Here is a 59132-nt window from a genome sequence, read left to right on the forward strand (position 1 = left end):
CCAGCCTCGTGTAACCTCCTGTGTGGCCAGTACCATCCAGGAGGGACACGGGTCCAGTAAACATGTGGTTGCCCTCAACCTCCTCAGTATCCTGTCCATGTCCTCGGGAGCCACAGGGTCAAACTCCTTCCAGCTGGCAACCTCAAGACCTGCCCCCGTCGACCCATCTGAATCTACCCAGTCTGTGTCCAGCCCCTCCTGAATCTGAGCGATTTTATCATGCAGATACTGTCCAAAGTCCTCAGCACGACCTTGCAAGGGGTCCTCCCTAGCCCCCTGGGCGAGAAGGGAGCGGGTCACCCTAAACAAGGCGGCTGGGCGATTATCTGCCGATGCAATAAGAGCGGCAAAATACTCCCGTTTCGCCGCCCTTATCGTCACTAGATAGGTCTGAATATGAGACCTTACTAGTGTTCGATCAGAGTTGGAAGCTGGCTCTCCAGACACTCTCTAGGCGTCTTTTCCGGCGCTTCATCTTTCTCAGCTCCTCGGAGAACCAAGGAGTACATATATACTAATTGATAAAGGATATTCCTGATAAACAATAAAAAATATTTTTAGTTGAAAAAATAAAGAACATCATTTGTGAAAATTAAAGGATAATAGTCCTTTTTTCTTGAGCCAGCAAAATACCATACTGGAAATGAATTTGCTGATGCCTATTCTGGTCCTATTGTCTCTATTCTGACTCACTAACATATAACAAGCAAAGCAACAATTTATTCTTGTGGCTTTTGCTGTCTTCCCTTTCTTTATATCATTAGCCAATAGGAAAAATGCCAAAAGTGGCACTGAGGGGGTCTGGCTTCAAAGTTTTGTACATCATCTTTAGAATTCTCCTTGTCTCTTTTCTCCTAGATCTCATTCTAGCATATCACAAATTGAATTGAAGGGGTACTTTTTTAAAAATGTTTTTGTTTTAAAAAGGAAACCATGAATGACAGCTGAAACAAACAGGTAGGATATGTTATAAATTGGTTTAAATTTTATATTTATTGTTTAATCAAGCTATATATTAGCAATTAGTGTGCTGTGATAGCAGCTGAGAGTCATAATTCTACACAATTCTTTTATAATCCGTATTATTATAAGGAAATGGATAAACATTTAATTCAAAGTATCAGATACATTTTTTTGGACTTTCCATAACTATGTCAGGCCTGGAAGCCATCTTTTGCATTAGGCCTTCAGGCCTGCCACATTTACTACTCTGGGAAACTGGGAGGGGGGATTTAATGGAGCAGGGGTGATATATAGTCATAATAACATTGCTTTCTTAGAGACTCAAGGACATCTTGCCCTGCACCTGGAGGCCTGGGACTGGGTGGCATCTCCAGTTGGGACGGTGCTTTGATTGGACCATGTGATGGAGATGTGTGCGCTGGGCAGGGACTTGGACTTTCCTTTGGGTGGGGAGAAGCTTTCAGATTTGGGTTTTCCCAGATGTGCCAATATGTCATCTCTAATAAAATGGAACTTTGAGGAACTTCAAACCTCAGAATCTTCTTTCATTGGGGGTGTTACTTGGAACCCTGACAAACTATATGAGGTTTAAGCACTTCAGAATATTTGCTGTTTGGGAATTATGTAAATTGTGAAATCCCCCCAAATGTTGAAAGTCCCAGGTTAGAGAAGGTCTCTGTTACAATTAATCCACAGCTATTCCACTAACTCTCAGGCAGACAATGGAACCTGATGACAATTTCATAGAATAGAATAGAATAGAATAGAATAGAATAGAATAGAATAGAATAGAATAGAATAGAATAGAATAGAATAGAATAGAATAGAATAGAATAGAATAACAGAGTTGGAAGGGACCTTGGAGGTCTTTTAGTCCAATCACCTGCTTAGGCAGGAAATCCTACACCACTTCAGACAATGGTTATCTAATCTCTTCTTAAAAACTTCCAGTGTTGTGTCATTTACAACTTCTGGAGGCAAGTTGTTCCACTGATTAATTGTTCCAACTGTCAGGAAATTTCTCCTTAGTTCTGGTTGGGGTGGGGAGAAGCTTTCAGATTTGGGTTTTCCCAAATGTGCCAATATGACATCTCTAATAAAATGAAACTTCTTCACTGTAATCAGCTCTTTCTGACAAGGGAAAATATAAGAGCACCATGGATCATGCCAGTGGTCAATCTAGATCAGCATTATGTTCCTATAATGTACACACAAATGTCACTGACAATTTCAACTATTGTCACTGGCAACTATTGCAAGACAACTACAATAGTTTCTTCCTATTTATGTTTTTCAGCAACATTCACAGCACATTGCCTCTGCTTACTTATGGCAAGAAAGTTAAAATCACTCTTTGTTTAAAGTATTCATTTATTTGTTCAGCTTAATACTGTTAATGCACAAGATCTCTGAAGCAAGGGATGGCAAGAACAGCTATTGTTATTGACATGGAAGATAGATACAGGTAGTCTTCAACTTATGACCACTCACTTAGCAATCATTTGAACTTACAACAGACTCCCTAAAAGTACCCACAATCCAATTTTGAAATTACAGTGACTACATACACATACCCTGCAATCACACAATTGCATTTTGGGCACTTAGCAACCAGCTCATATTTTTGGCCATTTGCAATGTTATACAGTCACATGACCACAATTTTCAGTGATTTTGCTGGTTTCTGGCCTTCACTTCAAGTTTCCAGCAAAAAAATGCCCATTGGGTATAATGGATTTGCTTAACAACCATCACAAAAAATCTCATTAAGTCAGCTCCTGTTAAGTGGTGACGTGCTTAATATCACAACAATTTACAATTGTGATTCCAGGTTCCATTATGGTTGTAAATTGAGGGCTATCTGTGCATATGGAAGACTCACTACTGGATTTTGTTCTAGAGAGAGGTATTTTCCCAGGATGCCACAACAAATACCCTGTTTTCCCCAAAATAAGACATCCCCTGATAATAAGCCCAATTGGGCTTTTGAGTGCATGGCAATAAGGCCAAGCACTTATTTCAGGGTTCAAAAAAATATAAGACAGGGTCTTATTTTGGGGAAAACATGGGTATTATCATAGAAGGGAAAGCTAAAATAATGCACTCCCAGCATAACATAAGATGAAGTGTATGCTTCATTGCTTTTCCTCATAATTACATCTCTGTTCCAGTGTTTCTCGATCTGCCAGCCCACTAAATCTAAGTCCACACATCTTAAATCATCAAAGTTGAGAAACACTGGTCCAAGCCTGGCATCGGTGAATAAAATGGTATACATCAATGTTTTTCAAACCTGGCAACTTTAAGATGTATAAGTTTCAACTCCAAGAATTCAGTAGCAGCCTAAAGTTGTCAATAGGAACTGGACAGATCCCCATCCTTTGCCATATCATCAAGCCCACTGGAAATGAGGTGTCTTAGGTCATACCCATGTTTTAAAAAATGGGTTCAATAAAAAGAGAGCATGCTATTTTAAAACTAGAATACCTAAAGATGACTGTGGAATGGAAAGAGGATGAAGGCTGGATTTGAGCTGAGCTGAGCTGAGAGCAATGTCATACAGAGAAACCGTGAAAAAATGGTTAGTGAGGCCTATTCATTTTGAGATTAGAAGGATGTGTGGATGTCTTTTCTGCATCCCTCCTCTGGAGATGGATGTTTCACGACCACAGTTCCTCACAGTAGAAAAAAATACAGATGTAAATATAATGAGTTATACATGCTGCTCTCTAGATGATCTTCCTTAACTGTTGATTTCGTGCGACAAAAACAACCTGCTTGGAAAGATTTATATTCTATGCTTTATAAGCAGAAAGAAAAAGTGATCTGGTTTGTTGTTTAGCTTTTGTCCTTTCTGGAATGTGCAAAATGTTAAATTATACCATAGCTCTCTGCAGTTTGTATTACCATCTGTCACTGATTACATATTTATATGTAGAACTAGATCAACATAGGCAACTTATTCTGATCTGAGGGCTGCGTTCCTTCAACTAGTTCTTTAGGTCCTTGTGAGAAGGGAGACTGCCTTTGGCTGTTGTCCCAGATTTGCCCAACTACTACAAACACTGCCTAAAGGCCTTCCAGAGAAAATGTACTGCAATCCTTACATCCGTAACACCCCCCTCAAAAAAAAAAAAAAAGACATTTGGAATGCAGATAGAGCAAGCAGCTTTTCCTGAGAAACTGTTGTTTTGATCATTTTGCAAATATCTCCCTTAGCAGGGGAGGCAAACAATAGATCAAAATCTATTGATAAATTTCTGGGGTCATTTGCAGTTTAGATTACTAATTCCAAATTTATTCTCGTGTGTGTGTGTGTGTGTGTGTGTGTGTGTGTGTGTGTGTGTGTGTGTGTGTGCGTGCGTGTATGCATACATTTGAGTGGGTGTCTCAAATAAGCCTGAGAATGTTTAAGTCTGTGGGAAGAAACAGATGAATGTATTTTGTAACAAATGCAAAGGCCTGCACCTGTACCAGTTGTGGTACTGGAAATAAATTTAGGAGTTTAGTTCAGCAGTCACCAACTGGTGGTGGAGAAAATTTTGGTAGTCCACAGAAAAATTATTTGCATTTTTTATATTGCACTAAATCAGGGGTGCTCAAACTACTGCCCATCGGACAGATATGTGCAATGAACGTTTTTGTTGTTGCAGAGAGTCTCCCCCTTCAAGGTCTTTTTGTGTGGGTTGGAGGGGGACAGAAATTCCTACTTGGGGTCGGCTTCGGCCTCCTGGTGCAGGGGGGCTTTGGCTTTGGGTGAAGGTTGGAGGGAAGTGCCGCTGGTGGCAAAGAGCCGGAGGACCTTGTTGCAGTGGTATTGCATCATGGTCTGGAACTGGCTGACCATCTCAGCCCGCTGAGCCTCCAGGCACATGTACCTGGCCTTGCACTCCCGCAGGTCTTCCCTCTGCTTGGAAAGCCTATGCACGTAATGCTCAATGAGGTGTTTCTACTGAGCCTCCTCCTCGGTCAGATCCAATTTGAACTGAGCTTGTTTTGCCAACTCTTTCTCAGGGTGGCTGCTTAGCTTCGACAACTGCTTCCTTTTGGGGCCCTAAGAAGCCCGGGTGGGGAGGCGAGGAGTGGCTGGGAGGGGAGGAATGAGTAGAGGCTGCCGAGGTACCCCTCGACGTGATTGAATCGAGTTGGCCATGCCCACCCAGTCACATGACCACCTAGCCACGCCTGCCCAACCAGTCATCAGGCAGTTCATATTAGTCTGTAGGATTTAAAATTATGAATTTAGTGGTCCCTGAGGTCTGAAAGGTTGGTGACCCCTGATTTAGTTTGTACTCAGGGGGAACTTGCTGCTTAATTTGAGGCCTCCTCTAAACTAGTTTCCAACAGTGTTCTGAGCCTGCCTTGGAACTTGTGCAGGGAAAAGTTGATCCATCCAGTGACTTTCAACTACAGTATCTCACATTACTCTGTGGGTATTTCATATATACGGTATGTACATCTATAAGGCGGCTTATAGATTTGTTTTATAAAAAAGAGTGCATAAGCTAGAAAAGGACATATTTTTGTACCTTTCAGAAGAGAGGTCAAATCTAATTCTCTTCAAAAGGATCCAAACCCAAACTTTGTTATAATTTATAAGACACTACAACACAGCAAGAAGAAATGTTTATTATATGACCTCTTCAGCAAAAAAAAAGAGAAAGAACAGATAACAACATAACGCTTTGCCTCAACAGAAAATATGGCAGATGTGACTTGTCAAAAACAGAAGAACGTTTTCCTAGCAGTTAAACAAGACATGGGGACTCAGAAATTTCTTATTTCCTATCAGGGGCACGACTTTTGTTGTTGGTGTTGCGTATCTATGCTATTCTGTGCCTGAAGGAGACTCCATGATGCCTGGACATTGGGCAAATTTTACAGATATTTTTCCTATGTTCACCAAAACAGTGTTAAAATAATAAAGCAGATTAAAATAAAGTAGTTATGTCTAGTAGGTTTACAACTTAGCCATACCAGAAAACAGAATTAACAGAACATAGATGTGCAAAATGAGAACAAAAGGGAAAAAAGGAATTGTTTTCTGGAAAAGTTACAAAGGGAATCACATTCAACCATCAATTAAATCTGAGCTTGTTCCAGAAGTCTTGCATTTGATGTGTATAGTGTATATCTTCAAGGTATATGCATATGTACTGTATACATGCATGGGGCAGGAGAATATAGAATTTTAGCCAGGTAATAGACATTTTGGGGCAATATTGGCAAGGTATATTTTGTCCTCTCTTCTTTCAGTGTCATTATATTGACCAACCTAAGTAAGCAGTTGGCAGTTGAGGATCTGCTACTATATCATCTTCTAATCTGCAGTAACCAATAAGATTTTATAATTGTAATTATTTCATTGTAACATCTTCTTCATCATCCAAGCATTTTTCCACAGGTATAGGGGCTGTTTTTTGGATCAGTTTCTGAAGCTGAGCTGAATATGGACCAGCCAAGAGTTTTGGGCAACAAGCCAGTCAGTAAATTTTTGTCACAACTGATGGAATAACCAGTAAGGAGCTTAATATACACAAACCTTTTAAAAAAAGCTTTTAGGAAAACCTAGATGGACTGAAGTGTCCATTTAGGATTTAAAAATAAATTCCTGATAGGTAGGTGCTCAGGAGCAATTTTTCCTTATTTCCAAGCCTGCAAACTAAAATATGTTTAAATATTCACCAAAAAACAGCCATGAGGCTGTGCTTAAAAAGTACTTGGGGTCTGATAAGCAGAACTTGAAGTTCTAAAAAAGGAGAAGAAAAAGGTTTTATAAATACAAATTTCATCTGTTTGCCCTTGGCATAGAATCTTTTAGATGCTAGCAATATGACCTATCTCATTGCCCAAGATATGTGAGATCCTATTGTGAGCATTGTAATTATGTGAACAAACACTATAACAATGCCAATGCAGTTTCAATTTCTAATAAAGATCAACACTGAAATCAAGAGAAGTACTATATGCTATTTCCATGATAAACAGTACCTCTATATAGTACATACTTTCAAATTTCCATACAATAGAAGATCAGGCAAAGGATTAATCCCAACTTTGGTGTTCTGAAGCCTTTCATTTTCATATATAGTACTTTAAAAGTTTCAGATCAACCAGTGGAAAATTAGTCCCTTTAACATGCAAGTATCATAACAGCTGTAAGTCAACCTCTCTAAAGAATTTCACAGTCCATCTACATGCTTTGAAAATTACCAGACCTGCAGGCTTTGTGTTTAGAAAGATGGAGAAAGGGAGCCACCATATGGCTCTTAAAGTTATTTTCAAATATAATGAATGTAAAGGAAAGGGTAAGTGAAGGCCAAAGAAAGGAACTCTGCCTCAACCAAATATTTTTCTTCTAAATAGAATATTGTGTTAATACGTTGCAGGTACCTTTAAATGCTGCTTCAGCATTAAACAAAGGCAGACTACAATCTTTTGATTTGTTCTTTCAAGTATCTTTTAATCCTATTTTGGATGTTGAATGGGATGAGATGAGCATACTGGCTAGGGAATTCTGGGAGCTGAAATCCCTACACTTCAAAGTTGTTGAGGCTGAGAGTATACTAGGTGATGTAAATTTCTTTCATTAGTTTTACTTCTTAGAGATGTCGTAATAGGATATAGTGCAAATAGAGTGAACAGACTACTATGTAATATACTTTCATTTAACATATTGTACTGCAGGATGTTTCAGGGTATGAACTGTCATTTATTTTGCATTTTAAAAAACTTTAAAGTTCTCCAGCTACAATAAGTAACTTATGCATGTCATTTTTTTATTCTTTTTTTCTTTCTTTCTCTGTGAGTGAAGACTTGGTCTTTGTACAGTATAAAATGAGGGATTTTAATTCTGATGGATCTCTCAAAGAACATCTAAAAAGTTATTCTAGCTTTGGATTGGTCCAGTGCTGTTGGACTAATTAGGTCTTTCAAAGAACAAGGTAGAGGAAATTTGCAGAGCATGATTTTTGGAATTTTTTTACCCATTAATAGCCTTACTCTAGATTATGTTACCAGAAGGGAGGAGGAAGAACGGCTTAAAATGGAGCAGTTGTCAACATCTGACAAAATGCTTAAGAACATTTCTCTGTTCAATTTTCAGAAATATATAGGACCGACAATTAAGAGTCCTGACCCTCTTTTATATAATTTTTATTTTTTATTGCTGTTGTTGGAAATAATAAGGGAATGCATGGAGAGTATTGCTTCTGGGCATTTTTCTAACCCTTTAATAGTTCTTCCACTTTGGCTCACGTTGAGTAGAAGGAACAGGGGCTTAAGGCTGGGCAAGGCAACTGCATTCCAAGTCATTGGCCAGTCTATCTGGTGCTCCCATAAGGATGCATTAGGCACGTTTTTCAGGATATTTTTTTTCTGTAGCACTAGCCAGACCTGGCCTTTTTTCATAATCAATTTTTCTTTTGTGGGCCTCTTCCACAACACTGCACATGATCCTGTTGGGGTCAGTTTTCAGAGAGTTATTCCGTGATAGATAAGCAGACAGACAGACAGACAGACTTCCAAGTCCATTCGCCTAATTTCTTTCCAACGTTCTATTTAGTTGGAAAGAATAAAATAGTTCAGTTAGAAAGTATTAGACTTACATAATTGCCCCTGATTAATTCCACTTTATTTTATTTGTTTTATAAAAATATTTTCCTTATGAATATAATTGTAGAGATAATGGGGAATTTCATTTAAACTAAAAATTGTCCAGGCTAGCACTTTCACATATGTAATGTTTGTCTGCACTACTCACTTGAATCAATTTCAGCTCTTGATCGTTTCATAGATAGGCTTATTTGTTAGACTTTCCTTCAGGAGCTCAATATGGTGTGTCAATTCTTCCCCACAGCAACAGTCTTCTGAGGTAGTTTGGACTGAAAGTGATTGTCTCAAAGTCAGCCCATCAGCTTCTGTGGCTTAGGGATCATTCATCACGTTGGCAGCAACATACCAACATACATTTGGCAGCAATGTAGAAGTAGTATATTTTCTATTTTCTTCTTAAAATACTATTCTACTTCACAATTCTAGGATTTCCTAGGGCCTGGCAAAATACTAATCATGCCTAAGTTCAAATAGCATTTTTAGATCAACCAAAATTGACTTGATGCTGCTACATACTAAACACTAAGAAGCAGAGTTATAGATTAGATCGGGTGTCTGCAACCTGTGGCTCCAGAGCCGCATGCGGCTCTTTCGTCCCCCTGCTGTGGCTCCCTGTCCACTGAACACACCACTGGTTTGCCCCACACCTCGCCCTCCCCTCCCAGTCACTCCTCACCTGATCTGAGAAGGTAAGGGCAATGGTGGGGGATTGAGACTCGCTCCATATTCCAGAGCGGGAGCAAAGCACCCCTCGCCATATCTCACAGGTGCTCCTTCCAGCCCTTGTTGGTGCTGCATGGACCTCAGTCGCTGCCCCAAGACACTGGCCCAGCCCAGCTGTGACTGATGCTCTGCATCGTAATGGGCTTCAGGAGAAGGAGGGGACACCGTTTTCCCCATTGTGAAGCATGTTGAATTTAATTGTGCTGCGCAAGGCGCTGTGAGAGCAGCGGGCAGACTATGGAGGTGGCAACAACAGCTGCGTCAGCCACAGCCAGGCCAAGCCAGTGTCTCGGGGTAGAGAGAAGTCGCGCATGTCCCTGAGTGACCAAGGTGTGCCAACACCAACAAGGGACGGAAGTAGTACCTGTGAGATATGGCAAGTACAGGGGCACTTTGCTCCTGCTCTGGAATATGGAGCAAGTCTCCATCCCCTGCCGTTGCCCTTACCTTCTCAGGCCAGGCGAGGAGTAATTGGGAGGGGAGGGCAAGGGGCGGGGCCAGCTGGTGGTGGGTTCAGCCGACAGCATGGGAACGAAAGAGCTTCATTTATCTGGGAACCTGAAATGATTCTTGATTTAAATATGGTAAAAAGCACCCAAAGAAGAAGAAAGAACAACATCAGCAAAAAACAAAAACAAAACCAACCCTCAACTGTTTTTGGAAATGGTTCAAGAGGGAACACACAGATAGACAGACAGACAGAGAGATGAGTGCGAGATGGGAGAGGGAGAGAGAGAGAGAGAGATACCTGTTTCCCACAGAAAACACCAGGAGCCACAAAACCTGGGTAAGTGTGGCTGGGGGGGGGGGCGTCATGTGACTGGATGGGAGTGAGTGATGTCGAGTTGGCCACGCTCACCCAGGTTTTGTAGCTCACAGTGATTTCTTTTCTGTGGGAAACGGGTCCAAATGGCTCTTTGAGTGTTTAAGGTTGCAGACCCCTGGATTAGATAGAAAGGAGCCTGCAAATATTTTTTTTCTTCTTTAATTATTAAAACTAAAAAAGTAAGGCCTCTTACCTTTGTGAGAGCCAAGGTTTAGGTTAATCATAAAACAATTCCAAACTGGTTCTATATTACAGGACAAGTAGACTAACTTTGCAGCAAGATTACTGGTTTGAAATAATAGAATCACTGAATGAGGACCCAGATTGTTGGGGGGGCAATAAGTTGACTTTGTAAATATACAAATAGAATGAGACTATTGCCTTACACACTGTAAGCCGCCCTGAGTCTTCGGAGAAGGGCGGGATATAAATGTAAACAAAAAAAAAATGTTGGAAGGGATTACAGAACATGTAGTTTATCTCCCTACCTGTCTAGGAACCCATATTACAATATCCTCAACATAAGGTCTCCCAGCCTCTGCTGAAAAAAAGTCACCTGTTCATTCTTGAACAGTCTTTATTGTTAGAAAATTCTTCTGACTGAAGAATTGAATTGAAATCAACTTCCTTGTAATTTCAATCCATGGTTTGTTGTCTTACTTTTGGAATCACAATGAAAAAGTCGGTCCTATCTTCTACATGAAAGACCTTCTAATACTTGAAGACATCTCTCAAGTCTATTTTTCCTTTGTACTCTTTTCTTATCCAAACTAACCATACTCAATATCGCCAAGCATTTCTCATGATCTTTCTTTCTACAGACTTCACATTGATTATTCTCCTCTGGACACTTCGGTATTCTCCTTGGTATGTCTGTTACAATCTCACCACAATCTTTGTGTCATCCACCAATTTTGATTGTCTAACTTCTCATCTAAGTTATACATAAAATAATTTCCATTTTGCCATTATTACAGTTCTAGTAAAACGACTAGAATGGAAACCTGCAGCATGCCACTTGACCACTCCACTCATTACTGATATAGAGCCACTAACATATAGTTATTATAAACCTTTCCACCAGTTCTGTATCAATCTGGTAGCAGCATAGTTTATTTCACATTTTGCTATCTTCAGTGCTAGAAACACATGAACACTGTCATCTGTTTTGCTAAATTTTAGATAGATAGATAGATAGATAGATAGATAGATAGATAGATAGATAGATAGATAGATAGATAGATAGATAGATTTCATCTCATTCCATTTGGTTATAAAAGTGGCCAGAAAAGTGGTTTGCAAAGTGGTTTGCCATGAGTTGTTCTTGATTAACCTTTACTAATCTCTTGCAAATAATATTCTAATCTAAACGCTCACAAACTCATTGTCTGATAATCTATTCTAGAATTTTGCTGTTATCAGCATTAATTTAGCCAATTATAATTACAGGTTCCTTTTCCACTCCTCTCATTTTTAATATAGGACAGTATTCTCCCTTCTCCAATTTTCTGGCACTACATCCATCCTTCATGGTTTCTAAAGATCATAGAATGGAGCTCTGAGATGACATACATTCAAAAGTGTCACATGCACAGTAGTTGATTGATCCTGGAGACTGAAAGTAGGCAGTTGTTCCTAATTATTGCTTTTGTTATCTTGGACCATCATTGTAACAGATGTTCTGCTTAGCTTCATTTAAATTCAGTTCCCCTTTGGGAAGAAGACCAAAGGAATAGAAAATCTCTGCCCACTCTATCATTTGTTATCATCCTACCATCATCTCAAGCAGCAGACCCATCCCCTCCTTTTTTTTCCTCTTCAGCTAACATATCCCACAAAGCTTTCTTTTTTGCATTTAGCTTCCCTTGCAAGCCTATGTTCCTTCTGTATTTTAACATTTTTGATATTATGCAGATATTAGTTACTACTTGCTGGTAGGCATCCTTGGTAATAACATCCATCTTCCATTTCCTGTACATGTCCTTTTGAACTCTTAGCTCAGTTGAATACTCAGTGTATCCACATTGCTTTTCTACACCTATTTCTCGTCCTTTTTAGAATTGTGTGTGATTGTATTTTCCTAAGAGTCAAGCTGACAGATTTGCTTGATCTCCACCTTTTCTTCCAGGAGTTGCAACATGTTCTTCCTTGACTTGCAACATGTGTAATTCTTGTCAACTTCAAGAACAAAAATAAAGGCAACATATCCTTGATAGTTCATGAGAGCTTTTTTCTCTATCTCCATGATCTCTGATGAACAGAAGATGAACACCCTCCATTCAATTTTGTGAAAGCTTTTCATTTTTCTAAAACCCATGGAAAAACCTTTCGGTATCCCAGATTGCAGGCATCCCACAGAAAATGACACATAGTTTTTAGCTGCCTCCCTTTGACCTCTCTTGCCAAATTCCCCCACTAAACTCCTATTTGCTGTTCTTTGTTGGTGTCCAAATTATAGTTTTGCTCTGAAATGACCTGTACCGTATATTACTGTTTAGCTACTCAAATATTTTAAAAGTATTTCTTTCTTATGCTGAAAGTATGTTTAATTATAATTTATTATTGCACATCTTTTTTACACATGCACAGTCTATGCTTCAAATTTTGAAATATGATATGTGGTGTATTCATATCATATATTCATCCTATTTTCCAGCACCAATAATTCCCAATGAGGTATCTTCCAGGTGTGTTGAAAGACAGCTGTTCTTATTCCAAGTCAATAGATATGCATTGTTGACCATGACAAGTAGGATGATTGTACCTAAATAAGTTTACAGCTAGTGAATGCCAACTATAGCATGGTTGCCAAAATCAAACACAGTATAGTTGATATAGCCTCATTAACAAGATTGGTCTCAGAAACAGGATCATATGTTTCATACAGATACTCAGACAAAATAGTTTGTACTCAGTTTTCTACTCTGGCACTGAGAGTGGTGGTATTTAAGATTCAGATAGCAAATATTTTTCATAGAAGAAGGAGAGATGGAAAATATAAATTTTATCCATTTATATTTTCCATCTCTCCTTCTTCTATGAAAAATATTTGCTATCTGAAGATATTAAAAAATAGCCAGGAAGACTTTAGGAAGAACAAGCCCAGAAAGGAGATGATAACAGACAGCTAAAATGAACTTAAGGTAGTAGGGAAAGGATATTCTAAAATATATTAGACAGCGCTCACCCATGCTAGTTTGTGAGTGGTCTGATTTCCACTAAGCTTTGAGTATATGTTTTCAGGAAAAAGTGCCAAAGGAAATCATTGAAGGGTCTTATCTACTCATTAGAAAGATTCTTCCATGGAGTTAAAAAAGATCAAAGATTTTACTAGTCAAAGAAATCACCAGCTATACAAGGCTAGCCACCAGTTCATCCAACTGAGAGAAGAAAAAGAAAATTTGCCACTAATGCCTATAAATATTTTCTTAATTCTAGAAATATGAGAAGCAGTTAAAATTAGAAGGATAAAATCAGAAGAGAGTACACTTACACATATTAGGTGCATAGACTAGAGCTTAAAATTTGAAGTTTAGAAAAATTGTATGTTTTAATGTGCAGGTTTGAAACACTATCTGAATGGGAGGGAGCTAATATACAAAGCTGGATGGGAGGGAGCTAATATACAATGTCTGCAAAGCTGAAGAAATTAAACTGTTGGGTTTTTTTTGTATTTTATTGGTAAAAGTAAAGGTAAAGGTTCCCCTCGCACATACATGCTAGTCGTTGCCAACTCTAGGAGGCGGTGCTCATCTCTGTTTCAAAGCCAAAGAGCCAGCGCTGTCCGAAGACGTCTCCGTGGTCATGTGGCCAGCATGATTCAATGCCAAAGGCGTATGGAACGCTGTTACCTTCCCACCAAAGGTGGTCCCTATTTTTTCGACCTGCATTTTTACGTGCTTTCGAAACTGCTAGGTTGGCAGAAGCTGGGACAAATAACGGGAGCTCACCCCATTACACGGCAGCACTAGGGATTCGAACCACCAAGCTGCCGACCTTTTGATCGACAAGCTCAACGTCCTAGCCCCTGAGCCACCACGTTATATTGGTAGCTTGAATTAAAAGAGAGAAACTTCTCCCTCAAAGTACAGTTTTGCACTGTTTCTTTCAATCAAACTCTTCAAATCCTCAGGTGTTGTGTGCTAGTTGTCCATGTCATCTGAACTCATATACTTGAATTTGTGGGTTTAGAAAAATGGAGGCAGATAAAAGGAATTAGCTACGAATGTGATTTTGACAGGCAGTTTGCACACTTTCTAAAACCATTTGGCATTTCTTCCATTTGCTAGGCCAAAGAAAAGGATTAAGGCTGGTGGTGCTAATAGTAAACTATAAACTTTCTACCATAGAAAGATTTTATACCTAGGAAGGTTTTTTGTGAAACTACTCTAAAAGCTTCACATTCAAATATATGGACAAAATTTTGGTTTAAATTATTTGACTGTGTACTTTAATATGAAGGAAATGCCATGTGTTTTTAGAAAGTCTGAAAATTAACCCAATTAATTTTCAATTTTTGAAAAAAATAATAATGGAGAAGTGAAGATATATATGGGGTTATGTTTGCAAATTTTTCAAGTAGCATGAATACATGGATAAGACATTAGATTTAAATATTGGGACACCAACAGTATTTGTAATATTTGCTTTATTTTCTAATACTGTAAGTAACTAGAGAGTATTGGTAAGAAAAACGGCTACTCTTCTGGAACAAAGATGATCCCTGATGATGTACTGCACATCCATATAAAGACATATTCCAGAAGATCCTATTAAAATTTATTTTTATTTTTTTATTATTTTTATTTTTATTTACATTTATATCCCGCCCTTCTCCGAAGACTCAGGGCGGCTTATAGTGTGTAAGGCAAATGTCCAAGTTTCTCCTTATTATGCAAAATTTACCTATTGATTCTACTGTGTTCCTTACATACACACATAAAGGAATTGCCAATATCCAATTACATACAATTACCCAGCTTCACTCCCTGATCCAGATGTTGCTGTTATTATATATGCAGATGCACTGTTTGCTTTTCCTTTTTTCTTGTCAGAGATCAGTATGAACGGCATAATGTTCTTCTACTGGCACGAATAGGAAGATATCCCTAACACAGATTTGATTCAGGATTCCACAGTCAAACCACTGAATTTAAAATAAATAATTAAAAAAATATATCAGGGGGTAATATTCAACATGCTAAAAGGAGGCCCTTCACAATTCTAAGAAAACAAGATTGCAAAATGAGGCTGTCCTTTTATATCTTGATTCCTATCAGATGGCCATTATTACTCTGTTGGCTTTTTCCCCCAACCAGGCATCTTCTAATTTTGTTGGGATTACAAATTCTAGAATTTCCAGGTAGTCTTGGAATTCTAGAAGTTGACAGCTCCCAAAAACAGGAGAATGTCAGGTTGGGAGAGGCCGCCACAAAGTTAAGATTCACTCATGATAATGACCAAAATTACAATACAGGGACAGGACACTATCCCCTTTCAAACAACAGGGTTTGGCTATGCTTTTCATTGGTGAGTCTTAAACATTGGTCCATGGACTATCCATCACTCATGGAGATTTACCAGGTGCCTGCCAGTTTCTCTGCATTCACACTTCAGAACCCACCCACTGCTTCAGTCCCCATCTGAGCTGTGCACTGACAGTCAGCTGGCTCTCAAGAACAGATCACTAGCTGAAAAATAATTCACTGAAGTGTAAGTAATAACATAATTAATAATGTAAGTACTAACAGCAAACTAACAAGTAAACAGTTTGCAAGCATAGTTACTGGCTACCAGTCTGCCCGGTTGATGCTGAATGGAAGACATGCAACCTGAAAAGTGCAAATAGGAAATGGAACAATAAATACCTAAAAAAATGGCAGGAAATGTTTCTTAATGACAAATTTTGTTGAAGAAAATTTTGATCATCAAGTTTGTACTTAAGAGTTGCTATTATAGCATGAGGTACATAAAAAGTAAGTGTTAAATAAAAGCTTTAATCTGGATTAAATTTTCTGGTGCAAAATTTAGTTTTAAAAAAGAGAAAGCATATACTGTAAAAATGCAAACAGAAATGCTCCCCCAAGATAAACTTCCATATTCTTACAGACAAAAGAATATGGAAGATGGCATTTGTTTCAATGGCTGTTCTTGCATTTTCCTTATGTTTCTTTTGTGGTGTATGATTGAAGAACATCTAAGCAACACTGCCTTGAATGATAGCAATCCAATACACTCAATCAATATAAATTTATTATATTCTAATGCCTGTTTTCTATAGTATACATTACTGTTTTTTCATTTTCATATGGCTATTTCAAAATTAATACAAAGTTCAATATTTATACAAGTAGAAAAGAAGAAAAAAGCAAATTGTTTTATTAGCTTGCCATTAAAGGAGACTACCCCTTCATGGATTACTGCCTTGTCGTGGCGAAGGGGCTTGCATAGCTCAATGAAGCTGTGAGCTATGCCGTGCAGGGACACCCAAGACGGACAGGTCATAGCAGAGAGTTCTGACAAAACATGATCCACTGGAGAAGGAAATGGCAACCCACTCCAGTATCTTTGCCATGAAAACCCCATGGACAGTACAAAAAGGAAAAAAGATATGATGCCGGAGGATGAGCCCCTCAGGTCAGAAGGTGTCCAATATGCTACTGGGGAAGAGCGGAGGGCTAGTACTAGTAGCCCCAGAAAGAATGAAGCGACTGGGCCAAAGCCGAAAGGACGCTCAGCTGTGGATGTATCTGGTGGTGAAAGGAAAGTCTGATGCTATAAAGATTTTTTCTCCATAGGAACCTGGAATGTAAGATCCATGAATCAAGGTAAGCTGGACGTTGTCAAACAAGAGATGACAAGATTGAACATCGATATCTTAGGAATCAGTGAACTAAAATGGACAGGAATGGGTGACCATCAAGTATACTACTGCAGGCAAGAATCCCTCAGAAGAAATGGAGTAGCCTTCATAATCAATAAAAGAGTAGGAAAAGCAATACTGGGATACAATCCCCAAAATGACAGAATGATCTCAGTTCGAATCCAAGGCAAACCATTCAATATCACAGTAGTCCAAGTCTATGCCCCAACCACTGGTGCTGAAGAGGATGAAATTGACCAGTTCTATGAAGCCCTACAGCACCTTATAGAATTAACACCAAAAAATGATGTCCTTATCATCATGGGGGATTGGAATGCTAAAGTAGGAAGCCAAAAGATAACTGGAATAACAGGCAAGTTTGGCCTTGGAGTACAAAATGAAGCAGGGCACAGGCTGATAGAATTCTGTCAAGATAATACGATGGTCATAGCAAACACTCTTTTCCAACAACCCAAGAGACGACTCTACACATGGACATCACCAGACGGTCAACACAGAAATCAGATTGACTATGTGCTCTGCAGCCAAAGATGGAGAAGCTCTATACAGTCAGTAAAAACAAGACCAGGAGCTGACTGTGGCTCAGATCATGAGCTTCTCCTTGCAAAATTTAGGCTTAAACTGAAGAAAGTAGGGAAAAGCCCCAGGCCACTCAGGTATGAACTAAATCATATCCCTGATAAATATACAGTAGAGGTAACAAATAGATTTAAGGAATTAGATAGACAGAGTGCCTGAAGAACTATGGACGGAGGTTCGCAACATTGTACAAGAGGTAGCAACTAAAACCATCCCAAAGAAAAAGAAAGGCAAGAAAGCAAAATGGCCGTCTGAGGAAGCTTTGCAAATAGCTGAGAAAAGAACGGAAGCGAAAGGCAAGGGAGAAAGAGAAAGATACACCCAGTTGATGTATAATTTCAGAGAATAGGTAGAAGAGATAAGAATAATTTTTAAATGAACAGTGCAAAGAAATAGAAGAAAACAATAGAATAAGGAAGACCAGAGATCCCTTCAAGAAAATTGGAGATATGAAGGGAACATTTCATGCAAAGATGGGCATGATAAAGGACCAAAGTGGCAGGGACCTAACAGAGGCAGAAGAGATTAAGAAGGGGTGGCAAAATTACACAGAAGAACTATACAAGAACAAACTTAACATCCCTGATAACCACAATGGGGTGGTCACTGACCTTGAACCAGACATCCTAGAATGTGAAGTCAAATGGGCCTTAGGAAACCTGAGCAACAACAAAGCTAGTGGAAATGACAGTATTCCAACTGAGCTATTCAAAATCTTAAAAGAAAATGCAGTAAAAGGGCTACACTCAATTTGTCAGCAAATTTGGAAAACTCAGCAGTGGCCACAGGCTTGGAAAAAGTCAGTTTACATTCCAATCCCAAAGAAAGGCAATGCCAAAGAATGTTCAAACTATCGCACCATTGCACTCATTTCACATGCTAGTAAGGTTATGCTTAAAATCCTATAAGCTAGGCTCCAGCAGTATGTGGATCGAGAACTACCAGAAGTACAGGCAGGATTTCGAAGAGGCAGAGGAACTAGAGATCAAATTGCCAACATACGTTGGATCATGGAGAAAGCTAGGGAGTTCCAGAAAAACATCTACTTCTGCTTCATTGACTATGCTAAAGCCTTTGACTGTGTGGATCACAACAAATTGTGGCAAGTTCTTAAAGAGATGGGCATGCCAGACCATCTTATTTGTCTCTTGAGAAACCTGTATGCGGGTCAAGAAGCAACAGTGAGAACTGGACACGGAACCACTGATTGGTTCAAAATTGGGAAAGGAGTCTGGCAATATATCGCCCTGCCTATTTAACTTATATGCAGAGCACATCATGAGAAAGGCGGGGCTGGATGAATCAAAAGTTGGAATTAAGATTGCCAGGAGAAATATCACAACCTCAGATATGCAGATGATACCACTCTAATGGCAGAAAGTGAAGAGGAACTAAAAAGCCTCTTGATATGGGTGAAGGAGGAGAGTGCAAAAGCTGGCTTGAAACTCAACATTAAGAAACCTAAGATCATAGCATCTGGCCCTCTCAATTCCTGGCAGATAGATGGGGAAGAAATGGAGGTAGTGACAGATTTTATTTTCCTGGGCTCCAAGATCACCGCAGATGGGGATTGCAGCCAAGAAATTAAAAGACGCTTGCTCCTGGGGAGGAAAGCTATGGCAAATCTAGACAGCATACTAAAAAGCAGAGGAATCACCCTGCCAACAAAAGTGCGTATAGTCAAGGCTATGGTTTTCCCAGTTGCAATGTATGGCTGTGAAGGTTGGACCATAAGAAAGGCTGAGCGCCAAAGAATTGAGGCCTTTGAACTCTGGTGCTGGAGAAGACTCCTGTGAGTCCCTTGGACTGCAGAAGATGCTAGAGGATACGAAGGCCTGGTGGAACATTGTCCACCAGGAAGGAAAAAAAACAATCCTAGGGCAATTACTGTAAACAAAAACTCATCCATCAGATCTGTTGATATAGCTAATATTTCATTCAGTCCTCTTGTTTGGCTGTATCTTTCTGGATCTTCAGGATTTGACAGTGTTATTCCAGTGTATTACGATTTCCCGCCTTTCTAATTTTATTTTCTCTTCTCAGTGGAAGCAAATTTCCATTAACCCCCCTCACTGCACCAGAATCCTAATGTGCGCTACATATATCAATATTTAAAGAGTAGGAAGATCTGGCAGGTTGCCCAGACAAGCAGGTCAAGGAGGGATTAAGGACTGCACGTTTTCGCTGCACTTCATGATGCATCCCTGCACGCTGCCTGCCCCCAATAATCACAGCTGGGCCCAGGGACCCAGATGCTGTAAACAGAGACCCACCGATTTCGCAGGGAAGAAGAAACAGGGAACGTGGGTGGGCTCCACATGGAAGAGAAGCCCAATTCTGCGACCGATAACATCCGGAGCCATCTTCGCGGCATGCTAGCCTTTACCCACCGTGTGGGTAAATGGGGCGCCCCGGACCCTCTGAGGAAAGCCAAGGGGCTGGCAGGCTCGCCCCATACACACGTGGTCCAGCGGCCGCCCCCAGCGCCTCGAGAGAGTCACGTGCGGCCGGCGCCTGCTCTTCGAAGCCCTGTCTTTCGCCTGGCTGCTGAGGATGGTGGGGCAGGCGGCAGCAGCCTTGGGCCGAGGGCTGGAGCGCAGGAACGCCGGCTGTTGGGGTCGGAGCCGAGGCGCGGTTCTGCTTCTCTTCTTCTCCCTGTCGCCCAGGCCCCCTGGCGGAGCGGCGTGGCTACTGGGGCTGCGGCCAGAGGATACGGCGCCTGGGCTCGTGTGGCTCGAAGGGGGGGCGCTGCGGGCGGCTGAGGGTTCCCGCTTCTTGTTGCGCCTCTACTTCCAGCCGCCGGCCGAAGGGAGCGCCGCCAGTAACGGCAGCAGCGCGAGCGAGGAGGTCGAGCGCCGCGTCGTCTTCGTGGAGGAGCCAGCCAAGGTGGAGCGCTGCCCCGAACGCAGCGCCTGGGCCTCGGACGTGGAAGTGCTGGGCCCGCTTTTGCCCGGAGGCTCGGCCGGCTCGGCTTTAGCCGAGGTGAGAGTGCGGGAACCGCGAAAGGGTGAGGCCGGCGCCGGGCCTGAAGGGCGTCGGTTCGGGCTCTGCGCTTGGGATGGACGAGCCTGGCAACTGCACGGCGCGCCGGGGGGCTTCGTGCTGCAAGTGGAAGCGCCGGCTGCGGGCTCGGCCGCGTGGCTGATCCCGTTGCCCACCGCCGGCTGGTTGCGGGCTCTGGGCGCGCTAATCCTGCTAGCTCTGTCGGCGCTGTTCAGTGGCCTCCGCTTGGCCGTGCTGTCCCTCGATCCGATGGAGCTGCGGGTACTGCGCAACAGTGGCTCGGCTGCAGAGAGGGACCAGGCGCGCAAGGTGGAGGCTGCGCGCGGCCGAGGCGGAAGCGGCACTTACCTACTGTGCACTCTGTTGCTCGGACAGGCGGGTGCCAACGCCACGCTGGCGGGCTGGTTATGCGCTGCCCTGCAAGCCAGTCAGTAAAAACAAGACCAGGAGCTGACTGTGGCTCAGATCATGAGCTTCTCCTTGCAAAATTTAGTTTTAAAAAGAAATTAAAAGACGCTTGCTCCTGGGGAGGAAAGCTATGGCAAATCTAGACAGCATACTAAAAAGCAGAGGAATCACCCTGCCAACAAAAGTGCGTATAGTCAAGGCTATGGTTTTCCCAGTTGCAATGTATGGCTGTGAAGGTTGGACCATAAGAAAGGCTGAGCGCCAAAGAATTGAGGCCTTTGAACTCTGGTGCTGGAGAAGACTCCTGTGAGTCCCTTGGACTGCAGAAGATGCTAGAGGATACGAAGGCCTGGCGGAACATTGTCCACCAGGAAGGAAAAAAAACAATCCTAGGGCAATTACTGTAAACAAAAACTCATCCATCAGATCTGTTGATATAGCTAATATTTCATTCAGTCCTCTTGTTTGGCTGTATCTTTCTGGATCTTCAGGATTTGACAGTGTTATTCCAGTGTATTACGATTTCCCGCCTTTCTAATTTTATTTTCTCTTCTCAGTGGAAGCAAATTTCCATTAACCCCCCTCACTGCACCAGAATCCTAATGTGCGCTACATATATCAATATTTAAAGAGTAGGAAGATCTGGCAGGTTGCCCAGACAAGCAGGTCAAGGAGGGATTAAGGACTGCACGTTTTCGCTGCACTTCATGATGCATCCCTGCACGCTGCCTGCCCCCAATAATCACAGCTGGGCCCAGGGACCCAGATGCTGTAAACAGAGACCCACCGATTTCGCAGGGAAGAAGAAACAGGGAACGTGGGTGGGCTCCACATGGAAGAGAAGCCCAATTCTGCGACCGATAACATCCGGAGCCATCTTCGCGGCATGCTAGCCTTTACCCACCGTGTGGGTAAATGGGGCGCCCCGGACCCTCTGAGGAAAGCCAAGGGGCTGGCAGGCTCGCCCCATACACACGTGGTCCAGCGGCCGCCCCCAGCGCCTCGAGAGAGTCACGTGCGGCCGGCGCCTGCTCTTCGAAGCCCTGTCTTTCGCCTGGCTGCTGAGGATGGTGGGGCAGGCGGCAGCAGCCTTGGGCCGAGGGCTGGAGCGCAGGAACGCCGGCTGTTGGGGTCGGAGCCGAGGCGCGGTTCTGCTTCTCTTCTTCTCCCTGTCGCCCAGGCCCCCTGGCGGAGCGGCGTGGCTACTGGGGCTGCGGCCAGAGGATACGGCGCCTGGGCTCGTGTGGCTCGAAGGGGGGGCGCTGCGGGCGGCTGAGGGTTCCCGCTTCTTGTTGCGCCTCTACTTCCAGCCGCCGGCCGAAGGGAGCGCCGCCAGTAACGGCAGCAGCGCGAGCGAGGAGGTCGAGCGCCGCGTCGTCTTCGTGGAGGAGCCAGCCAAGGTGGAGCGCTGCCCCGAACGCAGCGCCTGGGCCTCGGACGTGGAAGTGCTGGGCCCGCTTTTGCCCGGAGGCTCGGCCGGCTCGGCTTTAGCCGAGGTGAGAGTGCGGGAACCGCGAAAGGGTGAGGCCGGCGCCGGGCCTGAAGGGCGTCGGTTCGGGCTCTGCGCTTGGGATGGACGAGCCTGGCAACTGCACGGCGCGCCGGGGGGCTTCGTGCTGCAAGTGGAAGCGCCGGCTGCGGGCTCGGCCGCGTGGCTGATCCCGTTGCCCACCGCCGGCTGGTTGCGGGCTCTGGGCGCGCTAATCCTGCTAGCTCTGTCGGCGCTGTTCAGTGGCCTCCGCTTGGCCGTGCTGTCCCTCGATCCGATGGAGCTGCGGGTACTGCGCAACAGTGGCTCGGCTGCAGAGAGGGACCAGGCGCGCAAGGTGGAGGCTGCGCGCGGCCGAGGCGGAAGCGGCACTTACCTACTGTGCACTCTGTTGCTCGGACAGGCGGGTGCCAACGCCACGCTGGCGGGCTGGTTATGCGCTGCCCTGCAAGCCAGTCACATTTCCCTGCCAGAAGAGAGCCAAGGTGTGCCGTGGCTGCCTGTGCTGCTCTGCACCGGTGTCGTCTTCTTGGGCGGTGAGATATTGCCCTACTCCATTTGTTCCCGCCACGGGTTAGCCATTGCTGCACACACACTCTTTCTCACCCGCCTGCTTATGGCCGCCACCTTCCCCATATGCTATCCACTCAGCCGTTTGCTGGATTGGGCTTTGCATCAAGAGCTGAGCACCTTCTCCACAAGGGAGCGCCTGCTGGAGACCCTGCGGGCTGCTGACCCCCATGGTGATCTTGTAAGTGAGGAGCTAGCCATGGTCCAGGGTGCGCTGGAGTTACGCACCAAGGTAGTTGAGGACATCTTGACGCCTCTGAATGATTGCTTTATGTTGCACTCTGCTGCCATACTTGACTTCACTACCATTTCTGAGATTCTTCGCTCAGGCTATACCCGCATCCCTGTATATGAAGGTGAGCGACGAGACAACATTGTCGACTTGCTGTTTGTCAAGGATTTGGCTTTCGTGGATCCTGATGACTGCACACCACTGCAGACAGTTACTCGCTTCTATCACCGCCCGCTGCACTGTGTTTTCCATGACACCCGCCTAGATACGCTGCTCGAGGAGTTCAAGAAGGGTGAGGGCCCGGGGCCCCAGCCACTCGCCTCCTGCCAGCATCACATGCCTCTCTACTCCCTGTGCACCCTGCTTGCGAGGTACCCTGGGATCCCACCGTGCCCCCTCCTGCACTGGTCTGCCCTCTTTCTGTAGCCTGGATGTTGTGGCTGAATTCTTAGAACAGCACATCAATGTGTCTGTGTGTATATAAGTGTGGGTGTGCATATGTTCCCATTTATGCTCTTATCACATATGGCTCATTGTAAATCACTGGAGTTATCCAAAAGGTTTTCCAAATGAGGTACCATATACACTAAGGAATTTTCTCCTGAAACTAATAGCATTTTTCCCAATTTGTTCCCCTGTTTATATGAACTGACATGCTGTTGTCAATCTTTCTGCGTACAACTTTATGCCTTTCTATTCAGTGCAGAGAAACCATGAGCTGAAATTGGAGTCTTATTTCTTTACCTTCAATTCTAAAGGGAAGATGAGGCATAATTTTCCTATTCCAGCAAAGTGTTAGGAATGTTGCAGGACACACTGGGTATGAACATGTGGAACTATTATAAGTCTGATTATAATAGTTAAGTCTGATCCATACTGACTCAAAAATACTATGTTTTAAAGTCAAACATAAGTAGAAAATACCAGGTTGATAAAGATTGTCCAGTGTTAACTGGTGTTAGTTCCTCAGGCAGGACCTTAGTCTTTTCCAGTCCTATCTGGTTACTCTGCGGATCAGATCTGAGTCTTATGCATAAAGCATGTGCTACAGCATTAAGCTTTGACTCATCTGCAAAATGAAATCTGTTATTTCTTGTCCTAATAGCTGTTGTAAACCTGTCTTCAATAGCAAAATTATTATAGGACAATTAATGCAGTCTTTACAACTTCAATATCCTAGTCAGACATGGCACTAAATGGTGTCTTAATTTGTTAATATGGAGGCAAGGAAAAAACCAAGAAATTGCAAGCAATTTCAGCTCTCTACAAACTCGAGTGAGGTTGTGAAGAAGTCTGGAGTCATTCAACAAAGCACATCATATGTTATCAGTATTAATGTTTAATTTAGATTTGTGGAGTTCATATGCAGAGCCAGTAAACTTGGGAATTCTGCATTGAATGGGATGGTCCTTAATTCCCATAATCCTATAGTCTGTTTAACCATCTGTGGTTGCTGGTAATTGTAGTCATTAAAATCCAAAACATCAGGAAGAATGAGATTCGGGATTGCTGATACAGGTTATATGCAAGGTCATTGCTCACCTAAATTGAGAAAGACAGGTATTTAGTCAGACAAGAATTCTCATGAGATAGGGTTGGATGAATAAATGGCAACTCAGAATCCAAAGCTACTTCTGGGTTTCCAGACATCATTTATACAAAATATATGAGTTTTTTTCTTTGTCAACATGATAGATTGTGGCTTTGGATTTAGTTCTGCAATTAGTGATGAAACTCATCCTGAGAAGAAGAAATGAGACATAGTTGCATTGTCACAATTTACATTGCACTGTTATAGTTTGCATTCAGAAGAATCATCTTCTTTCTCAGAAAAGTATTTTGTATTTCTTGTGTCTGTGAACATATTGGATCAGAGTAATATCACTTTCAAGAGAATGGCCATTGGTGTCTCCACATATCACCATAGATCCCTAACTGATACTAGTGTAATTCGGCTGAGCTGGTGGCAGATGCCAGCAATCTAAAGCAGCTGTGCTCTTGAAAAGTTGGGTGTTGAACATTTGGTCTTGAATTTGCCTTCTTTTGTTAATCTCCAGGGGTACACTACAGGCTCCCCTAACACTTCTCCATTCTTCAGTAGCCATATGGAAATCCTTAAGACTCATTGATGTTGTTCAGGGTCATAAGCATTCACAATTTTATTGTGAACCTTGTAATATCAACTACTAAAACTGGAGTAGCTGAAATACGTGGAGTTTTGTTTTCAATCTTCCCAAACTTCAGTTTTTAAGATACTGCCTATAGTTTGCCTAAAAAGGTAGAGGGAATAGATATCCCAAAATTATATTTCTCTCAGAGCTATGATAAGTATGGTAGCCATTTGTATAAGAAGAAGGAATAAGCACAAAAAGCTCGTTGTTAAGTAGCATTATGTAGAATGAGTATCTAGTAAAACCTGTATTTTAAATACCATAAAGTAGATGATCAGAATGGCTAAGAAATTTAAGTGGAACAGCATCGGAGAGAAAAACAATAAATCTGCACTGTACTTAACATCAGAAAGTATAAAAATTAGTGTTTTTAAAAAATTACGCAACAATGCCACTTCAAAGAAAATTACAAATAGTGATCAAAGCTACTCATGGTATTCTAAATGAGATTTAGCTAGTGTTCAGTCCTAGTGTATTGTGTGGCTTGCTTTAATTGTGCTAATTGAGTAATGTTCAGTTTGCTTTCTTAACAAGTTATTCCACATTTAGTACATTGGCAGGATTTGCACATGATAAAGGTCAGCTATTATAGGGACGCGGTGGCTCAGTGGGTAAGACGCTGAGCTTATCGATCAGAAAGGTCGGCAGTGCAGCGGTTTGAATCCCTAGTGCCGTGTAACGGGGTTACTTGTTCCAGCTTCTGCCGACCTAGCAGTTCAAAAGCATGTAAAAAATGCAGGTAGAAAAATAGGGACCACCTTTGGTGGGAAAGTAACAGCGTTCCGTGTGCCTTTGGCATTTAGTCATGCCTGCCACATGACCACGGAGACATCTTCGGATAGCGCTTGCTCTTCAGCTTTGAAATGGAGATGAGCACTGCCCCCTAGAGTCGGGAACAACTAGCACATATGTGCGAGGGGAACCTGTACCTTTATCTTATCACCATTATATAGTTAGGAATAGGGCCTAGTAGGGAGTGAACCATAATAAAAAGTCAAGCTAATTTGGCATACTTTTTTAAAATGAAAATTGAAAATCAAACCTTTGTTTCATTGTCTTTAAAAGTAGTGTCAGGTTTTCAGATGTTTCACAAACATATTTTTTTACAGAAAGTATTGGCATCTAAGTACATCACCTTGGTTATCTAAAATGCTTGCCCTCATAGGATTTGAATATTAGCAAATATCCAGAAATTTAGGCCATTTTATAAACTTTTTGATGCTAGTTAAATTGTAGGAAGTACTGTAGAATTCATTGTTGGGGAGCATACAACCTTGATTTGACATTTTCTGCTATCCCAAAGTAACTGTTTCATTACCTCTTTCCTTTTCTCTCCCATCATTATAAATTCCTCCCTTCTCCCGGGCCCAAGATAACATCTCCTTCAATTTACTTCTCACTGTACGAAAAGTAGCATATATTCCTGAATTTCAAGAAGCAACTTCAAGTCTATGTTTGCATTGCTTAGACTTGATTGCTTATGTTTCCTTCACATGGAGGAGCAGGTGGTTGGAATAACTTTGCTTTTCATTCCCATTTCAGAAGGGGGCTACTTCTTAGTGAACATTAGTCAAAGGCCCAGAATCCTCAAGTAATCCACTTCCTATCTTATTTTGGGTGCAGTGGGCATTAAACAAAATATCTCCTGCATAATTTGTTTCTTCTCATTCTTTCTTTCTAGGTAAATCACACCTTGCAATCGTACAGAGAGTGAATGATGAAGGGGAAGGAGACCCTTTCTATGAAGTGATGGGAATTGTCACTCTGGAGGATGTGATTGAAGAGATAATCAAATCGGAGATTCTGGATGAGACGGATCTCTATAGTAAGTATTAGGGGACCCACTAAGAAGACCTCAAATAGTTTGGGGGATAAGTAACAACATAGGAATTATCATTTGTTTGCTATTATTTCTAGCAATTATAAAATTCTTGCTAAAATCTCTTCATTTCCCTTTCCACAATTCTCACTTTCTTTTTCTTATTCTCCAATTAGGCCATATAGAACTTGCCAGTCTTTTCTTGTTGTGGTTTTTCTTGTGTAGTAGCAGTTTTCAGCTAGGGAATCAGACAGCAATTGCTTTGATGACAAACCAGAATCCCATACATCTCAGCTCCAGTGCCCATCTAAATGAAATGGGATAAGTATATATCTATCCCTGGATACTAATATCTCATTAGCGCAAAATGTACATCCTTAGAATAGCATCTTCCAGAATGAAACCTTTCACTTCATCTCATTTCTTCTCCTTTACTGGAAGACTAATCCTTGGGCATTAATGGACTATGAAAAAATACCTTTAATGTTGGATGATAGAACTAGAATGGGAAATGCTATTGTGTATAATTAAGATTGGAGACTGCAACAATCTTACTAGATTTTAGTTTGGTGTAGTAATTAAGGCACAAAGCTGTTAACTGAGAAACTGAGTTCTACAGTCACCTCAAACTGGGTGACCTTGGGCCAGTAACACTTTCTCAGCTGTACAAAGGAAGCAGTTTCCAAAAACTTGCCAAGAAAACTGCAGGGATTTTGGAGAAATTGTCTCCAGGAGTTAACACTGACTTGAAGACACACACAAAGAAAAGTTTAAGAAGGCATGGTATTTATTTTCTTCTTCTTAAGTTGTTATCCTGTTAAACAAAGCATAAGCTTGATAACCCTTGAAGTGTATTACACTTCACATTTTAATTTTTGCGTAGGTATTGTAGCTTGTATTTTAATAAAGCCCTTTCCCAAAAAAGGAGGAATCTGTAGCTTTGGGTTGGACAGAGTTGATAATATTTTCAGTGCTGCAGAGAATTGCTGTCTCATTTAAGATAAGGGAGCTGTGTCAATGTAAGACCAGCACACCCAAAATGTTGCAATGAGGTTAGGAACTGAGATACAACTAAGTCCTTTGTAAATTCTCAAAGGCGTAACTATATTTTTTACTTTCTTAATCCTCAGCAGATAATCAGAAAAAGGAAAGGATCCCCCATCGGGGTAGGAAACCTCATGATTTCTCCATCTTTAGGCTTTCAGATAGTGAGATGAGAGTAAAAATCTCGCCACAGCTGCTACTGGCCACTCATCGCTTCATGGCTACAGGTATCTGGCTCTTCTTAGGCTGTTTGCTGCATCTTTGATATGATACTTACTGTTTGATACACATGCTATTGGCAAGTATCATGAATATCTTGGAATTATGCTTTTCTAAGAACAGAATGGCATTCATGTTTTTTTTTTAATCTTAAGATTTGTCATCCAATTCTTCTATGGTTTATGTTTTAAGCAGCCAGTTTAATTCAGAATGGATGAGATGTGTAATCACATCATTTTCTTTCACTACTGTCTTTCTCCATTGGGGCAAGATATGGTGACCTGAAGACACCTCTGCAAAAGCACAGCTGACAACTATAGTAAAGGCTAAGGAACCAGTGAATAAACTGTTTCCTTGGCACCTCTCCAATTAAGGAGATGACAGGAGATCACCCACATATGCTTTAGATGGCAGCTTCTCACAAAGAGACCACGACAACATTTTTTCCATGGGTTTGAGTGCTGGGAAATGATGGAATCAGCCATCTTGCTTGCAACCATAGCAAAGCCTTTTAAAGCAGGAGTCCCCAACTTCCGGTCCACAGCTCCTGGCCCACCACCCCATTACTGGGCTGTGGGCCTATCAGAACCAGCAGAATTTGTTCAAATGGAGCTTCACACACTTATTCTCCCATTTCTCATGTGGAACCAATCCCTCTCTCCCCTTCCCTGCTGGTCCATAAACCTGGAAGCTGTTTTAAAGAACACTAAGTTTGCAAAGCTCACTTTCTAATAATTTACTAATCATTTACAGAAATTGCTTATTTATTAGAGTAAAGTTATTAGAGATCTTCAGAACAAGTTTGGAACGTCTTTATCAAGTGTGTTTATCTTCAACTCTGGACAAAAGAACAATTAATGACAAGCTTAAGAACTTCAATTAATGACAAGCTTAAAAACTTGATTTGAAATAAATAGCAAAACGTTGAATAAGATTTTGATTTAAGGAAATTACAAATTGATTAAGCTCCATATAAAGATTCAGGTTTTGGAATTAGCTATAAAAATAAAACTATTGCTCATAGGAAACAGACTTATTTTGGCTATCCTGGCAAATGCAAGTCATAACAAAAGTTAAGTTATGATTTTAGAAACTGGACCCTAGAGGGGATTAAAGATTTTAAAGAGAATTAATGTCAGTTCATACTGGGACTTACAAAATGATACAAAATGTTATAACATTGGAAATATTAAAGGAAATCTTTGAAGAATTGAGCCAGAAGTTAGCAACTACAATATCCACACTGTCAGTAATGATGTCTGCTTCTGTGGATATATGTTTAAACATATTAATGAAGGAATGACAGATGTGGGAGAAAAATTATGTGACAAAACAGAAAAAGTATAGAATGGGGAACTCCAAATGACAGCCAAGAGAATAATTTGGAAGAGGATTTTACTGGATATACAAAAGAAACTTGCTGAAGTTTTGAAAATTAAAAGAAAAATACAAATGATAAACCAAGAAAATGTTTTCTTACTGGATCTACAAAAGAAGCTTGTTAAAACTGAAAAAAATCTGTGAAAAAATCTGGGATAAAGAAGAATTGAAGAAAAAATAAATCCTGTGACAACATTTGATCGAATTAATAATTAAGACTCTTAGATGTAAAGGCTGTAATATAAAGTTGGTATATTTGATCAATTTATAAGACCTTTTTGCAATATTTTAGCAACTCTTTATGGACTTTCTGCTGATAGTAGGATTGAAAAGTTGATGTTTTATAAATTTGCCTATAGATAAGCAATGAGATATTGAGTGAGATATTGGTGTTTAATCTTACAGGAGGTGAAAGATATTAAATTATATGTCTGATGAAAGTTGGAAATCACTTGTTTATGTATTCTTTATTGTATTCTTCCTTTTTTCTTCATTCTTTTTTTCTGCACTGCTAATTATTTCTTTCTATTCTCTTATTCTAAGTTTAGTTTGTATTAGTTTTACTATTATTGGTATAATTCAAATTCTTAGTATTTTTTAATTTGAAAAAAATTACCTTTCTCCTGACTTGTCCAAGCACAGAAAGTATAGTTATTGCTTTTCTACTCTTTTGTTCCTTCGCAGAGGTAGAACCTTTCAAGATGCCACATCTCTCGGAGAAGATCCTGCTACGGCTTCTCAAACATCCCAATGTCATCCAGGAGATGAAATTTGATCACAAAAACAAGCGAGCACCTGAACACTATCTTTACCAGCGTAACCGGCCAGTTGACTATTTTGTGCTCATTTTACAGGTTTGTCAAGATTGTGACAAAAATTTGTAACGTCAGCTTTATTGTTATAGGAAGCATTTATATGGTTAATTAGTCTTTTAAAAATGGGAAATAAATGTGTAAATAAATAAAAAAGCTTTGTACCAAAAATAGGAAAGGACATGTTCCAAGGATTTGTTTTAGATATTTCTGAATGGCTATTTTATTTTTATTTATTTATTTATTTTGTCACACAGTATATATAAGCATAAGAATGAAATAACTAGAATCGGCAACAACTAGCACGTATGTGCGAGGGGAACCTTTACCTTTTTATATAAGCATATATATAAGCATAAGTATGTAATAACTATATTAATTGGATATAATGAAAGGAAACAATAGGACAGGAATGCTAGGCACGCTTGTGCTCTTATGCACGCCCCTTACAGACCTCTTAGGAATGGGGTGAGGTCAATAGTAGACAGTTTTTGGTTAAAGCTTTGGGGATTTTGGGAAGAGACCACAGAGTCAGGTAGTGTATTCCAAGTAACACATCAGTTCTGATCATGAGAAAATCTTTCTAAAATTACAAGTTCACTCAAGTAGGTTGTATAGGTCTTATTAGAGAATAAAGAATAAGTAGTTGGCCTGCAAATAAAAATCCAGATCTGAGTTTCAGTTTTACATAAAGCATATTTGTTTCAAGTTTTAAATAAAGGGGAACAATTAAGAGAAAAATAATTTTTAGAAATTTGTCTTGAAGTGACTAAGTTTTATCCAAGTAAGTTTGACAATATGTTTTTGTCTTATCATTGGGGCACATTATTCATATTTTTTTAAAATTTAAATATTATCCAACTAGTCATTTAAATTTAAAGCGTTACTAGACTCCCATGAATTTGGAACTGGGGCTGAAAGATTATGTTTTAATTTGACTGGTATTGTTTTAATGGTTCCCTAATAAATTTCCTTAGGATTGGTTAACCTTGCTCATTTTTTCTTAGGATCTTTAGTTCTACTGTCCTTCCCTTTTATATTTCCATAGCTGCTATATTATTGAGTACTTCAAGATATCTTTTCTGATGTTCCCTAGCTATTTTGATTCATATTTCTGGTTTTTTTTTCTTTTATGAAAGAACACCTACAAATATTTGTGAATGAATTGGCCTTATTCTTACCTGAAGTCATTTTCTTGGGTTACATTATGTATATTTTCCCTTTTTTCAATGAGTGATCAGATATGGAAGAGAAATGATACAGCCTTTGTTTTATTTTGTTTTGTTTTTTAGGGAAAAGTGGAGGTGGAAGTGGGAAAAGAAGGACTGCGATTTGAAAATGGTGCTTTCACATACTATGGTGTCCCAGCAATCATGACTGTCATCTGTTCAGGTAGAAATCTAAAATTAAGCACAGAATAGGATGATAGAAGTCACAGAAACAGAACCTAGAATATTCAGAATAAATGAGCCTAAATATGTAATATATAGGAACTTGCAAATTTATTCTGATTTTCATTTACTAAGCATTTAGGCAAATATAATGTTTATAAGAAAAAGGCAACAGAAAACAGACTCCATAATGTAGGGGAGGGCTGGAAAAAGCTATGTAGCATAACGTCTGTTGGCTGAAGAATTACTCCAGACTTTGCAATATGAGTTCCAAAAGTGGTAGTAGACCCTGGGCCTGAATCAGGAGAAAGTATAGAAGTTTTTAAGGAGTGAAATGTGTACCTTAGGCATCTGCAATGCCTAACGCTTCTCAAACTCTTACAAATTGAAAAAAGTACCTAGTGTTTGGACCCATCTGCAAAATGAATACCAGTAGGTTGCATGTGATTTCAGGACTATTCTTTTTCCAGCCCTCACTTGTTTGGTTTCTATCCCTTCTCCTGAGCTTTTGGAAGGAGCCACTGACACATTGATAAAATGATAAGGCTAAAATATTTTTAAGTAGAACACCTTCATTTCATATTACACAAAATTGCAGTATTGCAACATTAATAGAAAATCATATGTTGGGGAAAAAAGAGATTTATAAAGCAATTTTCTTTTTCTTACAAGCAGGCAGGTCTTGAAAAAACAAATAACAATATTTGAGCCATTCATTTGAGCCTGATCCAGGCAAGCAACAGTTGATATTAACCTTCTGCCTCTATATACCTGAAAATGTGTCTTTCCCCTGTTCAGAGCAGGGATGATACAATAAAGGTCTGATTGGGATTCGTCTTCCATTTTTCCCTGTCTTTTCAGATAACGATGGGCGTAAAATGAGCAGCCTGGCTGGATCATCTTTCCTGTGTATGTACTTCCTACCTGACTTGTTTTTTAATAAGGTGATATGGAAAGGAGGGCCATTTTCACTAAGCATTGCCAGCTCTACCAGAAAAGTTAAATAAAGTCCACTGTTTCTTGACACCCTAATCCTCCTACAATAGAATTATGAATCAGGATGGGGTGGGTCAGCTACAGTAGATAATCTTATCATATAGTTTTGCTACATAAAGCTTCTTTAATATATAATATGATATGTATGTTTTAGAGCAACAGCTCTAATGACATAGTTGATAGAACTGTAGATTCTGGTTAAGCCAAGGCTATTTTAAAGATTGGTTTACTACACAAGAAATACTTGTTCTTGTTTGCAAAATACCCTAAACCCGAAACAAATCATGGCTCAGTGTAATATGGAGCCAAGTGTGTTAGTTAACTCATGCTGACAGTTGTGAAGTTTAAGGTTATTTAAACACAAAAAAGATCTGCCTTAGTACTCTATCCTGAACCAGTTCCACAGTAAAGTATTGATCCACTTAGGAGCAACTCATGGCATGCACCCTATAGAAAAGTTTTGAGCATCTCGGGGCAGTGGGAAATAGGGAGGGAGTCACGGCAGGATTATTATTATTATTATTTTTTATTATTATTTATTGGATTTTTATACCGCCCTTCTCCCGAAGGACTCAGGGCGGTGTACAGGCAAAGTAAGAACAACAATACAATATACAGTTTAAAATGCAAATTTAAAAAACTTATTATAATTGGCCTGAAACTTTAAAATATATAAAACCTAAAACCCCATTTAAAATTAGTGGTAAAAAATTTAAAATCAATAAAATTTAAGCCAGCCCCGCGCGAATAAAAAGATATGTCTTCAGTTCGCGGCGAAAGGTCCGAAGGTCAGGTATTTGGCGTAAGCCCGGGGGAAGCTCGTTCCAGAGTGTGGGAGCCCCCACAGAGAAGGACCTTCCTGGGGCCGCCAGCCGACATTGTTTGGCGGACGGCACCCTGAGAAGTCCCTCTGTGGGAGCGTACGGGTCGGTGGGAGGCATGTGGTAACAGCAGGCGGTCCCGTAAGTACCCAGGCCCTAAGCCATGGAGCGCTTTAAAGGTCGTAACCAAAACCTTAAAGTGCACCCGAAAGGCCACAGGTAGCCAGTGCAGTCTGCGCAGGAGCGGTGTTACACGGGAGCTACGCGAAGCTCCCTCTATCACCCGCGCAGCTGCATTCTGGACTAACTGAAGCCTCCGAGTGCACCTCAAGGGGAGCCCCATGTAGAGAGCATTACAATAATACAAGCGAGAGGTAGCAGGCGCATGAGTGACCGTGCATAAGGCATCCCGATCAAGGAAGGCGCAACTGCGAACCAGGCGAACCTGGTGGAAGGCCCTTAGGCATCTGCAATGCCTAACGCTTCTCAAACTCTTACAAATTGAAAAAAGTACCTAGTGTTTGGACCCATCTGCAAAATGAATACCAGTAGGTTGCATGTGATTTCAGGACTATTCTTTTTCCAGCCCTCACTTGTTTGGTTTCTATCCCTTCTCCTGAGCTTTTGGAAGGAGCCACTGACACATTGATAAAATGATAAGGCTAAAATATTTTTAAGTAGAACACCTTCATTTCATATTACACAAAATTGCAGTATTGCAACATTAATAGAAAATCATATGTTGGGGAAAAAAGAGATTTATAAAGCAATTTTCTTTTTCTTACAAGCAGGCAGGTCTTGAAAAAACAAATAACAATATTTGAGCCATTCATTTGAGCCTGATCCAGGCAAGCAACAGTTGATATTAACCTTCTGCCTCTATATACCTGAAAATGTGTCTTTCCCCTGTTCAGAGCAGGGATGATACAATAAAGGTCTGATTGGGATTCGTCTTCCATTTTTCCCTGTCTTTTCAGATAACGATGGGCGTAAAATGAGCAGCCTGGCTGGATCATCTTTCCTGTGTATGTACTTCCTACCTGACTTGTTTTTTAATAAGGTGATATGGAAAGGAGGGCCATTTTCACTAAGCATTGCCAGCTCTACCAGAAAAGTTAAATAAAGTCCACTGTTTCTTGACACCCTAATCCTCCTACAATAGAATTATGAATCAGGATGGGGTGGGTCAGCTACAGTAGATAATCTTATCATATAGTTTTGCTACATAAAGCTTCTTTAATATATAATATGATATGTATGTTTTAGAGCAACAGCTCTAATGACATAGTTGATAGAACTGTAGATTCTGGTTAAGCCAAGGCTATTTTAAAGATTGGTTTACTACACAAGAAATACTTGTTCTTGTTTGCAAAATACCCTAAACCCGAAACAAATCATGGCTCAGTGTAATATGGAGCCAAGTGTGTTAGTTAACTCATGCTGACAGTTGTGAAGTTTAAGGTTATTTAAACACAAAAAAGATCTGCCTTAGTACTCTATCCTGAACCAGTTCCACAGTAAAGTATTGATCCACTTAGGAGCAACTCATGGCATGCACCCAATAGAAAAGTTTTGAGCATCTCGGGGCAGTGGGAAATAGGGAGGGAGTCACGGCAGGATTATTATTATTATTATTTTATTATTATTATTTATTTGATTTTTATACCGCCCTTCTCCCGAAGGACTCAGGGCGGTGTACAGGCAAAGTAAAAACAAACAATACAATATACAGTTTAAAATGCAAATTTAAAAAACTTATTATAATTGGCCTGAAACTTTAAAATATATAAAAACTAAAACCCCATTTAAAAATTAGTGGTAGAAAATTTAAAATCAATAAAATTTAAGCCAGCCCCGCGCGAATGAAAAGATATGTCTTCAGTTCGCGGCGAAAGGTCCGAAGGTCAGGTATTTGGCGTAAGCCCGGGGGAAGCTCGTTCCAGAGTGTGGGAGCCCCCACAGAGAAGGACCTTCCCCTGGGGGCCGCCAGCCGACATTGCTTGGCGGACGGCACCCTGAGAAGTCCCTCTCTGTGAGAGCGTACGGGTCGGTGGGAGGCATGTGGTAACAGCAGGCGGTCCCGTAAGTACCCAGGCCCTAAGCCATGGAGCGCTTTAAAGGTCGTAACCAAAACCTTAAAGTGCACCCGAAAGGCCACAGGTAGCCAGTGCAGTCTGCGCAGGAGCGGTGTTACATGGGAGCTACGCGAAGCTCCCTCTATCACCCGCGCAGCTGCATTCTGGACTAACTGAAGCCTCCGAGTGCACCTCAAGGGGAGCCCCATGTAGAGAGCATTACAATAATCCAAGCGAGAGGTAACGAGCGCATGAGTGACCGTGCATAAGGCATCCCGATCAAGGAAGGGGCGCAACTGCCGAACCAGGCGAACCTGGTGGAAGGCCCTCCTGGAGCCGGCCGACAAATGATCTTCAAACGACAGCCGTTCATCCAGGAGGACACCTAAGTTGCGCACCCTATCCTTTGGGGCCAATAACTCGCCTCCAACAGTCAGCCGCAGCTGCAGCTGACTGAATCGGGATGCCGGCATCCACAGCCACTCCGTCTTGGAGGGATTAAGCTTGAGCCTGTTTCTCCCCATCCAGACCCGTACGGCTCCCAAACACCGGGACAGCACTTCAACAACTTCATTGGGGTGGCCCGGGGTGGAAAAGTACAGCTGGGTGTCATCAGCGTACAGCTGGTATCTCACCCCGAAGCCACTGATGATCTCACCCAACGGCTTCATATAGATGTTGAACAGGGGGCGAGAGGATCGACCCCTGCGGCACCCCACAAGTGAGGCACCTTGCGGTCGACCTCTGCCCCCCTGTCAACACCGTCTGCGACCGGTCGGAGAGATAGGAGGAGAACCACCGATACACGGTGCCTCCCACTCCCAATCCCCCCAACCGGCGCAGCAGGATACCATGGTCGATGGTATCAAAAGCCGCTGAGAGGTCTAATAGGACCAGGGCAGAGGAATAACCCCTGTCCCTGGCCCTCCAGAGATCATCCACCAACGCGACCAAAGCTGTCTCCGTGCTGTATCCGGGTCGGAAGCCGGACTGGAACGGGTCCAGATAGACAGCTTCATCCAGGTATCGGGGTAGCTGTCGCGCCACAGCACTCTCTACAACCTTCGCCACAAAGCGAAGGTTGGAGACTAGACGATAATTAGCCAAAATAGCTGGGTCCAGGGAGGGCTTCTTGAGGAGGGGTCTCACCACCGCCTCTTTCAAGGCGGCAGGGAAAACCCCTTCCAACAAAGAAGCATTGATAATCCTCTGGAGCCAGCCTCGTGTCACCTCCTGAGTGGCCAGTACCAGCCAGGATGGACACGGGTCCAGTAAACATGTCGTGGCGTGAAGCCTCCCCAACAACCTGTCCACGTCCTCGGGAGCCACAGGGTCAAACTCATCCCAAACAGACTCGACAAGACGTGCCTCCTCTCCCTCGCTTGGGTCATCCCAATGTCGGTCCAGACCGTCCCGGAGCTGAGCGATTTTATCGTATAGATAACCACTAAACTCCTCGGCACGTCCCTGCAACGGGTCGTCCCGCACCTCCTGATGAAGGAGGGAGCGGGCTACCCGAAACAGGGCGGCCGGGGGGTTATCTGCCGACGCAATGAGGGTGGAGGCGTAGGAACGCCTCGCCTCCCTCATTGCCACTAGGTAGGTCCTAGAATAGGACCTAACTAGTGTCCGATCAGCTTCGGAACGACTGGACCTCCAGGTGCTCTCTAGGCGTCTTCTCCGGCGTTTCATCTCCCTTAGCCCCTCGGAGAACCAAGAGGCCGGGCGAGATCTGCGCCGGGTCAGAGGCCGCAAAGGATGAGGAATGAAGAAATCGTGGAGATACCATAAGCCATCCCAGAGAAAAAGGGCCACAGATAAATATTTGCAAATACTCTGTTCTGCTACTAAGATAATCCATTTGATATTTGTTTTATTGGTGAGATATTTAAATATGTTGATCACCAACTTGGTTCTTTCCAGACCTGCTGGACTTCATTTTAAGTCAGCATAGTTAATTTATAGTAAATGAAGCTGGTGTAATATATATTTTTTCTTTCCTATTCCTTTTCTGTAATGAACAAATGTATATTTGTATATAACAAATATATAATGCAACCATATAAAAACCTGACCTTCAGTTGACTGACCAGTTGTATATATTAATATATCTACCACAGGTATCCATAGCCCCCTTGGGAGATTTCTGCAGTCTGTTTTAGCTAATAGCAGCATCTACTGTAGCTACATGTCTTTGCTGGTTTCATTTTCTTCTCTACTTTTCATTATCTCTTACTGGGGGTTCAATATACATTTTTTAAAAAGCTCCACTTCCTTGACTTTCTTATTTGCTTCTGCTGGCCCCATTTGTTGTGCCAGACATATTGTAAATGTGTGCATTTTTGCATTATTTCCCTTGCCTTTGAAAGCTAGAGCTGGTCCTGCATAAACTATTCTGAATAGTAAATCAATCAAATAAATGTGCACTCAGTGCAGTTCAGGTAAGTCTGTAAAAATAAGGCAACTTCTAAAGCTTGGGTCTGTAACTCATGAATATTTTAAAACTAATTTGGTGTTTAGCTATCTGCATTCCATTGTCTGTGTTCTTGGTGCCATCAAATGGTGATTTGTGGAATTGCATCGTGGATCTATAAATGCTCATGAAGTATTTGTTAAATCCACTGTTTTTAATTTCTGTGAGTCTCAATGTAGTGATGTGAAGTGAAATGAAATGCAATATCCAGGATATAATGCTAGGTAGCCTGCAGAGGAACTTTCCCCCCCCCTCCAAAACTTACATTCTGTTTACTTCTCCTTGTCCAAGAAATAAAACTAAATTTTATAAAATGAAAAGAGCTTAGGTAATGTTCATAGCTCTAACCTGCCCATGATGCTGAGTAGCTCACTCTTTGTTCCTTCTAAAGTTTCCTTGCTCCTTTTCTCTTTTCTCCTGGTTTTTGTCTCCTGATCCTTGTCTTCTCTTTAGTGCCCGTGTCTGTGTCTCGTACCTTTGCCTTCAGCCGAGGGGAATCTTTGGCTGGGTCCCCAGGTAATAATATACAGTATATGTCACCCAGAAAGAACCCCAGCTTTGCCGCCTTATAATTCAGGGAGGGGGTGTTCTTCTCTGACTCTTTCCTCCTATGAAAGATATAGGCTTAGAATATCCTGCATGCTTGCAAAGCAAAACACTGTAAACATGTGTGCATGTGTTCTGTTTGTCTACTGAATCTGTTTTGCCCATGCTGAGTAATATTTTGTGTTCAGACCCATGCATATTATTACAACAATGCCTATTTTTCTCATGCTATTGTCATATAAGGAGATAAGCATTTCTTAAAAGATTATTTTTTAATAAAAGAAGAAGCTAATATAGTCCAAAGCAAAGGATTAACTTGCCATTGTGTTTATTTACAAAAACATGCTTGGGTCCCTTACAAAGGACTCATTGACTTTATAAAGAATAATTTGGAGGCTGGCTTGTTTTACAGGAAAATGGGCATTCTGGGATTGCTGTTCTCATGACAACGACTTTTTGAAAATTGACACTACATAATCTCAATAGTTTAAATATTGCCTAACCTTTTCCACTTTAGGAAATGTGTTACTCAAAAGTACCGGTATGTTCCAGTAATCCGATTTAAGTGAGGAGAAAGCTATTAAAGAGGGCTGAAACTCTTCAGCTGCAGCTGTGATTCACTGCTGCAACCCTACATGCTTCTGGTTGATGATAGAAACATTCTCACTGGTGTGCGGGAGAGTCTTACATAAGAGAGAGCTTAATAAAGCAGCCAAGTGGCAATAATTGAAAGGGGGAAAGAAGTAATGATAATACAGGAGGAAAAATCTAGGTATATAAGCATTCACTCAAACACCTATGTAATTCAGATCATTAAAGGGGAAAGAATTAAGATTGTGTGGGAGGTGTACTTTTAAGTTACTGCCTCTTGAAGTAATCACAGTTTATAAAGTCTTGTGCCATAAGAAGTTTATTCACAATTCTCTCCTATGCAGATCCACTCAAAAATACATCCTGTTGTGCTCAGTAGACTGTCTTTAATTAAAAAAAAATGATTATATTCAGACACCAAGTTAAGGAAATGTGAAATTCAGAATTCCAATTTAAATAGTCAAGTCTCTATGTCTATATAAAGTTATCAGCAGTAAGTTCTTCTTGGAATGGGTCTTTACTGTGAGAAGACATGAGGTGCCGTAGGTTTCTGTAGTAGTTTTTCCAGAATAGGAAGCCTAAAAATAAATGGAGATATTAATACAAGCAAGAAAAATGAAAAACAAAAATTAAAAAGGAGAATGGAAGACAAGAGAATTTAAATATAAGTCCTTCGGGAGAAGGGCGGTATAAAAATCGAATTAATTAAATAAATAAATAAATAAATAAATATAGGAATTTTGCACTAGAAAGATAAAAATACTTAAAAGATTCCTCTGTTAGCTATAGATACGCCATGGAGAGGAACCAGCTACCTCCATTTCTGGAAGAAGATTCTGTATAAAAGGCAGCAGCATAAAAGCTGATTCCCCCCCACCCCACCCCCGCATTCTAGTAGAAGCAGTTGAAATGCAGTTTTACATTTCACTGAGGTATTAAGCCAAGAAGATTTTACTGTAATATACCTTTGTTTTCCTTTTTAAAAAATCTGGTACTTTCCTTTTTCAATTTGCTTTTAGCTTCAATCATCATGGCCTTGCAAGCCCTGATCATTATTACAAAGTCCCTGTTCTGTGAGCCTGAACAGAAAGCACAACATTTAGGAACCATGAAACATACGGTAACATTTTGTACTGTAACAATTGAACAGAGGAGAGACGGATAAGCAAATTACACGATAGAAAAGGAAACTTCCGTTCCAAAATGAGATTAAAAAGAAAATAATTCAGGAATACTACAAAAAATTATATAACAAAAAATCCCAGAGAAAAGGATAATGCAATAGCTGGAAAAAGCCAAATTACCCAAAGTGACTGAAAATATTAAAAATATGTTAAATGAAAAAATAACAATGATGGAGCTGACAGAGGTAATGAAGAGACAAAAAATAATGAAACCCCAGGACCAGATGGACTACCAGCTGAAGTATATAAACAATTACAGGATATGCTGAGTTTGTCAATGTTAGAGGTTTACAATGAAGTTTTGTTAAAAACTAAGATACCAAACACCTGGGTAGATGCTAATGTCACTTTAATTCTGAAAGAAGATTCAGACTTGACATAGATAAGGAAGTATAGGCCTGTATTATTACTAAATGCAGATTATAAAATTTTTGCATCAATAATGGCAGAGAAGTTAAAAAGATTTCTGAATGAATTTATCCACCTGGATCAAAATGGGTTCCTTCCAAAAAGACAAATCAAAAACATTTGTTGTGGAGATTTCTAAAAGAACAATTTGACGCATAAACATTCAGATTTTGGGGAGAAAGTTTATGCAAAATGAAAAGCCAATTGTTGTGATGGGTGGAGTTCATTTCAGAGAAATTGTCAGTGTTAAGAACATTTAAGCAGAGAATCTTAAGCAGTCCTTCCCCTTAGCTCATAGAAGCCAAATTTTAGGCATTGTGTTTTTTCTGTTGTTCATCACTTCTTCTTTACTTCTAGTGAATCAATCCCCATCCCGTTGCAGTGGATTAAACCGCTCTGAGTCTCCAATTCGAGAACGTAATGACTATGGAGGCAGCAGCACCCAACTTCATAGTGGCAGCAACAACATATACACTCCAGATTACTCTGTTCATATTCTCTGTGATGTACAGTTTGTCAAGGTATCTGCTAGACTGAGTGATTGAAAGAAGTGCCCTCCTTATTGTTCTTTTTTGCCATGGATTATGAATAGCCTCATGCCAGGATTGCTCCATGTATCATGTCCAAGAAAATGTCTATACAAGATTGCACGTCATGTGAAAATAGATTTGTTAACTGCATAATTAATTAGCAAGCATGCTGGACATAACACAGGGATAATGTGAATCTGGTGAACCTACTAACTTGAGTTAGAAGTGAAGAGACAAGACAAAATTGAGTGATAAAGGAAAAATGGGTGGGAGAATGTTAAATCAATGGAGTAGCGCATACAATTTTGCTTCTATCAAGCTTTTAGAAGAGTCAAGGGATCCTTGTAAACTTCTGGTTTCTGATGAGTACAGATGTATAACCTAAAAATTGTGGAAAGTGTAGTTGTTGGGAACATGTAATTTTACTCATTATTGCCAGCTATGCAAGAACAATAAATTTACTTGATTAGCCTCTACCAAATCACTAAACATAGATGTCTTGGCATAATGGCCAGCACATGTTAAAATTCTCACTTATTTTACAAATAACATTTTATTTTTAAGAAAAGTATTCTGTAACAGTATAGCATTTCAGCCGTGCTATACATTTCATCACCAATAAAATTAACTATATTTTTCTATCTGACCTTAGCATATATTTCTTTCTTTACTCTCTTGCCTTTTAAACAACAGCAAAAAGGAGCTCCTTCCAAATAATGAAAGGTATAATGATTTCAGGTTGTGTTGGACCTGGAATGCAACAACCTTGGAATAAAACTCCATTCATTAAGGGTTTTGATTACTCTGTGCTTAAATTCTGTGAGAAAAAGACAAAAACAATATGATGAATGCAACTTTGAAAGCAAATATGTTGAGGAAAGTCATATTCTGTGGAGCAGAATAGTATAAATAATATTGCAGGGAAGAATGGATATTGAGGGGAGACCAATGTATAGAGGCTGTAGTGGTTAAGACACTGGGCTTGAAACCAGGAGATTGTGAGTTCTAGTCTCACTTTAGGCACAAAGCCAGCTGGGTGATCTTGCACCAGTCATTCTCTGTCAGCCCTAGGAAGGAAGCAGTGGCAAACCACTTCTGAAAATCATACCAAGAAAACAGCAGTTACTAGTTCAGATGGTTGCCAGGAGTCAAACACTGACTTGAAGGCATCCCCACCCTCCTGCCGAAAAGTGTAATACAAATGATGAAATGAAATAAGAAAAGGGCAGCTCTTCACAAATGAGAACTGCACAGAGTTGAGGTGAAAAAGAATCAAGAGTTGGGAAGATGAGACAAAAAAATTTATTTAAGGCCTGATTTGTAGAAAATAGGAAATATAAACCTGAAGGCAACAATAGAAGCACATAGAGCCGCCGCCCCCCCAATCTGAAGAGACAGGCTTCTGATGGAAACAGGGTTGTGTAATTTTACAGCAATTTTCTAGTCAATGAAAAAGAAAAGGGAGATGTGTGAAGTGAAAAAGTCCTTGCACTCAAGATGTAAAGTGATGGGTTGTAAGTGGTAGCAGAACATCTCTCCAAATCTGTTGTCTAGAGCCCTCTAGGTTTGTTGGGAATAGAATAGAATAGAATAGAATAGAATAGAATAGAATAGAATAGAATAGAATAGAATAGAATAGAATAGAATTTTTTATTGGCCACATGTGATTGGGCACACAAGGAATTTGTCTCTCAGTGTACATAAAAGAAAAGATACCTTCATCAAGAATTCTAAGTCATACTCATAGGGAACAAATAAGCAATCAAATCATATTAGGAAACAGTCAATATAAACTGTATGGATACCAGCAACAAGGTTACAGTCATACAGTCATAAGTGGGAGGAGATCGGTGATAGGAACGATGAGAAGATTAATAGTAATGCAGACTTAGTAACTAGTTTGACAGTGTTGAAGGAATTATTTGTTTAGCAGAGTGATGGCTTTCGGGAAAAAACTGTCTTGTGTCTAATTGTTCTGGTGTACAGTGCTCTATAGCATTGTTTTGAGGGTAAGAGTTGAAACAGTTTATGTCCAGGATGCGAGGGGTCTGTAAATATTTTCACAGCCTCTTTTTGACTTGTGCAGTATACAGGTCCTCAATGGAAGGCAGGTTGTGGTAATTTTTTTTTTTTTTTGCAGTTCTAATTATTCTCTGAAGTCTGTGTCTGTCTTGTTGGGTTGCAGAACCAAACCAGACAGTTATAGAGGTGCAGATGAGAGATTCAATAATTCCTCTGTAGAACTGTATCAGAAGCTCCCTGGGCAGTTTGAGCTTTCTGAGTTGGTGCAGAAAGAACATTCTTTATTGTGCTTTTTTGATGACTTTTTGATGTTAGGTACAACATCCTTCAATGGCACCAGATTGGGGAAAACACACAGAAATATAGTAGAAGTTAGAAACACTGGAGAAATGAATTTGCAGAACTAGGTAGTTATCTGGCAATTCCTCTGTTTGGTTCCTAGATTACTCGGCAACAGTATCAGAATGCACTCGCTGCCAGCCGCATGGATAGCTCTCCCCAGACCCCTGACATGGATGTTTTCAATGATGGTGATTCCACAAAGGCTCCCACAGTCAGAGGCACCCCACAAACACCCAAGGATGACCCTGCTATCCTCTTGAATGAGAGAAGTAGCATTGTGGGTAGGTGTACAACCAAACATGTTCCTATAGAGTGACTTTGTAAAAAGATGCCTGTGGGAGCCTTATTGTGCAAAATTATTTTAGTTCTCTGTTTTAAATTTATACCCGCCTTAATCAGGCCAAGCTCGAAAAAGTTAAACCAACTATTTTATTACAATATACTGTGCCTGTACCCAGGTTTCTATCTTCTCATGATATATTTATGATGAGAGATGTGTGTCCTGACAGATACTTCTGAGGTCTCTTTATATCATGCAGCCAGCAAGTCAGAAGGGAATATAAAGAGCCCTACAGACTCTTTGTTCCTGCACATGGAGGGGATCCCCCACAACCAGGAGGAGTTGACAGGCCACCCAGAAATCAGCATGCAGAGTGAGTATTTAAGAGCATATAATAGCAGGGCAGGAAGAAGGCAATGAGTTGTGAGGAAAGGAGGAATCCCAGACTTATTTTGATTATTGTTGCCTTGTAGAAAATGAAGACTATATTGTCAGGCTGGAACCTGAGTCCTCAAACAGGGAAATGGAGCTCAGCACATCTCCAAGTGCTTCTCAGGAACCCCTAGGAAAGAAGTTACTTTGGACACTTAGTAAGTCATATCAAAGTCCTGGGGGAGGCATTTGTTCACATAAAATCCATGGCAGATGGAATGTAGTTTTGGCTGCTCAAGTACTGTTACCGCCCTCCCCCACCCTACTCTATTTATTGTTGATGTTATGGCACAAGTATCCAGGATATACCAGCCAGCATATTACTTACAACTCTTGAGCTTAAAGAGGCTTAACCCACTAGTGACTAGTGGAAAGTGTCCCTTTTTAGAGCTATTAGTTTTGAGGTAGGGTTTTTCCCCCCTAACAGTGATTACCAACTTTGATACTGCTGCTTGATACTGCAGGTGGGAGGAGAAAACCTTCAGCAGACAGTGAGAAAAGTTCAGATGATAATACTAACTTCACATCGCTTATCACATGAGTGGCAACATGGCTCTGCCTTTCTCACAGGTTGGTACTATATGTTGCCCTATTCTTGGCAGTACTGATTACTTCCTAAGTCACTCACTCTGAATATTTTAGATGTGATTAATTATAATGAAACAAACCAACCATTATTTATTTTCAAATAGCACATAAAGTTTCTGTTTTTAGCCAGGCCCATAATAGACTCTCAGGCTACATTTATCCAACAAAATTATCCACATACTAAATAATTGCTAGTCCAATGTATTGTATGAACCCAGAAACTTGTCAGTTAAATATCAGAAGAGAGTTTCAACTGAAATTACATTTGAATTTTTTCATAGCTCTTCCCCTGACTATTTCATGTGGACCTATAATACTATCACTTCTGACTAGTGGCCTTGCATGGCTCAGAACAAGGAAGCAAAAGTCAGAAACATGGGAGCAAAACCTCAAACTGATAGGAGGGAAGTTCAAAAGTAAGGTTATAAAGTATTACTTCACAGAAAGTGTAGTGGAAGCTTGGAACCAACTTCAAGTGGAGGTAGTAAGTCAATCATCAGTAACTGAGTTTAAACATGCTTGTGATAAACACATATCTATCAACAAACAAAAATTAAAATTAATAAAATTTAAAACAATAAATGAAAATAAAATTAATTAAAAATAATAAATTAAAAAACCAAAAACAAACAAAATCTCAAAGGGCAGACCTGATGGATCTTTGTGTCTTTTTCTATGTTTCTATAAGTTGTACGTGCTGAGTGACCCAAATACAAAGTGTTTGATTATAAAACTCATTGCCATACACATCTCCTAAACATTCCAGCATCCAAGCAATGCCTCTGCTGACTCCCTGGCCAAAATGGAAGGGCTCATTGATGTAGTAAAGCTTTAACAGTATTTTTCTGGCCCAGGGCTATGGCATGCAAGGCAGGAAAAAATCAGAAACCTTTTATTCCTCCAGTGGCTACCCTTGACTCAGCATAATTGCATGCTGCTAGATCAGACAATAAGGAACTATGACTGGATTAAGCAAGTTGTGCAGTATCTCCAAACTGATCCATACTGTAGACTGCTAGTGGCCCACTAGGTCCACAAGGTTGTCCATCACAGTTTCCCAATGTATTCTAACCAATTCCCACTTCCTCACACTCACTATTTGTCTAGTCAGCTGGCCATATCACAGCCAGCATCAATGCATACCATGACTATGTTCAGCACCATTGAGTTTGTTGACAAAATGGATGAGTGGCTGAACATTAGTTTGTTGAAGTTTACAAATGATACAAGAAGTAGCAATATTTATACTAAGACAGTAATGAACAAGTTTGATTCATCTGGAAAGCCACATTACTGTACTAAATGGAGCTACAATCTTGTACAAGCAATCCACTAAGAAAAGCGCAAATAGGGAATACAACAATGAATATCTAACAATGATATTTCACTGTGCTTAGTCCCATAGTAACCAGAAAACTAATTTCCAGAAATTTCTATTGAACAATATCCCTGGCCAAATTAGTGCTAAGATGTTATGGCCTGGGGTACATTAAATAATTCCAGCAGTAATTGCTAAATTCTTAATTCATCTTTTTTGCTACAAATGTTACTTTAAAAATGCTCTGTGAACATAAAGGAGATGGGAAGGCACATAGAATGGATTTTTAATCATTATATTGATTACAAAAATGTGAACTTGCAAGCATTTTAAGATGGAAGTGTTGAGAAGTATGATCATCCATTTTCCATTTATTTAGTGATTCAAGTTTACATTGATGTAAACATAGGTGTTTTTTTTAAACTTGATATTTTTCTTTCAACCTTCTGTAAACTTCCTGTCCTAAGGGCCATTTGTGCTGCTAAAAACTGTTCTTGTGCATGTGTAGTCTAATGTAAGAAATCATAATCATATTTTCAGAGGTGATTATTAAGAGGAACAATCCATATGCATTATAGTTGAGCCAAAAGGGCCCTAGACTTTCTCCCGTCGTATGTAGGAAGATACCAGTTCTGTTCTGGCTAGTAAATCAATCAGTTGTATGAATTAGAGCATGTTTTTGCAAACTTATAAGTCTAACATTTGTCTTCTTTCCCAGATCTGCAGCATGACAGCCAACTGTGACCAGATTCATGTGTATGTGACAGCACCTGCTTCTCCAACATTAACCACCCCTTACCTTTAAGGTTAAAGAGACCACAGCCATTTAAGCTTCAGAAGTGGCATCAGCAAATATGAGCTGAGAAAGTCTCAGGAAAAAGTGGAAATGAAAACAGTGTATTGGTGGAGTGTAAAGATTCCTTTAGGTAGCTTAGCAGGGCAGTGTCCTCACCATCTGTTACTATCATTGGGGAAAAATATAACGGAGGGCACACAGGCCTTCTTTCCTGCTAGACATGCCACTCCATTAGTGTAGTCCAGGAGAAGATATGAGTGCATGTATATGCAACAACATCGCACCATATACTCAAGAGTTCATCTGCATCTGTGCATTATCCAAATCAGCCCTAGACATACTGTTACTGGTAAACAGCACCAGCAGGGTTTCGGCTGATGGTATGAAGTGCAGATCATGGTACAAATCACCTTGTCATTTGTAACCTGTGAATAAATGGGCTTTTGACCCATATATTCTGACTTCAAATCAATTGACAAGAAAAGAAGAGTTGATATCAGTTCTCTGGGAGAAATAATATGCACTTGTTTAAAATTTAGTTCCTTTGATGGTATAGCTTAAACACATACAGGAGAGACGACTGAGGGAAAGATAAAGAAAAAATGTATTACAAATTTTAGTAGAGATGCCTCCAAAATTTGACCTTTATGCATCTTCTTGATCAGGCTCAAAATTGAGATCATTGAATACTTAAAAATGGTTTTGAAGTCCATTTCTCTAGCTGTTTAGCTGGTAAAGATCCAAAAGTGGCACTACTAACATTTCATGGACAGACACATCTAACAGTGGCAGGTCCACAGAGGTATTTCTGAAGTCACTTACTGCAATTTTATTGTTCAAGTAAGGGAGAGGCAGTATTTGCATGTGAAGTAAAAAGAAAAGATAAATTGTCTCTAAGGGATACCATTGCTTCTGTTTATTTTTTTAAAGAGTTTTCTGCTTTCCTATAATTTAAACTTGCTGAATTAAAAATATATTATATCAAAATAAGTTCATGTAGGATTCTTTCCTAAGGTTCTTTCCTTAATATTGTGATTTTTCATTATCTGAAGTCTCTTTATTTGCCATCTTAAAAGCTCATCCGCTTTCTAATGCAACTTGGCTCTAACGATATAATTTCTCATTTTGCATACGATAATTTAAAATTGGACGCTGGCGAGAACCTGGACAATGTAAATGTAACATGTTCCACATACAACCTTTATTAGATGTATTAATCCATTTCAAGATGACCTTTCAAAAATGTGTTTAACTGTGGAGGCATAGTGGAAACTAACAGAAAAAGCATATTTAGCTTCACACACTAAAGAAACAACAAATCACTATGTATTGTACTGTATTACAAAAATCTGGACAGCCATTTTATGGCAGCAAAGATATTTTTCTTTGCTGCTCTGTAGTGTTCATCTAGGACTTCGTACCCCAAATCTGGTATCACTACATTATGACTTAGTGTGATTATGGTGTGAAAAGAATGACTTTAGACGTAACAGGATGGTGGCAGCCCTACAGAGACCATGGAAGAGTAAACCTGATAAGATAGTGGATAGCCATCTTACACCAAGTTAGGCTTCCTTACAGAAAATACATTTCAAGTAAATCAAGGTATGTTTGGGTATAGAGCCTTGTGGGCTCAAAGGGAATCTTAACATATTAATTTACCCATTGAAATAAAGTTTTCTTATAGTTTAGAGAACACAAAAAAGCAAAACAAAATTGTTCTGTCTTTTGTCCTCAAGCTCCTAGGAAGAAGCTATAATTATTTTATGTCAAGCATAGGATCATGATACTGCTTTAAAAATATAAACGTATAATATTTAAACACATTGGCTTATAAATGGGAGCTACATGAAGAAATATTTATTTATTCTACATTGAGGGATAAGGTACAATTATGGTTTACAGTCTTAGTTCATGCCAGACTGAAAGCCAGCAGTAATTACAATCTTGCTTCCTGAAAAACCCCACACAGCCCATAACTGCTAGACTAATTATTTTGGTATCTGCCCCTGGGGCACTGTCCTTTTGCTTCATCAGGCTCCGGTCAGATGGGGTCAGTTACATAAAGTGCAGAATGTACACATACAAGGCGTCAGGAAATGGTTGTATGCTTCCATTCTAGAAACAGGTGCTATTAATTCTAAGTGTGCAAATTGACAGCTCATATATAGAAAGAACAAGTCTTAAGTTTCAGTCCCACTGACACATAGATACATAGACACATCAAGAGGCAAGAACATACTTTTGGGACAATTGCAGTTTCCAATCATTCCTGAGCAACAAAGGAAGGACAGTGAGACTATCAGCTTAGTAAAACAAAATGACAGTTCTTCAGGCTATTAAAGGTCAGGTCAACTATTGCATGCAACCGCATGTTAAGTTCTACCTTTTTTGTTTTTAATCTCCCAAATCCAAAAACTGATTTGGAATCTAGTAAAGTTAGGAGACAAAATGTTTTAGAGGATTCCTTAATTATTTTTTTTTGAATGTATACAATTAACAATTTTCCTCCAGGTAATTTTCCATACATATGGTAATATAACAATATTTTCTCTCTTTCTCATATTCAGAATGAGCAGTTTTGGGGAGGAAAGGATTTGAAGCATAAAAATGGTAATGGAGAAAAGTTAAGCGGTGCTTTTTGCTCACCTGCCTTGGCTATTTTTGTGCATAAATTTCCCCTAACAGTGATAGCTTGTGTCTTAAAAACAGTTAAAATACTATGGAAGTGACATATATGCAATGCCCAATTTCAGGTTTCCTAGATTTTGGTGACTGCTTCATAGATGGATTTAGCAACATAATCCAGGTTCTTTGTGGTCAAACCACACATGTTGATACGGCCACTGGCCATCAGGTAGATGTGTTTCTCCTTGATCAGGTATTGTACTTGCTTAACTGGAAAAGAAAAAGACAAAATGTCAGGAGTTCTCACCAGAAACCTCAAACAACTTTTGCTACATTTCATATTTGACCTAGAAGAAAAGGCAAGCTGGCAAGTCCCTTTTGTTTTTTACCATACTCTGGGACACTTGATTTGGTCAATGAGAAATAAATAGAGAATATATTTTCTCATGCAGAGAAAATATAGTTAACATCCGCCAAGTGAAACAAGCCTGTTGTGAACTCTTTTCAAAATGAATGACATGACTAGAGTAATAGTGGGGTAGAGGCATGACAATTCATGGTAAAAATACAAAACCACCTGCCAACCCTTCAAATTAAGCCTGGTTGAGAAACATATCTCAGAGAGTGTCTCTTGTTTCAGAAAGACTGGAAATCCTTTCCAAAACCTTCATTTTAAAGAGCAACAAGGTCAACAGAGGAATGTTCTGAATCACTCGCTCATGCTTTACATTTTCCCAGGACTCAGCACCTCTCCCATCTTCTTTAAGGTCACAGTTAAATGCCTATACAGTTCTTCCTCTTGGCACCCTTAATCACCTACCCCATCCACTTGCCCCATTGTACTCACTGTTAAGGCCAGTAAAGCTAAACATGCCAATCTGCTCTGTAATGTGATGCCAAGTGCCTGGTGTACCCAGAGCCTCAAGCCGAGACCGGAGTTCTGCCCGCATCTGCAAGACCCGATCTGCCATTGTCTTCACATTGTCCTTCCTGCCACAGAATGCAAATGACAAGAATAACTTAAGATTTAATGGCTACTTTTTGTCAACATGGTTGTTACTGCTTAGCAAACAAGTACCGCTCTCTTCTTACCACTCAGCAAAAAGCTCTGGTGTGGTGAGCGTTGTAGCCACAATTCGTGCTCCTTGAGATGGTGGGTTAGACCAAGTAGTACGGACAATCTTTTCCATCTGTGATAGGACACGCTTCACGTTATCCGCATCCTTTGCCACAACGGACAGATTTCCCACTCGCTCATCTGAGGAAAAAGGAAAAGTACAACCATGAACCGAGAAACCAGCCCTGCTCTTCCCATATCAGAAGCTCTGTATAACCACCTGCATTCCAAAGGAATTGCCCCAAAAGAGCTCATAGTTTAATGTAACATAAAAATACAAAGGGGGGGGCACCCAAAATCTTCCAATTAAATAACAGATCCCGTGAATACTCACTGTACAGGCCAAAATTTTTTGAGAAGGATTGGGCACAGAAGAGTTCAAAGCCCTCCGATACAAAGAAACGTACAGCCCAAGCATCTCTATCCAGGCAACCCGAGGCAAAGCCTTGGTAGGCAGAGTCAAAGAATGGGAACAGGAACCGGCGCTGTAAGAATGGAACAGTGAGAGGTGTAGGTTTTAGACCTCCTCCGTAGTATCTTCAATTGCCTCCTGGGAAATGAATCTTCACATACTAGCTCTTTGTACTGGGATTCCTTTGCATCAAGAAGTTAAATGCATGACAATAATTTTGGAACATAAAATGCCTCTATCTTCTAGTGGTATCAGAAGAGTCAGTACCTTCATAACAGCAGCAATTTGTTTCCACTGCTCCTGAGTGGGGTCTGTGCCAGTGGGATTATGAGCACAAGCATGGAGGATGAAGATGGAAAACTCTGGAGCACTCTGGATAAAGAAAGCAAAAGAACTGGAGTTAACTAAAGTTGCTGAAAGTCAAGCATAAATAGGTTTCCATGTAATCTTGCAGGTAGTATAGCAGTATTAACATCTTTCTCATAAGTGGGAAATCTACTAACACTTATAAAATTCAGAAGATTATTAAGGAATAGGGCCAAAGAAAAATCAAAACATATTTTAGCATTTCCCTGCATCAAAATTATTCAGTCCCTTTTTCTACAGAATTCTGAAATTTGTCATAGATTTTTTGGGGGATGATTGATTGGGAGCATGAACAAATATAGTTTAAAAATACTTCAAAAGTACTATGCACGTACAGGTTCTGCTTCAGTACTTAGAATTCATACACATAGAAGAGAATCCTGAGTGGAATGAAGCAAGTAAAAGATGACCATCTTTCTGGCAATTGTTCAGTTAAGCGATTCTGAAACAATTCAGTGTAATAATGTTGCACTGACCTCTAGAATGTGCAGCTACTACAAATGAACTACACAGGAAGGTGCTCTCTGCCATGCCCATTGCCCAGCCTTATCTGGTGTTCTTTCCATATTACTATCTAATTGCCCCAACCTATAGGACACGTGATGCACCTCCAAATCAGAAAGGAATCCTTGAATGTCCAGACCCCTATTTGCTGCATCCCAGTAGCGATAGTTCCGGATGTCCTTGAAGCCAGCATCCACAAAGACAGATTTATGGTTTTCTGTGGGGAAAAAAGGTTCAAGTGAAGGTTGCCTTATGTGGTCTGTATTAAGAGGGTAGTGTTCCCAAATCCCAGCAATGAACAAAGGCTGTGCTGGAAATCATGAGAGCTGAAGTCCAAGCATCTGGATACATCACTTTGGAGAAATCAAGATTTTTTTTCTCTTTTTGTTCCACTCCAGATCAAACATATTAGCAACTCTCTGCACTTACCCCAGGAAGGATCAGAAATATAGATAGGGGTAGCTGTGTTGTTGGTTCCATTGTACCACCGTCTCAAAAACTCTGCTCCAATACGGAGAGCTCCAGTGCCCCCCAAGGATTGAACACCTCCCACCTGGAATAGAGAGAAAGAAATATTGAATTGTAAGGTGACCTTTCAAATTGGCATCCAAATTGCCGTAAGATCTGATATAATCAGATCTCTGCTCTCTCCAAATGGTTCCATCCAATCAAATTGCACAAATTCTACTACAAATGGGAGGAACATTATAACACAACAGTCTGTCCCTCCTTCTTAGCCCCAAATGTTTCTGATTCTCAAATTTCTTGACCTAAATGATTCATACCAAACAGGTAAAACTACTTGTTTCAACATAGTGCATTTCTCTCAAAAATGTGTTTTTAGAATTTATTCTCTAAGATCAATAGAATCATTTCATTAAAAATTTGTTGTTATTTCCTTTTTGTTTGGCAGCTGTATAATGATATTCAGTTGCGTCAAAATATGTAGCTGGGCTGGGTAGTTGATGAACCAACATTTCACAGACTTTTAAGAGGGAAACAATGATTGACAACAAGTTTCTTTTCTAGCCTCATGCTTACCCTGTTCTCTTTGATGGCTGGGCTATCCTCTCCTAGTGCAATTCGTGAGGAATTGGCACGGAAATCCGGCAAGCCCAGAATAGGCAAATATTCATGATTCAAATTGGTGTTCTTGGCAATCATCATTTCCACTTTCCGGACAACTGGCAATACCCATGGCTGTCCTTCATTTGTGCGGTAAGCTAAAGGAGAGAACAGAATTAGCTTAACAAATGCAAATGATAATGATGATGGGGTGGGGGGTGAGCAAGAATGCAAGGCACTTCTTATTCTAGATAGTTGGTTTTCACTTTAAAATCTTTGAAGTATGTAAGACTAACAACTATTTGGAGAGTTGTTAATCTTCCTGGAGACGATCAAATTGTTAATCTGACTGTTACAAATAAAAGATTGGGGAATTCTAAAGTTTATAACTGAATAGGAGCTTTGAGGCAAAAAACTCAAGTCAGAAAGAAATGTCTTGATAGTTAGAAACAGATTAAAATCATGAGGATACACAAGTAACAAAGTTGAGAAATATTGGGAACATTAGTACAAAGAGACTTAAAGAATTTCCTTTAAAGCAGAAAATTTTGGAATGATTTTTTGGCTATTCTACCGTATAATGATCAACAAAAGGATGAAAGAACGTGCAGGTCTAATGCAGGGGCAAAAATTACTGTTTAACGAAGAACTGACCTGCCCATTCAACTTGGAACTTTATTTTCTGGTGCAAAGTCTCCTTTCCCGTTTCTGCAAGACTCAGGCAGCAATCTCTCAAGGCCCTGCAGTGTGGCTCAACTAGTATTTGGACATCAGCCCAAATCTTCAACAGCAACATCCCAGTTAGAATATCTGGCACTAGAAGTCCACATACCATACTATACCATAACCATAGACACCAAAATCTCTTCCTCTTTTCCCATTGCTGGATATTAGTCTGTACCCAGAGAATTCAAAAAGGCTCCATAATATTGCTGATTAAACATAAGTAGCAGTGCTGAATCATAAAGGATTTCTGCAAATTTCAGGCTAGAACTCTATCATGATCACATATGTATTTAAATCTTCTCAAAAGCATAAGTAACACTGTAATCAAAATTCTGTATCTTTAGTTAACTATAAAGACCCACTTCCAAGTGGCACAGCCAAAATATATCCCTGACAATAAGTGGTACTGAAAACATCAATAGAATAAAGAAATGTGCATGGAAGATCATGCCAAAATGAATAGGTTTTCATCATTAAGAGTCATGGGACTGTGCCTTGAGAATTAGTGCAGGCATTTGGTAGACTCTAATTTTGGATGTCCTTTATAAAGCAAAGGACATTAATACTGCCCTCTGAGATCACAGCTTCTTACAAAAGTCTTTAGGCAGATCAGACCAGCCATTCCACATTCTGCAGGGTCCTTTAACTCTAATCAATGCATTGCAAATACTTCTCTGCTAATATTTGTCAGGAAATCCAACAGAAATGAAACCAAAGAAAAGAATAGCACAAAAAAGAATGGAAATTACACTAATCCTCATGAGTCATCAGTTTAAGTACTTTGGGTTCTAGTTATCTGGGTCAATAATTATCTAGCTCCAGTATACTACAAGAGCCAATTAGGTATAGGAATTGAGGCACCTTAACTGGCCCTGTCTTAGATAGAAAACCAGTGGAGTGGCATTGGGCCAGTCTCTCTCTCTCTCAGTCCCTAGGAAAGAGGCAATGACAAATCCCTTCCTAAAATCTTGCTAAGAAAACTGCAAGTTGTTCAGCAGTTGCCTGGAGTCAACAGTGACTTAAAAGCATCCACATTCACAAAACACCCTTTACAGGTAGTCTTTGAATTATGACCATCATTGAGCCCAAAATTTCTGTTGTTAACTAAAACATTTGTTAAGTGAATTTTGCCTTATTTTACAACATTTCTTGCCACAGTGAAGTGAATCACTACAATTGTTAAATTAGTAACACAATTAAGTGAATCTGGCTTACCCATTGGCATTGCTTGTCAGGTTCACAAAAGGGGATCACATGATCCCGAGATAATGCAACCTTCATAAATATGACTCAGTTGCCAAGAGTCTGAATTTTGACCATGTGACCATGGGGATGCTACAACAGTCATTAAGTGTGAAAAATGCTCATATGGTTGTATGTATGAAAAATGGTCATAAGTCACTTTTTTCAGTGCCGCTGTAACTTTGAACGGTCACTAAATGAACTGTTCCACGTCGAGGGCTACCTGTATTGTATTATTGTACTACTACCGGTAATTATTTTTCACACAGAAGAGGAATATATCCGCACGTGAAAAATCAAGTGCTTCATTGTCAAACCAACATAAATCCCTGTTCGGTGTAAAGAACCAACTGGATGGAGTTTACCCGTCGTCTCTTAAGACACTCGGGGCTGAGCTTTCAGGAATGCGGCTGCTAAGAACGCATCGCCTACATCGGCTGTCTGCTTCATTAAAGCCGATCAAAACTCAGCAGGGCCCCGTTGGAAATTCGGAGAGGGGCTCCCCTGGATCCCAGGGCTCTGCGAGGGCACCGAGCCCTTGGTTGCCTAAAGTGAAAACGCGACTGGAGGGCAGGAGACAGGCAGGCGCGCTCTCCTCCTCCCCGCCTTCACTCTCTCACCTCCCACTCCGAGATTGACCTTGCGAGGATCCTCGTCAGCTCGGAAATCTTCCGTAAGCTGGAAAACCGCCACCGGGGCGGCTTGGGGAACGGCGGCAAAGACAGATCCTGCTCCCGGAGCCATGGCGGAAGGGGTCCCAAGCAGCAGCACCACCAGCTGCGGCTCCCAGCAGTGCAAATCCGCTGCCCGCCTGGAGGAGACTTTCACCTTCACCGGCGGAGGCGGAGAGAGCCGGCCAATCCGTACCTGCCTTGCTCCTCCACCTTGGCAGGCAAGGGCAGGCACTGACCAATCAGGCTGCGGCTGTTGAGAGGGATGCCGAGAGCGCTCAGCGAATCGCTCGCGACCTCAGCCTGCCGGCCGCCGGCTCAACTAATCCAATGTTGCAAAGAATGGAAGTGGGAGGTGCAGCCAATCGGCGTCCCCTAAATTGTATAAAAGGAATGGTTACGCAAGTGTGGGCGGGCGAGGCTGGATTGCGTTGCGCTGCCTATTGGCTGGCCGGGTGAACGGCAGTGACCCGGATGATGGGTTTGCAGGGTCGTTCGGATTCCTGTGGAGAGGGAGGGGGAGGCCCATCTCTGTCGGGAGGCCCTCCGAGAGATGGGCTCCAGCTACCGCTTTTCTCCGAAGAAGAGAACTTCCGTGAGGGAAACGAGGCCAAGTTCACTCAAAAGTGCAAAAAAAAAGGCAACTGGACTATTTTTTTCCTTGAGAAAGAAGAACGTTTCGTTTCTCATCCAAGAAACTTCATCAGTTGTGATAATAAATGATGAAAATAATGATGAACGATGAAAACTGAGAACTTCCACAGACGAGGCCAAGTTCACTTTGACTATATGAGCAGAAGAAAAAAAAATAGGTTGCAACTGAACTGTCAGTGCCAGCAATCCTTGCATCAGGAAAGGCCATGGAGTACAACCCTTGTCATGTTTCTATTTCAAACACATCCATCTCAGACTAATACAGTGTTTCTCAAACTTGGCTTAAAATTGCTAAATTTGAGGACCTCTGCATTCTAACAGAACAATCTTGGAATTCATAACCCAAATGTCCATTGAAACAAAATAGTCTTTAACATCTCCCCAGAAAGTAAGTAAAGTGTCAGTTAAGCCTCCAGGCTAGGGTTTAGTTTACTTTATTGTCATTGCACCTCATACAATGAAATTAAATGATGAAGGTTTCAAGGGGACATCCAATGCAAGGACTGCTTTTGAGATTACATTACATTATACTACAGAGAACCATATGAAATTCTTTGAATGTTGTAATTCCAGATAACTTAATAAAATATTACCCAAATCATTCACATAGCATCCAAACTCAAACATATTTTTTTATCTGCAAAGAAGCATGTCCTAGCAATTTGAGGAGTATTGGCATATCAATTCTTTCCCTGCAGAGCAAGTCACTCTGAACAGGATCACTAGAAAAGAATCTCAAAGGAATAAGTGTAGAGAAATAAGCATCCTTTGCTGTTTTTAATCACCACAGTGCAGGTCTGAACATGGGCTTGTACTTGAGCTTTGTTGTATTCATTCTTCACCGTTTATCTTTGTTGCTGTAGGCATCTCTTCAATTGTTTGATGTCCTGGAGTTCACTGTCAAGCCAAGGGGCACCCTGCCATTGACTATTGTGAGAAGCTTCTCAAGAGCAGCCATCTACATGTTGCAGACAGTTACCAGGCACATGAAAACCCTGCCCATTAAGTCACAATGAAAGTCCCCAAGTGCCCATAAATCGGGATTCATCAGGTGCCAGGGTCAGTTCATCCCAACTGGTCTGCCATGCTTATGGAAGTCAAGAATGCTAACAATGTGACATTTTCCAGGAATGATCTGACCATGGCATAATGTCATCTATCCAAAGAAATACAGATCTAATAAGTAACCACCTATATGGCTTGAGGCTGAGAAAACCTAAAACTACCAGTAGCTGATGATTGCAACAGAGATAATGGAATCCTGAACACATCTGATTTCCACTCCCAGGACATAGCAGTTGAACTCCCCCAGTACTATAAGATTGGATCATCTCAGCTTGGAACCATCTTCTCCCTGATTTCAGTACTGTGGATGCCAGAGAACATGGAACTATATGTCTTTCAGACTCCCAAGCTTATAGCCTACTCCAGCCAAGAGTCTTCACTTAAGGCCTCCAGGTACCCTTTCGAACAGAAATAGTTGTGTATGTATTCTGACACTGAGATGGCTGAAATTTTATACAGGGCTTCTATACTTAACACTTTCTGTGCTTCCAAGCATAGTCTGTTCCTCCCTAGATATCCTGGCCTTCTTCAGTTATGTTGTCCCCCATAGTTCAGTGTTGGCTATTTCATTATGGCTTAAATGAAGGGAATGGACTGCTCACCAGCCTGGTTTTTTTAAAACTAACCCTCAAATATTATCTCTGAAAGCAAACTGTTGAATACTACAGTTGTCATTTTCTCTGGGAAAGCAACAAATTAAAGCAAATAACCTAGTTTTATAACATTTTTTAAAAGCCTCCTCAACTCTCTGAAACTATCTACTTCTCTTTCTATGATATCATCAGATAACTTCAACAACAAAAAGGAAGATTTTAAAACCTTTTTAAAAGTTTCTCTTCCCTCATTATAAAAATCCATCGCTCCCCCCTCCCCCGAGATAGACATGGGTACGAATCAGACTGTTGTTCCATCCAATCTTGGTTTCTAATCCATTTCTTGAGCCATTTGGAAGGAAAGATGATACGGTATATGCCCTTTCGTTAAGAAAGACTGCAGAGGGGGGCTGCAAATGATTATGAGTAACTTTCAAGAACTAATTTAAACAACAAGTCTATATCAGATCACTTCCTAAATCAAGACAATGCTCAACAATTTATCCCAATAAATATTGAATAATGCATTGTAATGTTGTTTCTGTTTGAACAACAGTATAA

The 59132-nt window shown here is 40.6% G+C and overlaps 3 protein-coding genes across 9 annotated transcripts; 2 read left to right on the forward strand and 1 right to left on the reverse strand.

Annotated features, from left to right (window-relative positions):
• Positions 1-20108: 20108 nt before the first annotated feature.
• LOC131201305 (metal transporter CNNM1-like) lies at positions 20109-21026 on the forward strand. Its single transcript, XM_058189122.1, has one exon. The coding sequence runs from the start codon at positions 20142-20144 to the stop codon at positions 21024-21026; it is 885 nt and encodes a 294-aa protein (XP_058045105.1). The 5' UTR covers positions 20109-20141.
• A 1007-nt stretch (positions 21027-22033) lies between these two features.
• On the forward strand, positions 22034-49214 carry LOC131201193 (metal transporter CNNM1-like). 7 transcript variants are annotated; one of them, XM_058188894.1, is made up of 13 exons: positions 22034-23582; positions 27143-27286; positions 28411-28551; positions 30608-30777; positions 32028-32127; positions 34921-34968; positions 38945-39007; positions 41578-41741; positions 44215-44395; positions 44654-44767; positions 44868-44984; positions 45291-45396; positions 47451-49214. In XM_058188894.1, the coding sequence occupies exons 1-12, from the start codon at positions 22067-22069 to the stop codon at positions 45365-45367; spliced, it is 2835 nt and encodes a 944-aa protein (XP_058044877.1). In that variant the 5' UTR covers positions 22034-22066; the 3' UTR covers positions 45368-45396; positions 47451-49214. The 7 variants fall into 7 exon arrangements, with proteins under 7 accessions (XP_058044877.1, XP_058044878.1, XP_058044883.1 ...); XM_058188895.1 differs by having other exon boundaries at positions 28414-28551; XM_058188900.1 differs by having other exon boundaries at positions 22034-23414.
• Positions 49215-49359: 145 nt separating this feature from the next.
• GOT1 (glutamic-oxaloacetic transaminase 1) lies at positions 49360-56480 on the reverse strand. Its single transcript, XM_058188913.1, has 9 exons — positions 56209-56480; positions 53597-53778; positions 52985-53108; positions 52660-52772; positions 51953-52057; positions 51608-51758; positions 51249-51414; positions 51004-51146; positions 49360-50426 (listed from the first exon to the last, which is right to left on the reverse strand). Exons 1-9 carry the CDS (start codon positions 56330-56332, stop codon positions 50290-50292), a joined length of 1245 nt encoding a protein of 414 aa, XP_058044896.1. The 5' UTR covers positions 56333-56480; the 3' UTR covers positions 49360-50289.
• Positions 56481-59132: the final 2652 nt, after the last annotated feature.

The sequence above is a fragment of the Ahaetulla prasina genome, chromosome 6 (assembly GCF_028640845.1).
Source record: "Ahaetulla prasina isolate Xishuangbanna chromosome 6, ASM2864084v1, whole genome shotgun sequence".
Taxonomy (NCBI): Eukaryota; Metazoa; Chordata; class Lepidosauria; order Squamata; family Colubridae; genus Ahaetulla; species Ahaetulla prasina.

Coding starts and splice junctions, on each gene's coding strand:
- LOC131201305 (XM_058189122.1), top strand. CDS start 20,142: ATGGTGGGGCAGGCGGCAGCAGCCTTGGGCCGAGGGCTGGAGCGCAGG.
- LOC131201193 (XM_058188894.1), top strand. CDS start 22,067: ATGGTGGGGCAGGCGGCAGCAGCCTTGGGCCGAGGGCTGGAGCGCAGG. Junction 30,778..32,027: donor ATTTTGTGCTCATTTTACAG/GTTTGTCAAGAT, acceptor TTTGTTTTTTAG/GGAAAAGTGGAGGTGGAAGT. Junction 44,985..45,290: donor GAAGTTACTTTGGACACTTA/GTAAGTCATATC, acceptor TTGATACTGCAG/GTGGGAGGAGAAAACCTTCA.
- GOT1 (XM_058188913.1), bottom strand. CDS start 56,332: ATGGCTCCGGGAGCAGGATCTGTCTTTGCCGCCGTTCCCCAAGCCGCC. Junction 52,773..52,984: donor TATTTCTGATCCTTCCTGGG/GTAAGTGCAGAG, acceptor TTTTCCCCACAG/AAAACCATAAATCTGTCTTT. Junction 51,147..51,248: donor CCAGAGCTTTTTGCTGAGTG/GTAAGAAGAGAG, acceptor ATTCTGTGGCAG/GAAGGACAATGTGAAGACAA.